General features: G+C 50.9%; 4 protein-coding genes across 5 annotated transcripts; 2 read left to right on the forward strand and 2 right to left on the reverse strand.

Moving 5' to 3' along the window:
- The first annotated feature begins 200 nt into the window (after positions 1 to 200).
- TSEN54 (tRNA splicing endonuclease subunit 54) lies at positions 201 to 22,768 on the forward strand. The gene is made up of 12 exons (XM_076052873.1): positions 201 to 525; positions 3,724 to 3,888; positions 6,337 to 6,400; positions 9,040 to 9,123; positions 11,309 to 11,407; positions 13,651 to 13,703; positions 14,153 to 14,239; positions 15,068 to 15,502; positions 17,259 to 17,461; positions 18,807 to 18,867; positions 20,223 to 20,366; positions 20,867 to 22,768. Exons 1-12 carry the CDS (start codon positions 482 to 484, stop codon positions 21,060 to 21,062), a joined length of 1,635 nt encoding a protein of 544 aa, XP_075908988.1. The 5' UTR covers positions 201 to 481; the 3' UTR covers positions 21,063 to 22,768.
- Positions 22,597 to 28,071, reverse strand: MRPL58 (mitochondrial ribosomal protein L58). 2 transcript variants are annotated; one of them, XM_032976132.2, is made up of 6 exons: positions 27,753 to 28,067; positions 26,597 to 26,642; positions 25,818 to 25,877; positions 25,606 to 25,688; positions 24,486 to 24,667; positions 22,597 to 23,778 (listed from the first exon to the last, which is right to left on the reverse strand). In XM_032976132.2, exons 1-6 carry the CDS (start codon positions 27,915 to 27,917, stop codon positions 23,691 to 23,693), a joined length of 624 nt encoding a protein of 207 aa, XP_032832023.1. In that variant the 5' UTR covers positions 27,918 to 28,067; the 3' UTR covers positions 22,597 to 23,690. The 2 variants fall into 2 exon arrangements, with proteins under 2 accessions (XP_032832023.1, XP_075908989.1); XM_076052874.1 differs by lacking the exon at positions 22,597 to 23,778 and adding an exon at positions 23,876 to 24,318 and having other exon boundaries at positions 27,753 to 28,071.
- Positions 28,072 to 35,503: 7,432 nt separating this feature from the next.
- On the reverse strand, positions 35,504 to 53,574 carry CDR2L (cerebellar degeneration related protein 2 like). The gene is made up of 5 exons (XM_032976071.2): positions 52,822 to 53,574; positions 46,714 to 46,826; positions 40,621 to 40,769; positions 39,409 to 39,570; positions 35,504 to 37,922 (listed from the first exon to the last, which is right to left on the reverse strand). The coding sequence occupies exons 1-5, from the start codon at positions 52,880 to 52,882 to the stop codon at positions 36,998 to 37,000; spliced, it is 1,410 nt and encodes a 469-aa protein (XP_032831962.1). The 5' UTR covers positions 52,883 to 53,574; the 3' UTR covers positions 35,504 to 36,997.
- A 5,929-nt stretch (positions 53,575 to 59,503) lies between these two features.
- Positions 59,504 to 70,072, forward strand: MIF4GD (MIF4G domain containing). Its single transcript, XM_032976127.2, has 5 exons — positions 59,504 to 60,356; positions 64,688 to 64,797; positions 66,519 to 66,674; positions 67,786 to 67,878; positions 68,508 to 70,072. The coding sequence occupies exons 1-5, from the start codon at positions 60,278 to 60,280 to the stop codon at positions 68,760 to 68,762; spliced, it is 693 nt and encodes a 230-aa protein (XP_032832018.1). The 5' UTR covers positions 59,504 to 60,277; the 3' UTR covers positions 68,763 to 70,072.
- Positions 70,073 to 70,196: the final 124 nt, after the last annotated feature.

A 70,196-nucleotide genomic window follows, 5' to 3' on the forward strand; every position in this document is an offset into this window, starting at 1 on the left:
TAGTTTAAAGCGATTTGAAGCATATTTTATATATTTTTTGGGGGGAGGGGGCAGAGCTTCGTGACGTCATATTTGGGGGGGGTCTGACTTTTTGTGACGCCGCGTGACGGGGGTGGGGGTCAAAAATCGTCCAAAATCGCGTGACGTCATTATTTACGGACGGCCGCTTATCGCGGCACTTGCCGCCGCGTGGTGACGTAGGCCGCCGCCGCCACGCGGTGACGTCACCCGACGTCGCGTGTAGACGTCTGCGCCGCCTCGTGGTGACGTCACCGCCGCCGCCGCGCGTTGACGTCACCGCGCCCGCGTTCCCCGCGCGGAAAGCGAGAGACACGGCCGGGCAACGTGAACTCGGCAGGCGAAGGCGGCGACATCGACAAGGACGTTGATTATTCCCCTTCAGACAAACAACAACGACCACAACAACAACGACGACGAACTTCGGATTCCGTAAAGTAATCAAGAAGCCTCCCAAGCAGCGATGGACGAAGCGGACGTCGCTGCGCGGACGAGCCACACATTGACGTGAGTGGTAGTGCAGGGAGAAAGGGCGCCCACAGATAGACACCGAGTGGTAGTGCAGGGAGAAAGGGCGCCTACAGATAGACACAGTGGTAGTGCAGGGAGAAAGGGCGCCCGCAGATAGACACTGAGTGGTAGTGCAGGGAGAAAGGGCGCCCGCAGATAGACGCTGAGTGGTAGTGCAGGGAGAAAGGGCGCCCACAGATAGACACCGAGTGGTAGTGCAGGGAGAAAGGGCGCCTACAGATAGACACAGTGGTAGTGCAGGGAGAAAGGGCGCCCGCAGATAGACACTGAGTGGTAGTGCAGGGAGAAAGGGCGCCCGCAGATAGACGCTGAGTGGTAGTGCAGGGAGAAAGGGCGCCTACCGATAGACACTGAGTGGTAGTGCAGGGAGAAAGGGCGCCCACAGATAGACGCTGAGTGGTAGTGCAGGGAGAAATGGCGCTCACAGATAGACACCGAGTGGTAGTGCAGGGAGAAAGGGCGCCCACAGATAGACACTGAGTGGTAGTGCAGGGAGAAAGGGCGCCCACAGATAGACGCTGAGTGGTAGTGCAGGGAGAAAGGGCGCTCACTGATAGACGATGAGTGGTAGTGCAGGGAGAAAGGGCGCCTACCGATAGACGCTGAGTGGTAGTGCAGGGAGAAAGGGCGCCCACACATTAACGTGAGTGATAGTGCTGGGAGAAAGGGCGCCCACAGATAGACACTGAGTGGTAGTGCAGGGAGAAAGGGCGCCCACAGATAGACACTGAGTGGTAGTGCAGGGAGAAAGGGCGCCCACAGATAGACGCTGAGTGGTAGTGCAGGGAGAAAGGGCGCCCACAGATAGACACTGAGTGGTAGTGCAGGGAGAAAGGGCGCTCACCGATAGACACAGTGGTAGTGCAGGGAGAAAGGGCGCCCACAGATAGACACAGTGGTAGTGCAGGGAGAAAGGGCGCCCACAGATAGACGCTTAGTGGTAGTGCAGGGAGAAAGGGCGCTCACAGATAGACGCTGAGTGGTAGTGCAGGGAGAAAGGGCGCCTACCGATAGATACTGAGTGGTAGTGCAGGGAGAAAGGGCGCCTACCGATAGACACTGAGTGGTAGTGCAGGGAGAAAGGGCGCCCGCCGATAGACGCTGACTGGTAGTGCAGGGAGAAAGGGCGCCCGCAGATAGACGCTGAGTGGTAGTGCAGGGAGAAAGGGCGCCTACCGATAGACACTGAGTGGTAGTGCAGGGAGAAAGGGCGCCCACACATTGATGTGAGTGGTAGTGCAGGGAGAAAGGGCGCCCACAGATAGACGCTGAGTGGTAGTGCAGGGAGAAAGGGCGCTCACCTGAAAAATAACCTCAGTGGGCTTTGCCTGGTAGGATAGGGATGTTTTAGTGTTGTGTTTATGTTTGGGTGATTTGTTTACCGCTTGTACTTTGCAACTGCCATAGTTGTGTTTTAAATTGTTCGTTGTAACGTTCTTACCCGCGAAAAAGAGGACTTTATAGCTCATCGGATTCATCCAGCACAGTATAAATAGAGATTCTGATGATTCTCTGATGTTTCTCTCATACCGTGTCGATCCATATGGTTTAGTCTGTATTCTTGTACAGGGAAGTTGAGTTTTCAGGTCCATACGGCATACAGCCGTTTCAATAGGGGCAAAAATATATTTTTGGTCTCTTTGTGTTTCTCCCTTGTGATGGGACTTTGTAGGATGAACGTCGAGATTTATAAGGGGCACGGGGGGTGACCAATAAGATCTGAGTTGGTCTGTAATAAGGTAGGGCACTGATAAGGGGTTGATAGGTATGTAGTGGTGAGTGTAGTAATGAGTGTACTAGTGGTGAGTGTACTAGTGGTTATTGTGTATTTGTTTGTGTTTGTCCCTTGCGATGGGACTTTGAAGGATGAACGTCGAGATTTATAAGGGGCACGGGGGGTGACCAATAAGATCTGAGTTGGTCTGTAATAAGGTAGGACACTGATAAGGGGTTGACAGGTTTGTAGTAATGAGTGTAGTAATGAGTGTACTAGTGGTGAGTGTACTACTGGTTATTGTGTATTTGTTTGTGTTTCTCCCTTGTGATGGGACTTTGTAGGATGAACGTCGAGATTTATAAGGGGCACGGGGGGGGTGACCAATAAGTTCTGAGTTGGTCTGTAATAAGGTAGGGCACTGATAAGGGGTTGACAGGTTTGTAGTGGTGAGTGTAGTAATGAGTGTACTAGTGGTGAGTGTACTAGTGGTTATTGTGTATTTGTTTGTGTTTGTCCCTTGCGATGGGACTTTGAAGGATGAACGTCGAGATTTATAAGGGGCACGGGGGGTGACCAATAAGATCTGAGTTGGTCTGTAATAAGGTAGGACACTGATAAGGGGTTGACAGGTTTGTAGTAATGAGTGTAGTAATGAGTGTACTAGTGGTGAGTGTACTACTGGTTATTGTGTATTTGTTTGTGTTTCTCCCTTGTGATGGGACTTTGTAGGATGAACGTCGAGATTTATAAGGGGCACGGGGGGTGACCAATAAGTTCTGAGTTGGTCTGTAATATGGTAGGGCACTGATAAGGGGTTGACAGGTTTGTAGTGGTGAGTGTAGTAATGAGTGTACTAGTGGTGAGTGTACTACTGGTTATTGTGTATTTTTTGTGTTTCTTCCTTGTGATGGGACTTTGTAGGATGAACGTCGAGATTTATAAGGGGCACGGGGGGGGGGGGTGACCAATAAGATCTGAGTTGGTCTGTAATAAGGTAGGGCACTGATAAGGGGTTGACAGGTATGTAGTGGTGAGTGTAGTAATGAGTGTACTAGTGGTGAGTGTACTAGTGGTTATTGTGTATTTGTTTGTGTTTCTCCCTTGCGATGGGACTTTGTAGGATGAACGTCGAGATTTATAAGGGGCACGGGGGGGGGGGTGACCAATAAGATCTGAGTTGGTCTGTAATAAGGTAGGGCACTGATAAGGGGTTGATAGGTATGTAGTGGTGAGTGTAGTAATGAGTGTACTAGTGGTGAGTGTACTACTGGTTATTGTGTATTTGTTTGTGTTTGTCCCTTGCGATGGGACTTTGTAGGATGAACGTCGAGATTTATAAGGGGCACGGGGGGGGGTGACCAATAAGATCTGAGTTGGTCTGTAATAAGGTAGGGGGGGGGGGCACTGACAAGGGGTTGACAGGCATCCTCTCTGGGCTCTGGATGTTTTGTCCGCAGCACGTGGGAGCTGGTGTCGGCCCGCTCCCGCTGCCACCGCCTGCCGCAGCGAGCCCACGGCCAGAAAGACTTCAGCCCAGACGGCTCGGCGGCTCAGAGGGATCGGCTGCAGCGCTGCATGGAGGAGCACTGGCAGCTGATGGGCGAGGAGCGCGTGGAGCGACTGTACGTCCCAGCCAGGGCCAATGCCGATAGCCGCCGTTCGCCACTAAGTGACGGCACCTGTGCCAGGAGCCAGGTGCTCGTTGGGGCCATCGCGTGAAGTTGTCGAGGGCTCGCTGACAGGAGGAGGTCGCGGGGACAGACCCAGCGGGGTGCCATGGGTTGGCCGACTGAGATGACCACTGGTAGATGCACCACCAGCTGTACCCCCCCCCTACTGTGCCAGGCTAGGTGCAGGAGGGGGTCTCGGGACAGACCCAGCAGGTGCCATGGGTTGGCTGACTGAGATGACCGCTGGTAGATGCACCATCAGCTGTACCCCCCCCCTACTGTGCCAGGCTAGGTGCAGGAGGGGGTCTCGGGACAGACCCAGCTGGTGCCATGGGTTGGCCGACTGAGATGACCACTGGTAGATGCACCACCAGCTGTACCCCCCCCCTACTGTGCCAGGCTAGGTGCAGGAGGAGGTCACGGGGACAGACCCAGCGGGTGCCATGGGTTGGCCGACTGAGATGACCACTGGTAGATGCACCACCAGCTGTACCCCCCCCCCCCCTACTGTGCCAGGCTAGGTGCAGGAGGGGGTCTCGGGACAGACCCAGCTGGTGCCATGGGTTGGCTGACTGAGATGACCACTGGTAGATGCACCACCAGCTGTACCCCCCCCCCCCCTACTGTGCCAGGCTAGGTGCAGGAGGGGGTCTCGGGACAGACCCAGCAGGTGCCATGGGTTGGCCGACTGAGATGACCACTGGTAGATGCACCACCAGCTGTACCCCCTACTGTGCCAGGCTAGGTGCAGGAGCTCACGGGTCAGACCCAGCGGGGTGCCATTGTTTGGCCGACTGAGATGACCACTGGTAGATGCACCACCAGCTGTACCCCCCTACTGTGCCAGGCTAGGTGCAGGAGGAGGTCACGGGGACAGACCCAGCAGGTGCCATGGGTTGGCTGACTGAGATGACCGCTTGTAGATGCACCACCAGCTGTACCCCCTACTGTGCCAGGCTAGGTGCAGGAGGTCACGGGACAGACCCAGCAGGTGCCATGGGTTGGCTGACTGAGATGACCACTGGTAGATGCACCACCAGCTGTACCCCCCTACTGTGCCAGGCTAGGTGCAGGAGGTCACGGGACAGACCCAGCAGGTGCCATGGGTTGGCTGACTGAGATGACCACTGGTAGATGCACCACCAGCTGTACCCCCCACTGTGCCAGACAAGGCTACCACAGTAGATTCCCACAGTGCCCACAGATTAACATTCCCATTGAGTAAATGTCACCAAATGAAGTAGAACCCCCCTCTTAACGACTGTTATTGACTGTTCCACGTAACCAGTCGTTAAGCGATCTGGTCTTCAAAGCAAGTATAGGAAACGCACGTTAAAGGCGTTCCGCTAGCATAGAAAGTCACCATTTTCACCCAAAAAACAATTACTTTAGAATTATTTAAACAATGGATGTGAATACACAAAGATGCTAACAACATGAAACACATACTATGAAAAGAAACATGGTTAATCAATGCATTCATTAATCATAATAAAGGTTTTTGGGTTAGATCAATATAAATGTGTCGTAACCCACCATCCAACACAGCCAGTAAGGGATTTACATCATGAGGCCTCCTTTGCCAGTAGCAAAATATAATAATAGGTTTTTGACCCTTTTTTCTGGCAACAAAACTGACACCTTTTTTCAAGGACTCACGTTCTGCATTAACCACATCGCTTGTGGTCAGAATGCAAACAAAAACACACACTCTGATAATGTATGTGGCATTGTCCTTGAAATTGATTGGTCCACACCAGAGACAGCTTTTTATTAAAGCCCAGTCTCACATGGTGTTGGACCAGATGACGCCAAAAGGCACACGATTAATGATCAATGCAAACATGATGCCTTGAAAAAAGGTGTCAGCTTTGTTGCCAGAAAATATGGTAAAAAAAACCTATTGTTATTGCAAGAGATTTGTCGTGTAAACAAAACGCGCCAATTAGTTACCACTTCAGCCCACCGGTGTGTTGGAGAGTAAATCCACAACAGTGTGCACAACAGTTTTCATATGGCATTTGGTCCTTTTATATAATGAATGTACGGCGTTACGGGATGCTATTAGCATGAATGACGCGATATAAAACGAGAGTTTATTATATTGGGCGGCAGGATGGGTGCGTTGGTAACTCTCGTGACTCACAGCAAGAGGGGTCCACATTCCCAGCCCGAGTGCCTTTGCGCGTGGAGTTTGTGTGTTCTGTTCCGCACGGAAATTCATCCTGCTTTCCTGTGTTGACGACGATGATAAGGATTGTTGCGATGATGATGATGATGATGGAGGAGGAGGTGGTGGTAATGAAGATTCTAATTACGGCGGCGATAATAATGATTCTGACGTTGGTGGCGACGACGATGACGACGTTGAGCTGCAAGCTGTATTGTGCTGTGCAACAGGGGGAATCTGGTGCAGACCGAATGGATTGCGGAAGAAGAGAAGGTGGAGTTGAAGTCTAAGCCCGTGAGTTGAGGCCCGTAGTGAGCGTTCATGAGCCTATCGCTTCGAACTTTCGCCCCGTGTACAGAGATCCACGCGAACAGCAGAAGCTCTCTCATCTGGCACTTCGCCCGTACGGGAATGCCCTCGTTCACCGGCATCTGGTCGTAGGCGGCGATGCAAATTTTCCTTTGCAAACGCGGACAAAGCTCCGGCAGCCATCCGGCGTCTTCTCGTGCCGTGCGTTGATCGTAGATCCGTCGTCGTTGCTGTTTGCGGGAGCCTCGGGGCGCTGATGCCGAGTGGTGGCGCTCGCGGGAGTCTGTGCGCAACAGCACTGTACTACTGTATACAGTACTGTACTACTGTACACTGTACAGCAGAACCCCTCTTAGCGACCACCCCTGTTAACGACGAATCGCTTACCGACGGGTCTCCATAGAGCCCAATGTGTAGTGTGTAGTGTATGGTAGTGTATAGTGTAGTGTATAGTAGCGTATGGTGTAGTATATAGTGTAGTGTATAGTAGTATAGTAGTGTCGTGTATGGTAGTGTATAGTGTAGTGAATGGTTATCGTATGGTGTAGTGTATAGTAGTATAGTAGTGTCGTGTATGGTAGTGTAGTGTATGGTAGTGTAGTGTATAGTAGTTTAGTGTATTGTAGTGTATAGTGTAGTGTATAGTCGTGTATGGTAGTGCAGTGTATCGTGTAGTGTATAGTAGTATAGTAGTGTATAGTAGTGTCGTGTATGGTAGTGTATAGTGTAGTGTATGGTAGTGTAGTGTATAGTAGTGTAGTGTATAGTCGTGTATGGTAGTGCAGTGTATAGTAGTGTAGTATATAGTAGTGTAGTGTATAGTGTATTGTAGTGTAGTGTATAGTAGTGTAGTGTAGTATATAGTGTAGTGTATAGTAGTGTAGTATATAGTAGTGTAGTGTAGTATATAGTGTAGTGTATAGTAGTGTATAGTGTAGTGTATAGTAGTGTAGTGTATAGTAGTGTATAGTAATGTATAGTAGTGTAGTGTATAGTGGAGTGTATAGTAGTGTATAGTAGTGTAGTGTATAGTAGTGTAGTGTATAGTCGTGTTTTAGTAGTGTAGTGTTATAGTAGTGTAGTGTATAGTAGTGTAGTGTATAGTGTAGTATATAGTGTAGTGTATAGTAGTGTATAGTAGTATAGTGTAGTGTATAGTAGTGTAGTGTATAGTAGTGTAAAGTGTAGTGTATAGTGTAGTGTATATCAGTGTAGTGTATAGTGTAGTGTATAGTAGTGTAGTGTATTTTAGTGTAGTGTGTAGTGTAGTAGTGTAGTGTAGTATATAGTGTAGTGTATAGTAGTGTAGTGTATAGTAGTGTAGTGTATAGTAGTGTAGTGTGTAGTGTAGTGTGTAGTGTATAGTAGTGTAGTGTATAGTGTAGTAGTGTAGTATATAGTGTATATATTGTAGTGCCTCCATAGAGCCCAATATGTTTGTTTACCGACCATTCCCCTGTTAACGACGGGCTGTTGAAAGTACAGTAAAAATGAATGCATTTATTAACCACGTTTCTTTTACTATTATGCGTTTATAATGTTGTTAGTATCTTTATGTATTTATATCCATTGTTTAAATATTATACAGTACGTTTTTGGGGTGAAAAAGGGGTAACTTTCGATGCTATCGGAACGAATTGAGCCTTTGACGTGTATTTCCCGTACTCGCTTTCCAACCATATCAATTAATCACCGGTTTGGTGGAACCAATTACCGCTTCTCTACAATCGACTTAGAGTGCTCTACAACTAAGTTTATTAATTCTCAGATCATAGTTAAAATGTAGGCTTTCGTTTCTCGAAAAGTATTTTAGATTCGGTGAACGATAATTATGACTCTCAGATAACCGGCATATTTGAACAGCCGGCACCATCCATTCCTCATGGATGTCGGATAACAGAGGTTGTGCTATAATTGTGTTTTATAAATTTGGTTAAATTAGCCTTCATATATTTGTTACAGAGAGCCCTGCCAGGTTTCCACCGTCGGGGGTGGGGGGGGGGGTGATGCTTACTTTGTAGATGCCAATTGAGTAATTTGCGGATATTTTTGGGGGGAATATTGGCAAACATTTGGAACCATTCACAATTATTTGTATAACAATCCATGGTGAAATACAGTCACATAGCAGTGTTTCGAATATCAAGTTGATTCTGTGTAACCAGATGGGAACTTAGGAGACCAGGATAGAGTCCAATTTGTGTGGTGGGTGGGTGGGTGGCTGATTGCTTCGATGTGTGAATGCGTGTGCGAGTAGATGTGTGGGTGGGTGGGTGAGTGGCTGAGTCAGTAGGTGAGTGGATTCGTGAGTGAGATGGTGAGAGAGATGACGAGCGAGCGAGCGAGTGAGTTTTTCAACAGCTCAAGAGACCAGGATAGAATCATTTGCAAGAGGGACCTGGGTGACCAAAATTGCAAATAAAAGAAAACAAAGAACACAGAAAATAAGTGAAGCAATCGTAGCAAAAACAAACAAAAAAAAACACTGTCACAACGAGGAATCCTAAAGCAAAATATTTACATTCCCTGCAGAGCAAGATCGGCTCCGGGGGAGGTGGACGGGAACTCAAGTTTGCATGAGTTTAACCCGAACGACTCCCTCCCTCCCCTCCCCTCCCGCGCAGGGCAAGTTCTGGCAGACGATGGGCCACATGGTGAACGGCAGGCAGCTGCTGTACCCAGAGGAGGCCCTCTACCTCCTAGAGTGTGTGAGTGAGCGGTCGCGGGTCCGCCGGATTGTAGCCGCGGCGTCTCGGAGCTTCGCGGTGTTCCACGGCCGTCGTGTTTCACGCTCCCACGGACGTCGTGTTTCACGCTCCCACGGCCGTCGTGTTTCACGCTCCCACGGACGTCGTGTTTCACGCTCCCACGGACGTCGTGTTTCACGCTCCCACCGGTGTTTCATCGCCTACCGTGCGGCCTGCCTCCGAAATGCGCCGCCGTTTTTTGTTTCGTTTGTGTGCGGGTTTCCTCCGGCTTCTCGTGACTCACCACTGCCATCACCACCACCACTACCATCACCACCACCACTACTACCACTACTACTACCACTACTACCACCACCACTACCACCACTACTACTACCACTACCACCACCACTACTACTACCACCACCACCACTACTACCACCACTACCACCACCACTACTACTACCACCACCACCACTACTACCACCACTACTACGACCACCACTACCACTACTACCACCACTACTACTACTACTACCACCACTACCACCACTACTACCACCACCACTACTACCACCACTACTACCACCACTACTACCACCACTACTACCACCACTACCACCACTACTACCACCACTACCACCACTACCACCACTACTACCACTACTACCACCACTACTACCACTACTACCACCACCACTACTACTACTACTACCACTACTACTACCACCACTACCACCACTACTACTACCACCACCACTACCACCACCACTACTACTACCACCACCACCACTACTACCACCACTACCACCACCACTACTACCACTACTACCACCACTACCACCACTACCACCACTACTACCACCACTACCACCACTACTACCACTACTACCACCACCACTACCACCACCACTACCACCACTACCACCACTACTACCACTACTACCACTACTACCATCACCACTACCACCACTACTACCACTACTACCACTACTATCACCACTACCACCACTACTACCACTACTATCACTACTACTACCACTACTACTACCACCACTACCACCACTCCTACTACCACCACTACTACCACCACCACTACTACCACCACCACTACCACCACTACTACTACTACCACCACTACTACCACCACCACTACTACTGCTACCACTACTACCACTACTACTATCACCACCACTACTACCACCACCACTACTACTACCACCACTACTACCACTACTACCACCACTACTACCTCCACTATCACTACTACCACTACCACCACTACCACCACCACCACTACTACCACCACTACTACCACTACTACCACCACTACCACCACTACTACCACCACTACCACCACTACTACCACCACTACCACCACTACTACCACCACTACTACCACCACTACCACCACCACTACCACCACTACTACCACTACTACCACCACTACTACTACTACCACCACTACTACCACTACTACCACTACCACCACTACTACCACCACTACCACCACCACTACCACCACCACTACCACCACCACTACCACCACTACTACTACTACCACCACTACTACCACTACTACTACTACCACCACCACTACCACCACTACTACCCTCACCACTACCACTACTACTACCACTACTACCACTACCATCACCACTACCATCACCACTACCATCACCACTACCACCACTACCATCACCACTACCACCACTACCACCACCACTACCATCACCACGCGCTGTTATTCCGCGTTTACCGATTTACTCTTTCCCAATCAAATAGAAATTAACTCGTTCCACCCTCCTCCTCTCTGACTTATTTAATTGCCCTAACCCTGGTTTCTCTCGCACTATAGTAAACATTTCCTTGCTGTGGAAGGAAATGTTTACTATATTGTCTTTGAGCTGTACGCCTTTTGGCGTCATCTGGTCGAGCACCAATTGGGTCGAGGCTCAAAAGAAAGCCGTCCCTTGGTGTGGACCAATCAGTTTCAAGGACAATGCCACATATATTATCATAGTATGTTTTTTGTTTGCATTTTGACTGCAGGCATTGTGGTTAATGCAGTAAACATGAATCCTTGTAAAAAAAAAAGGTTTCGTGTTTTGTTGCCAGAAAAAAAAGGGGAAAACCCCTATTCTTATTACATTTTGGTACTGGCAAAGGAGGCCTCATGATGACTTTCCATCTCGTTTGCGCGCAGGGCTCCATCGAGTTGAGGGTGCGAGGCCTTCCGCTGTCCATACAGGAGGGCCATGAGCTGGCCCTCGCTACCGAAGGCCTCTCGCTACACCAGTATCAGGTGCGTCACAAACCCCGGTGATCGTCGCTCGGCGCGCGTGTGGTTTAACCGAAGCCGCGTACTTTGAAATCACGGCCGATGTTACCATTCGCGGCCGAATATTTTTAAAAAAAAATTTTAAACCTAAAGCCGCGTTGTAGCGATCCGGCGTCAAATTACCACTTACAAAGTGGTACCTATTTTAACACACTCGGAGGGATGATGGGACCGAGTCAACCCCCAACGTGGATTTGAACCCGGCGAGCCCCCGATTGCGAGCCGCTCGCTCTTGCTGATAGGTAGCCACCTGGCCCGGATCTGTTGGAAAAGGATCCAGAGTGATTTGTACGTGTGTATGTATGTTGAACATTGCTTGGCACCCGTACGTAGCCAACCGCGGTAATCGGAGGTGCCGGGGGAAGTACAACAAACTAGATTTCAAAGTGTATTCCTCCCAGTGGCTTCCGAATATTAGCATGAAGAGCCTACTGGGCAATAAAGTAAAAGCTTGGATCGCGAGTAACTTGGTCTGCGAGCGTTTTGCAAGACGAGCAAACATTTTCTTGGTTCTGTCGCTAAAGTCACGTAGAATGGAAACAAAGTAATACAAATAAAACATAATAAAATAAAATTCTCACGACGTTTCGGCCACAACACAAGTAGCCTTCTTCAGGTGAAGGAACAGAACTGTCGGGACGACAGCGCTTCAATGAACGCCGCTAATATTCGTAGCGTATTTTAAGCTAGGTGAGAAAGGGGTTTACAAATCAAACAGGATAATTTAGCATTGAAATAGCTGAGTGATTAGCTTGTGACTGGTCACAGAAATAGCTATGTTAAAGTCAAAGTTTACATATCAACAGAGGCATTTAGTATATGGATGCTAAAAGGCTGCAACTACCCAACTATCATACGGTAAACCGATGTGAAAAAACTAAGTATAAATTACATCAATATAATAAATGTACTCAATATATTCTTCAATAAGCTGAGCTATTAACACAAATCAACTGGGTATACACTACACTATATAATGAATACCGTATAGTAAACCAATAAAAAACTAAAATATAAACTACCTCAATGTTATCAATAGACTCTGTCCAATCAGTTGAGGTAGTGTATAATTTGTTTCCATTCTACGTGGTGACTTTACCGAAAGAACCAACAAGATGAATCCCTGCAGTCACGAAAGCTTTAAATCGAGAGCTAACATTTGTAAGTAAATATTAATTTGATAAACGAGCGAGGGTCTTGCGATACGAGTAGTAGTACGTGTACACGCTTTGTACTGCCGAGCATCACGTGATCACAGCTGATGTACGAGTGCTTTGATATACGAGTGCTTTGGATTACAAACACGCTTCCGGAACGAATTATGCTCGCGATCCAAGGTGTTACTGTATAGCCTCTTTTTTCAGAAGCGAGCTGGCTATCACAAATGATAGCTCAACGAAGTGGCTTATCACCATGTGGAAATTTATAACGGTAGCCAAATAACTCTACATGTGGAGGGGAAATAAGGGGAAAAGTCCACGCGACCACGGAGAGAGAGACACGCAAACTCCAAATAGACAGCAGCAGGCGTCAGTGTCGGGATCGAACCCACGACCTCCTGTACACCAGGCGAGGTAGTTAACATCTCCTAGCCACCGTGATGATGATGAGAGAGAGAGAGACACGCAAACTCCAAATATACAGCAGGCGTCAGGGTCGGGATTCAACCCACAACCTCCTGTATACCGGGCGAGGTAGTTAACATCTCCTAGCCACCGTGATGATGATGAGAGAGAGAGAGACACGCAAACTCCAAATATACAGCAGGCGTCAGGGTCGGGATTCAACCCACAACCTCCTGTATACCGGGCGAGGTAGTTAACATCTCATAGCCACCGTGATGATGATGAGAGAGAGACACGCAAACTCCAAATATACAGCAGCAGGCATCAGGGTCGGGATTGAACCCACGACCTCCTGTACACCAGGCGAGGTAGTCAACATCTCCTAGCCACCGTGATGATGATGAGAGAGAGAGACACGCAAACTCCAAATATACAGCAGGAGGCGTCAGGATCGGGATTGAACCCACGACCTCCTGTACACCAGGCGAGGTAGTCGACATCTCCGAGCCACCGTGGCACCCCAATCATTAATTTTTAATATGAAGGTCACCGAGGTGGAGATTCTGCCTGCTAACTTGGCCGTGAGTGCTAACACCGGCTGCCCCCCTGTGTCTACCCCCCACCCACCAATCCCCCCTGCAGGTGTACGCCCATCTCAAGAGGCTGGGCTATGTGGTCACGCGCTTCAGACCCGAGTGAGTGAGCGTGCTATTACGAATGAGATGCACGTGTGTACGTTGAACTCATTTGGCACCGTACCTCTACCAACAGTGCAAATGCTGGTGTGTGTAGTACACGTCGTGTGTGTCCATGCGTGTGTGTGGTGGTGCCGGCGTGGGGAGTGCTTAGCGCTCTGCACTACAAACCCGGCGACCTGAGAGCTCGACGATTATCTGAACCGAACCTAGGTCTCCCCCAGGTCGACCCGGGCTCAAGTGAATATCTGGTGCTGCGTGTAAAAACATCACCACTGGGGAGACAAAGGCAGCCGGGCGTGGTGTTGACAACCCCCCCCTCCCCCCCCCGCCCACTTCGCGTCCCGTGCCGGCCTCCCTAAGTGCAGCTCGCTAACAGCCCTTGCCCTAACAGTCTATTCAAGGCTATGCGGGGGACCCATGTCTGGGCGGTGCTGGTGCTTGTGCAGGAACGTCGCAGCGAGGAATGAGCGGCAGCCGAGCGAGCCGGCCTCCCGGGGAGAGAAACGGCGCACGTGCGGCGGCGAACACGCAGGGTGAGTGGCGCGTACACGCTGGCGCGTACACGCTGGCGCGTACACGCTGGCGCGTACACGCTGGCGCGTACACGCTGGCGCGTACACGCTGGCGCGTACACGCTGGCGCGTACACGCTGGCGCGTACACGCTGGGGCGTACACGCTGGCGCGTACACGCTGGCGCGTACACGCTGGCGCGTACACGCTGGCGCGTACACGCTGGGGTGCTGCGTGTCGTCGTTTGACACGCGGGCCTCCGTTGTGTTTTTTTCCACCGCACACCGAAGCCGTGCCAAGCCGGCCCAGCTTCAAGGAGGAGCCCCCCGGGCTTCGGTTTTTTTTCCCCCCCACTGCAGAAGCCGATCCGTGCCGCTGTCGTCGCGACGCGGTGAACGAGCGTAGACGCGCGTGGCTGACGCGGCGATGCCGCGTACCGGCAGCGTGTACCGGCTGACGTCACGTGAGTGGCCACCGACGTCCTCGTCCGCCGCCGGGCCGACCTTAGTGGGCTCTCGTTAACAGCACTTGCCCCTGCAAGATGTTGACAGCAGCATAGTGTTTAAAAGTATTTAAAAAAAAAAAAACTATCTTTTACTTTTTTATTTCACCGGGCAAGGCCCCCACCGAGCTACGTGGCTCTTCTTCTGAAGCGGCCTGGCCATCGCAAATGATAGCTCAACGAAGCGGCTTGTTCATCGTCGTGTGCTAATTCACAGCAGCGGGCAAAAACTGTTTTTTTTTTTTAACACGTGACGTCGATTCTAAATGTGGAGGTCAAAAAACCGGAGGGACCCGGTAAACCTCGCGGCTCGTGGATCATTTGACCGAGTTCCCGTGGGCAACGCAGGGCGGACAGCAAGAGAGAGCGCCGCGACGCCGACGACGACGCCGACGCCGGCGCCGGCGCTCACCGGCACCCGCGCGCGGAGGAGCCCGCCGCCGGCTCTTCACCGGCGCCGGCAGAGGGGGAGCAACTGGCGGCACGCGCGGAGACGCCGACTCCCTGCCGGGGCTTCGGCTTCTCCCCGGCCTTGCCGCCGCCGCCGCCGGCGTCGTCGCCGCCGCCGCCGCGGTCGGGGTCGCGGGGCGCGGTGGACGGGGGCCACAGTCGCGGCCGCTACTGCCGCTGGGACTTCGGGCTCGCGCGGTTCCCGAACGTGGCTCGCGACGACTGCCGGACGAGCCTGCGGGAGCCGCCCGGCCACCTGCTGCCGCCGGGGACCGCCGGGCGCCGGGCCGACGAGGGCCGCTGGGCGGGACGGATCAATCTGCGCAGAGAGAGGTCGGCGGCGATGGCGGCGGCGTCGGCCGTGGCTGACGGCGGAGAGGATCTCGGCAGCGTCTGTAGCAGCGTAGGCAGTATCAGCGGCGGCAGCAGCAGCAGCAGCAGTTGCATCAGAAGTGGAAGCAGTTTTAGTGGCAGTGGGTTTAGTTTGTTGTCCTTCCCCCGCACCTCCGATCAGCACGGGTGGCTAAGTTACGGTGCGTTAAAAGAAGTTCGACGTACATAGGTACAGCCACAGCAGTAGTGACTAGGGTCGTAGCCGCAGCAGTAGTTGTAGCAGTCAAGCAACAGCGACGCCGGTTGCAGTAGCAAGCGGATGCTTTAGCAGTCGCGTCAGCAGGAGGAAGATGTCACGGTGAGGGTCAGAGGCGACCGACTTGTTCGGAGGGCAGAGCGCTGAACCCGGTACAGCGACCATTAGTAACGCCGGGTTCTCAAATCCAGTTTATGGTGTCGGCCCGGTCACCAGTGGCTCGCATGGAGATCCATAGACTTACGCAGAGACCCGTAGACTTAGATAGAGACCCGTAGATTTACATAGAGACCCGTAGACTTAGATAGAGACCCGTAGACTTACATAGAGACCCGTAGACTTACACAGAGACCCGTAGACTTAGATAGAGACCCGTAGATTTACATAGAGACCCGTAGACTTAGATAGAGACCCGTAGACTTACATAGAGACCCGTAGACTTACACAGAGACCCGTAGACTTAGATAGAGACCCGTAGATTTACATAGAGACCCGTAGACTTAGATAGAGACCCGTAGATTTACATAGAGACCCGTAGACTTAGAGACCCGTAGATTTACATAGAGACCCGTAGAATTACATAGAGACCCGTAGACTTAGATAAGAGACCCGTAGACTTACACAGAGACCCGTAGACTTAGATAGAGACCCGTAGACTTACACAGAAACCCGTAGACTTAGATAGAGACCCGTAGATTTACATAGAGACCCGTAGACTTACATAGAGACCCATGGCCTTGCATAGACTGAGTTGTGATTAAGCCGGGTTTCTCAAGTGTTGTGAATTGATGGTCACAAATGGATGTGCAAAACAAACCGATGACACGTTCTGCGCTTAGTTTGGCAAATCCCATGAGCGTTTTGACTGTGACGTGACGAGCGTTACTCTCTGTAGCAGAGTGGATGACAAACGGCTGCCCCCCCCCCCCCGACTCCCCCACCCATTCTCATGGGACCTCGGGAGCAGTTCTTTGATATCCGCTTCCACGGGCTATTCTCTTGACACAGAATTAAAAATAATCACAGCGTCATTGTGCGGAATGCAAATGACAGCGATGGCAGACGAAGTCGCCTTCACATATCTCTGTCTGATGCACTCGATGCTGCCGAAATTATTTTGAATAAAATAATTGAATAGAAAATATCTTCTTTGGTTCTTTCGGTAAAGTCACGTAGAATGAGAATAAAATAATAAATTGATAAAATAAAATAACACAATAATTTTATTTTATCAATTTATTATTTTATTCTCATTCTACATGACTTTACCGAAAGAACCAAAGAAGATGAATCATTGCAGTCACGAAAGCTTTAAATCGAAATTGAATAGAAAATAATTCGAATAGAATAATTTGCCGATGAAACGCCGAACCGCTCGCGCGTTCCAACGTTCAGCGGTGAACAGGGACTCCCCCCCCCTCCCCTCCCCCCCTCCCCTGCAACTCGCAGAACGTTTCGGAAATGTGGGAAAGAAGCAGCGGGTTAACGTCTCGCCACCAGGAATCACGGCTGGCACCACGAGGAGCACAACCCGCACCGCCGCTGGGACGTGGACCGCGACCCGGAGGCGCGCCACTGCCGAGACTGGGGCGACTTCAAGCGGCTGCTGCTGGCGCGACGGCACGGCCGGCGGGGGCCACCGCGCGGGGACCCCGTCGAGCCGCTGACCAATCCGGCGGCGGCGGCGGCGGCGCGCAGCACGGGTGAGGAGCACGTCGGCAGCGCGCTTTGGGCCCCGCCCGGGATGCGTGCGGTGGACCTCGGGCGAAACCCGAGGTCGACCGTCGCGTCCGCGCAGGGTCCACCCGTCGGCGCGACGGGGGCGATGCCCGCGGCCCTTTACCGAGCCCGTCCACGGAGCGCCGTTGCCGCGGTCACGCTGGCCACTGAGCGCGGAGGGAGGGCGGCCGCGGCCGGCGCGAAGCCTGTCGAGCAGGGCCCGTGACCCTTCACGACAAGAACGATGCAAATTTCAACTTGGAACGCGACGCACACGCGCAGTGTTCGCTCAAGTAGAGAGGGGAGAGAGAGAGAGAGAGGACGACTCGGAGGCGCCAGTAGGAGGAACCACAGACGGGGAAGTGGGGAGATCAGCAGCCACGCGGTGGTCATTCGGCGGCAGCGGTTACCTGAGCTCCGCGGTCCTCTATGTATCGAGGTTGTCATCGGCCGGTTAACGATGAGCGATTTACGTGCGGGTTGAAACTGGGGTGCCAGGAGAAAATCCGCGTGTGCGAGGGGGGAAACGGTCTATCCCGCACAGACAGGGACAGGTACTATGCTACCTCGACATACGTGGGGAAGGGAAGTTACACGGCATTTGTGCGATCCACCAACCCTTACGTCCTCCGTGACAGGCGTGCGCCCCCACCACCACCACCACCACCATCTCCACCACCCATCAACTTACACCCATTCACCACTACCACATCTACCATTACCACAACCAGCACTGCCATCTCCGCCACCACACAAAGGCAAAGATACCACCCTCCCCCCCCCCCCCCCCCCGCAATAGCCTTAATGTTAAACGCTCGCAATACAGGGCGCTTAAAAAAAAAGATGTTAACACTTCCGATAATTTGCACAAATGGCACGAGAAATGTTCCTCCAGGCATTGGTGTTGACGAAGATAGCGAACGAGTGGGATACTTGTTGACGTTTTAAAGCTATTAACATTACACTTGTCACCATGTTACAGTGTATCCTATCCGTTCTTTCACCATTAAAAAAACTATAGTCACATCTCGGTGTTAAAACTATTTTTGAAGCACCCATGTATAGGCGTGCGGCTACGTACATATACATATGTACTTTCGGGCAAGATTAGTAATGAACCCGCTCTGGGAGAAGCGTGCTTTTTTTTTTTTACACCTTTCGCAGTGCGTAGCGGCCACCTTGACAAAACGCGAGCGCATTTGAAATCCACATCGCGAAAGGGGAGGCTCGCTCAATCCACTGGCTTTGGCCGGCTTAGTCGTTTGCTGTTGTTATTGTTGTTCATTGTTACTGCCGTTGCCGCTGTTGTTGTTGTTGTTGTGTCGCCAGCCGAGTTGCTGCAGGAGATAAGTGTCGTGGCGCCCATGCACATACTGGAGGAGACGTCGCGGTGAGTGGAGATTTTGCCCGGATCTTTCTCGCGGCGCGCGGAGACTTCGCCGCGATGCGACGCGCTGTGACGCGCTGGGACGTGCTGTGACGCGCTGTGACGCGCTGTGACGCGCTGTGACGCGCTGTGACGCGCTGTGACGCGCTGTGACGCGCTGTGACGCGCTGGGACGCGCTGTGACGCGCTGTGACGCGCTGGGACGCGCTGTGACGTGCTGTGACGCGCTGTGACGCGCTGTGACGCGCTGTGACGCGCTGGGACGCGCTGCGACGCGTTCGCAGCTGCTCGCTGTCGGCACTTTGTACGTACGTGCGTTGAACTTCTTTCGCACCATGCCTGGCCAACTGCTAATCGGGGAAGTGCGGCGGGAAGGACGGGAAACTCGGCACGAAAGGCAGCTTGTGAGAAATGAGTTGTCAGATTAGATTTAAAATTGCGCAGCTGCCAGTGGCTTCCGAAACACCGGAAGGGAAGAAGCGCTCCAGACGGCCGCAGAAGCGAATCTGACCGTCTTTGTTCGATGGTTAGCCAGAAGCCTCTGCGAGGATTACCGGAGTTTGTGTGATGGTTCACGCTGCCTGACCAGATCAGCGTGGTATTGTGGTTCATTTGTAGAAGGCACCTTGTGTGGTGTAATGAGTGCAACCTGATCTCCATATATTTCCATATATATAAAAGGCAGAGTTGTGATTATGCGCGTCTATTCAAAATGTTTAGCGTACTTCACGACATGCAACAAACTTGACATTTGCCATGTGGGTACTTTCCAGACTGTACACCATGCAAAAATTATAAAAATACACTTTTGGGGGGGGGAGCTCAATAATGCATTTATTTTTGCACAGCAAGTGAGTTGTGACGTCATATCTGTCACGTGACCCGCGCACGTGGAAGCGTAACGCATTGTAGTGTAGCGGTTAGCGCGCTGTCTGTGTCTGTCTGTGTGTGTGTATGTGTGTGTCTGTGTGGAAGCGTAACGCATTGTAGTGTAGCGGTTAGCGCTACGCCGCGCTACGAACCCGGCTACGCGGGTTCAATTCCCGCTCACGGCCACCACCGGTGACGATTATTTGAACCGGTCCTGGGCCTCCCCTAGGTCGACTCAGCCTCAAACGGGTAACTGGTGTGTCGTGTGTGAACATCGCCACTGGGGAGACAAAGTCCCGGGCGAAGCCGGGTAGTAAAGCTAGCAATGTATAATTGTGCAGACCTCTGTGTGTGTCGGGCGTGGTGCAGACCGCATGTAGTGCCGGCCTTCGCTGCTGCTCGCTAACAGCACTTGCCCCATCATCGGTCTGCCAAAGGCTACACGGGGAACCTTTATCTCTGTCTCGCCGGCCTGTGCCACACTGTAGGCTGGAGGAGGAGGAGGAAGGGAGCGAGGTGAAGGATGGACGCGGCACGAGTTTCACCATCAGCTACGACGTCTTCTCGGCTGACAACACGGACTTCAAGAAGACGAGGCCGGGCGTCCCCCTCGCCCGCATCTGTGTCTGCGGGTCAGATGCTCGAGCGCAGCTGCTCCTCTGCACGGCACCGCAACACTTGAGGCCACCCAGGGCATCATGGGTACTCACGGCAACCCAGGGCACCCAGGGCACGGTGGGGACCCTGGGCACGGTGGGCATGGTGGCCACACAGGGCGTCCGGTTATTACCGTGGGTGGAACCGTCACAACGGCACGCTCCGTCTGCTTCGCTCACGGCGGAAGTTAAAGATCCCCATGGCGTCGTTCTCAAGGGGAGGCCACCGCGTGCCAGCGGCGTCTGGCTCCAAATTTTCCAAGTTAAAAAAAAACACCCTCAATTATCACTAAATCGGGGGACGATACATAGCAAAGCCTTGCCCTCCACCCTTGCAAATTAGACTTTTTTGGGCCTGGTCTCCAGAGTTCTCTCACCGGGCTAAAACAAAACTTGTCAAACTCGGCAGGGTGAAATATTGAAAAACGTCCGTTCCACCCCCCCCCCCACCAACTCTCCGTGTTAAATGCCGGCAGCTTTGAGGAACCGGTCCCCGATCTCCGGGCGCTGAAGCTGCTGGCGCGACACGGCGGCGGCACCGGCGGCACCGGCGGCGGCACCGGCGGCGGCGGCAGTGACGACACGGTGCTCGTCTTCGGCGTGGTGGATGCCGGGGACGTCTCCTTCTTCTCGTTCTACGACTTCAAGCTGCCCACCGACGTCCTCGGCTGACCACGGGCGTCGCAATGAAACGTGAAGGCCACGCAGTTTTTGTTGTGCCGAGGCAGCTGCCCCCGGGGCCGTTGGTAGCGTAGCGTTTTGGCGGGGGTTCCACTTTCTTGACGCGCACAATTAACGGTGAACTCGTGCGATGGCCGTTTGAAACGAGCGGTGTTATCAGGTAATTCGCCGTGTATGAATCGGCGCTCGCTAAAGATTTGACGACACCTCAGGTGGCACCGATTTCTGATCTGGCTCACGGGCTAATGGTATAAAAAAAAGGGTGCGTTAGCGGCCATCAGGATTAGTTATCCCATAATGCCTTGCATGTCACGTGACATCACGCTAATTTTACGGCTGTCGAGTCCGCTGTTGGAAGAAGTTCTGCACACCGTGCCAAGGTACCGGGGTTGCTTTAGCGCAGGGTTAGCGATTGCTTACGATCGCTCGCTATCGGCTCAGGTTTTGTTCACTACCGATGCTCACCGTAGCCGCGATACAAACCCAGGCCGGCAGGTTTCGTTGTGCGGTGCGCCCACCACTGCGCTGCCGCTCCCTTCGACTTCCCCCATACTACTGCGTGTGTAATGTTGTACAGCTTTAAGACCTCGCTTAGCGCTCAAGACGCGTTCCTGGAGAAGCGAGCGCTTATGGAATCGGCGCTAAAAGGGTCACTACCATTGTTACATATGGGGATGCGTTTCCCGACAGTGTTATTTCTGATCCATGAGCAATACAATATTGGCGGTGACCCCGTAAAACGCTAATGCGTTACGTCTCTCTGCGTTGCGGAGAAAAAACATTTTTGCTAAAAAAATTTTTTAAATCAAAACCTCTCTAAAGCAGTGGCCAGATCAACGTACCGCGCGCCCCTCAGTCAATGACAGCGACGTATGCCGAGCCAATCAGACGCCACCCCCCACCGTGTTGCTCAGCCAATGACAGCAATGTATGCCCCGAGCCAATCAAATCCCACCCCTTGCGTCGCTGAGCCAATGAGAACGCGCGCTGAGCAACTTGGACCCCACCCCCCGCGTCTCAGCCAATGACAGCGACATGCTCAGCCAATCGGCGCCCAACTCTCCCGTGATGCCATTACCACAATTTGTAGTAACAAATTTTACAAAAAATATATTTTTTAAATGGTGACCACTTAGCAAAGAATGAAATCACGGCACGCTTCGGTGTTGATTGGTACGCGTCCCCTCCCATTGGCCGAGCAGCTGTAAACCAAGTTGGTGGAAGGTGCGTTTCCTCCTCGCTCTAGCGCGTTCTCACGCTAAATGCTTCTCAGATTTTTGGATTTGCTTTTCTTTCTTAAAAAAAAATAATCTGCCACAGGGGCGAGATCTGCCTGTGCGTGGATTTGTTTTTTGGACGAGCGCCAAATAGTGAAAACGGTTCTTTAGAAGTGTAAGGTTTTACTTTGACCAACCAGGTGAGAAGAACTGTGGAGACCCATTGTAGCAGTTTGGTGGGAATTTTGCAAGGTGGTGCTCTTTCTTAAATCGACAAAACAACTAAAAACCACACTCGCACATTGAAGTAAACGAGACATTTTTTTTATGGCGACACTCCGGTTCACAAACGTACATGAACGCGGCATTCGCTCACCCACGGTTTTATATCCCCACCACCACCACCCCGCGGGGGTTGCGTTAAACTGCTGTCAGCTAACAGCCAATAAATACCGGGGTTTCTGCCCTTCAACTTTTCAAGCTGTCTGTTGCGTCTTTTCTCTCCGCGTGCCACACTTTTATCCTTTTGAAAAATCGTCGAAGCCTCCGACACCAGGTTTTCCGCAGCAGCCTCAAGGCCAGAGGTGGAGGGGAGGGGGGAGGGGGTGCTGTAGAATCTTGAGCACCTTTCACGGGGGGGGGGGGGAGGGGGCGGAATGGAACAGTTCCGATGGCCTTCTGCATGGTGACCGCAGCGGTGCAGCCCGACGGTTGCTTCCTCGCGCTGCTTGCCGGAGAGGCCTCGACCTGAAGGAGCCCATAGAGAGCCCAACCACCCCACCCCACCTCTAGTGCAGCGATTCTTCTTAAGCTGGGGTGCATCACGCACCACCCCCCCCCCCTGTGGATGCAAGATGACTTTTCTAGGTGTGCAAGATACGGCCAGATTTTTTAAGGTAAACTGAAACGCAGATTAAGCACGGGAACCTAAGGTACGACGGCTACTCCTGTTTCGTAAAACCTATGCATTAGCACTTAATTACGACTGCGAACAAAAGGCGGTGCGCAAGGGCTGCCGTAAAAAGGTTAAGAAGAATCCACTGCCTCCAGTGGCTGCTTGGGCTACTCCGCCATGTTGCAAATTTTAGAAGACGAAAAATAAATTGACAGCCGCGTTGAAAGAATTCCTCCGTCGGTTCACGATTAGCGCGGCTAGGACATTCGCAGCGATGGATGAACGTCTTCCGCGAGCCGACTTTGCCGAGTCGTCGGGGGGGGGAGGCCCCCCCCACGGTGTGGCGACCGCGGTGCCGGATGAAATTCAGTCGGTCTTAATCCGATCCGTGGGGCCCCCCACCACCACCACCACCGCCGCTCGACTCCAGGCGCATTTGTGGGAGAGCACGTGGGCAGGAGGGGGCATTGGCGAATGTGGCAGAGCGCCTCGATCCGCGCGGAAAGCTCAGTCGCCGTCGTGGACTCGCCGGTCGCTCTTGACGGACGAGTGGATCCTCTTTTGTCTCAGCCGCTCCCTGTTCATTGCTTCCACCCTGCGCGAGCACACGCGGGGGGACAGGTACCGGCGGTGGTGGAATATTTTTTACTTTGTTTCTGTGGCGCGCGCCTCTTGGCTCGCGCGAAACGTTTCCCCCCCCCCCCCCCCGCTTTTGCCCGTTCGTTATCCGCAAGACGCTACATTTGTACGCGTGCCAGAGTTGAACTTCATTGGCACCGTACGTAGCCAACCATGCTTAATCAGAGGTGCAGGGGAAGGACAGCAAACTAAACGCAAAAAGCAGTTTTAAAAAAACAAAAATGAGTGTCACTCTAGATTTTCAAGTACACTGAGCTCCCAGTGTGGCTTCACATGATCGGAAGAGCGTTCCAGACGGCCGCAGAAGCGCTTCTGAAAGCGCCACGCGGTGACGGTGTCTTTGTTCGACGGCCAGCCAAAAAGCTGCTGCTGCTGCAAGGATGACCGGACTTGACGTGATGATGGTTGTTTATGCTCTTTTGACGAGAACAGCCAAGGTATTGGTGGTTAATTTTTTTTCTTTTGCCAAGTGCTTCGTGCCCGTCATGAGTGCGACCTTACAAAGTACACAGAAACGTATTAGATAGATGGTCTTTGCTCCTCGACGACAAACCTGGCAGTACGTGAACATTTTGCTCGCGAAACTCGGCCCCGGCACGCGCGTCAAGCTCCCGCGATCACCCACCCCTTCCAAAACCACCGTCGCCCCAGCGCCATCATCACCTGCTGCGGCGGACGGCCGCTTCCTCGGGGCTGTCCTGCCGGCGCTCGTGCACCAGGGTGGTGACCGCGTCGCCGATGAGCTGCCGCAGCTTAAGCAGGCAGTCGGCCAGGTTGCGCATCTGGTAGCGGCTCACCTGCGACGTCACGATCAGCTCGCCCGAGCGCACGATGCGGTGCTTGTACTGAGCGGTGACAGTTTGGTAAAGGACAAAGGGATGAACGCAAAAAAACTAAACATCTACATCGTAGGGATTTTCCCCACTTTTTTTTCTGGCAACAAAACTGAAATCTTTTTTTTTTAACAAGGATTCATGTTTACTGCATTAAGCACAATAGCTGCAGTCAAAATGCAAACAAAAAAAACATACTATGATGATATACGTGGCATTGTCCTTGAAACTGATTGGTCCACACCAAGGGACGGCTCTCTTTTGAGCCAAAAGGCGTCATCTGGTCGAGCACCAATTGGGTCGAGGCTCCAAAGGAAAGCCGTCCCTTGGTGTGGACCAATCAGTTTCAAGGACAATGCATCATATTGTCATAGCGTGTTTTTTGATGCATTTTGACTGCAGGTATTGTGGTTAATGCAGTAAACATGAATCCTTGTGTAAAAAGGTTTTCAGTTTTGTTGCCAGAAAAAAAAAAGGGGAAAAACCCCTATTATTATTATTACATTGTGGTACTGGCAAAGGAGGTCTAATGTTGTAAAAAAAAATCTACATCTTGAGTGTGAACCGGACCGGCTGAGAACTTCCCACCGTGTTGCCCCTCTCCAATCGCCGAATTAAACTTTGTCTGTTGGTTTATTAAACCAAAAAACAGCAGCCGCAGCAGAGGGCACACGTAAGCACATCCAAGTGTCTGGCCAGGGTCTCCCATGGGATGTTCGCACCCGCTGGGGTAGGCCTGCACTACCTAACCACACCTCATGCTTATTTCGTTCAACCACGTGCGAGAGAACTCCATAAAGAGAGCCAGGATTGAGACTCGCTGCACGAACGGCGAGTGGCTCGCCGACACTTACACAAGGGCGTACATTCGGAATAGGTTTGCAGCGGGCGAATCCACAACCGGCAAATCGCGCGACAAAAACGCCGCCCCCCCCCCCACCCCCGGTCACCTTCTCTTGCAGCTTGTCTCGGATGTCCTGCGGCAGCCAGTCGGCGTTCGCCACGTGGAACCGAACCTCGGCTTTGGTGTTCACTGCGGCGACAGGCGGCGCGCACGCCATCCTCTTGAGAACATAGAATCGTTGCCGAAGAGCACGACCACAGCGGACACGAGCAGGGTCTCGGTCCAGCATTTTACCGTCGCAGGTGGTGCTTGTCTCACCTTTGTTCACGTTTTGTCCCCCGGGCCGGCTGCTCCGGTTGTAGGAAACTTTTAAACGATCTGAAATTAAATGGAAACGCGGCCCACACACGTGCTTCACCGGCGGCAAACTGAAACGATTAACCATTCGGATTGCTTTGCCGGGTGAGGCTCGAAAGAGTGTCCCGCGCGTGGCAATGCACAGCGGCCAAGTAACTCAAAACGCGTGACCGATTGTTAATGTGGAGGGTAAAAACCGGAGGAAAAAATCCACGCGACCACAGGGGAGAGAGAGAGATGCGCAATAATTTTATAATTTTTGCTAAACCCTGTTTGATTTAGTGTGCTCCTCCGACCTCTCTCTCTGTGTCCCCTGATGTGTCTGTGTCAATTCTGTACCTGATGATGATTGCTTGTGTTGCAATCGAAACGTCGTATGCTATTATATCATTTTATTTTTGTATTATTTCTACGTGACTTTACCGAAAAAAACAAAGAGTAACACCAGAGAGGTGTAGTGCTAACCACACCGATCTCGTGCTAACCACACCAATCTCGTGATACCCACCACAGCGGTGTAGTGCTAACCACACCGATCTCGTGATAACCACCACAGTGGTGTAGTGCTAACCACACCGATCTCGTGATAACCACCACAGCGGTGTAGTGCTAACCACTAAACCATTCTGGCAGTGAGCTTCCCCGAGTTGACTGCACAGTAATTGTATGATGACTACGACGATGATGCTGATTCCTGCCAATGGTGAAGAGCATTGGACTGGGGGAGAGGCGGAACTCACCGACTGGAATGTCTCCGGAGTATTCACGGCTCTCTCCGCTGCTCTCCTGCGTCGCACGACAACACCACACCACCCCGCAGCACACCACACAGCATCACACCACACAGCATCACACCACACAGCACCATACCACCACACAGCATCACACCACACAGCACCACACAGCACAGCATCACACCACACAGCATCACACCACACAGCATCACACCACACAGCACCACACCACACAGCACCACACAGCACAGCATCACACCACACAGCATCACACCACACAGCATCACACCACACAGAACCACACCGCACAGCATCACACCACACAGCATCACACCACACAGCATCACACCACACAGCACAGCCCCACACAGCATCACACCACACAGCACCACACCGCACAGCATCACACCACACAGCATCACACCACACAGCATCACACCACACAGCATCACACCACACAGCACCATACCACACAGCACCACACTTGGCCTCGGCCTCCTCCGTTCACAAGAAAGTTACCGACGAAATTCTGTCCCGCTTTAGAATGTTCACAGCGCGGCTTCTCTTGCAACGCAAAACGACCGGGGGGCAGGGTGGGATGGCTTGCCAGGTCATAGTAGTCTAGTGTTTAATGTAGTGTTTAGTAGTGTATAATGTAGTGTTTAGTGTAGTGTTTAGTAGTGTATAGTGTAGTGTATAGTAGTGTATAGTGTAGTGTTTAGTAGTGTAAAGTAGTGTAGTGTTTATTAGTGTATAGTGTAGTGTTTGGTAGTGTATAGTGTAGTGTATAGTAGTGTAGTGTATAGTGTAGTGTTTAGTAGTCTAGTGTATAGTGTAGTGTTTAGTAGTCTAGTGTATAGTGTAGTGTTAAGTAGTGTATAGTGTAGTGTATAGTAGTGTAGTGTATAGTGTAGTGTTTAGTAGTGTATAGTGTAGTGTTTAGTAGTGTATAGTGTAGTGTATAGTAGTGTAGTGTATAGTAGTGTAGTGTATACTAGTGTATACTAGAGTATAGTAGTTTAGTGTATACTAGTGTAGTGTATAATGTAGCGTACAAGAATACGGGCTAAACCCCGATGGGGTTGGCACGGCAATGCCTTCAGTCTCTCGAGCCCTCCACGCCACCTCAACAACGTGGAAGGGCTCCGTCCCGTGAGCCCACCTTGGTGCTGCTGAACGTCGCCCCAACGTCGCCCACGCCGGGCGGGTAGAGCTTGTCCAAGCTGTAGATGCTCTTGTAGGCACCGCAGTTGCGTAGCAGCAGCGGTGCCCTGGGGCACGGCGATAGGCGCAGAGCGAGCGAACGCGCCGTGAGGGCCCACGACATTGCGAGCCCCGAAATCTCCTTCCCTCCCTACCTACCTCCTCTTCTTCTTCCTACTCCCTCCTCCTCTTCAACTGCGCCCTTCCTCCACGTGCGCGCAAGCGAAGGTCGCGGCCGCCATCTTACGTGGGGGGGTGTGGTTGGAGGAGGGGGGGGGTAGGAACCCCGCACCATGGGTGTACACGGGCGGATATGACGTCAACCGGGGGGCGCTGGTGAAGGTCGCGGCCGCCATCTTACGTGGGGGGTGTGGTTGGAGGAGGGAGTGGGTGGGAACCCTGCACCAAGTTTGTCCACGGGCGGATATGACGTCAACCGGGGGTTGCTCGTGAAGGTCGCGGTCGCGATGTTATGTAGGGGAGGGGCAATCCCGTACCAAGATGTCACCGGGTGGCTATGACGTCATCAACGTGCGGGGACGGGGAGGCCGTCCCGGACACCACCCCTTATGTAAGATGGCGGGTTTTTTTAGTGTGCCGCGTTGTGATGACGTCCGGTGGGTGGGTGGGGAGGCGATGGAAGGTCGTGAGGATCGTTTTTTTATGCCATGCACGTAACGCGATTTGTAAGTGTACCAGCAGTAATAATAGTGGCGTAATCATCGTGCGGTAATAATAATAGTCTAGTAATAATACTCGTGTAGTAATAATACTAGTGTAGGCATAATAGTGTAATAATCGAGGGTGTTTCAAAAAGATGGACCCGATTTTAAATCGCTATATCTCTACAACCACGAACCGCCCATGAATGAAATGGATGTTCTGTTTGAGAGGAGACCTGATGGCTCATTGGGAAATCCACCCACACAGATTCCTACTTGAAACCTGATTCCCACCACCACCCGACGCAAAAGAATTCTCTCATCAAAACTTTATACCACAGGGCTCATTGCATTTCGGACCAACACCACCTGACCAGTGAATTAAAACATATACACCTGGCCCTCAAAAGGAATGGATACTCTGAGCGTACCATCCGCCAAGCTGTTTCTCCCTCCATACAGAAACAACCACTTGATACTCCCGATTAAAACCATCACACTACCATATATAGCAGGCGTCACTAAAAAGATCTCCAAAATTCTAAACAAACACAAGATCCAGGTCCGGTTCAATACAGTACACAAAATTCGTGATCTGATCGCATCCGTGAAGGATGTCATTCCTGACTTACAGTACCCCGGGGTTTACAGATTGAGTTGTACCTGCGGTGATTGCTATATCGGGGAGACAAAGCGACATGTCTCTGACCGAATTCACGAGCACAAATCAGATTTGAAACACGGCAGAACGAATTCTTCTGCCGTGGCTGATCACTGTTACAACGCTGTGGGTGATCACGATATCATTTTCTCCGATACCAAGGTTCTTTGCAAACCCACGGGTTTTTTTTTTATCAGAGATTTGTTCACGAGGCAATTCAGATCTACAAACACAGACACAATTTCAACCGAGAGGATGGTTTCAAATTAAGCAACCATTGGAAAGATGTTCTAAATCAAACCAAACATTAAACTAATTTTCAGTGGTACAGTATATTTTTTCAAGTAGTGGTATTCCAATCTTTCGCAGCTGCTTAAATTCCCTTTACACACCATCAATAGGTAAACTCTCCCTCGCCGGTCTGCACATGTTCACCCCCTCTACACCGTTCATCATGCTAAGTCCGCCAATTAAATGCTCATTTTTATGCTAATTCCTTTGTCAAGGCGCTCTGCTTCATCTCACACAGCTTAAAGGTCGCGGTCTGAGCTTGGCTGTGTTCACTCCAGCGCTGTCCTCTAGACAGTCTGGTCCCTTCACCTGATGAAGGCCACTTGTGTTGTGGCCGAAACGTCGTGAATTTTTTTACTTTTTGTTGTTTTTTACGTGACTTTACCGAATAGAACCAAAGAGTATGGATCCTTGCAGTCACGAAAGCTTTAAATCTAGAAATGAAACTCTTACCACTTGAGAGGGCGGGGCATAGAGAGAGGCGGGGCATAGAGAGGGTGGGGCATAGATAGGGCGGGGCATAGAGGAGAGGGCGGGGCATAGAGAGGGCGGGGCATAGAGTTTAAAATTATCACCACGAGATGCCTCTCCCAGCGCACAAACAGCCCCTAGCCTCAGTCATTCTCTAGATGGTGACCCCAGTGAACACAAACAGCCCCTAGCCTCAGTCATTCTCTAGATGATGACCCCAGCACACAAACAGCCCCTAGCCTCAGTCATTCTCTAGATGGTGACCCCAGTGCACAAACAGCCCCTAGCCTCAGTCACTCTCTAGATGGTGACCCCAGTGAACACAAACAGCCCCTAGCCTCAGTCATTCTCTAGATGGTGACCCCAGCACACACACAGCCCCTAGCCTCAGTCACTCTCTAGATGGTGACCCCAGCACACAAACAGCTCCTAGCCTCAGTCATTCTCTAGATGGTGACCCCAGCACACAAACAGCCCCTAGCCTCAGTCATTCTCTAGATGGTGACCCCAGTGAACACAAACAGCCCCTAGCCTCAGTCATTCTCTAGATGGTGACCCCAGTGAACAAACAGCCCCTAGCCTCAGTCACTCTCTAGATGGTGACCCCCAGCGAACACAAACAGCCCCTAGCCTCAGTCACTCTCTAGATGGTTACCCCAGTGAACAAACAGCCCCCTAGTCTCAGTCATTGTCTAGATGGTGACCCCAGCACACAAACAGCCCCTAGCCTCAGTCACTCTCTAGATGGTGACCCCAGTGAACACAAACAGCCCCTAGCCTCAGTCATTCTTTAGACGGTGACTCCGCAAAGCAAGGGGCGTTTTGCGTTCTGCAGTTCAGCAAGACTGAATCCATACTCTTCGGTTTCTTTCGGTAAAGTAACGCAGGTGAAAAATAAATAAAAGTTAAATTAAATCGCGACGTTTCGGATGCAACACAAAAGCGTCCGTCATCAGGCGGGAACAATCAGTGCAAAAAAGCAGTTTGCTGAAATAGGCAAAAGAGCTGCGATTACCAGGGGGGTTAAATAGGTGAGGGGGGGGGGGTGGAGCCAAGGATAGAGAAGGTGGAGGGGAAAGGAGGCAAATGAGACATTGAGGGTCAATAGCCTGAAGAGCAGGGGTGGTGGTACATGGGGCACGTAAGGCAAATTTCTAAATGATGGGACTGAGCAGGGCTGGTGATGCGGATATGAGAGCAAACAACGAAGCAGTTAAGTTAAAAAAAGAATTATTGCTGTGGTTTTCGCACCTGATGATGATTGCTGCTTGTGTTTGCAGTTTGAAACGTCGTGAGAATTGTATTGTTTTATATTTGTATTATTGTATTGTTTCCCTTCTACGTGGTGACTTTACCGAAAGAACCAAGAATATGAATCCCCTGCAGTCACGAAAGCTTTAAATCAAAATTGAAGCAGTTCAGGTTTTAACTGGTCGATAACATCCTTCCAATGATTGCTCAGTTTGTATCCATCTTCCCGGTTGAAGTTGTGTCTATGTTTATATATCTGGATGGCTTCATGAAAGAACCAAAGAGTATGGATCCTTGCAGTCACGAAAACTTCAAATCGAGAAAGGCTGAATCCGTCATTGAGGTGTAAGCGTGGCGTTTCGACGGCGTTTTGGCATTGATACGCCAATGTGAAAGGGGCCGTCCATAAATGACGTCACGCGATTTTGGACGATTTTTAACCCCCCCCCACCTCCTTCGTCACACGACGTCACAAAAAGTCAGACACCCCCCCTCTCAAATATGACGTCACAAAGCTCTGCCACCCCCGCCCCCCTTCCCAAAACCATATTTCCATTTTTAAAATGAAACATGCTTCAAATCGCTTTAAACTATTGTTGTCATTGTAGTGCGTGTTTAATGTGGCGCTGCACTCTGATGTCGTAGGAGAAAACATTTATTTAAACGTCTATTTAGTTAAGTAGAACGTGTTGTCTATATTTATTTAAAGTTGCGCATTTTGATGTGACGTCACATTTCTCAAACACCCCCCCCCCCCCGCCTCGTCACACATCGTCACAAATGTCTGACCCTTCCCCCTCCCCTAGATGCGTGACGTCATTTATGGACGACCCCTTAGCGACTAATCTGGATGACCTCAAAAACAGGATCACGGCAGCGGTGACTTCAGTGGAAGAGAATGAACTCTGAGAGGCGTTTGGGACGAATTAAACTCTCGTCTCGATGTTGTCCATATAGCAGGTGGAGGCACACAGAGCATTTATAAAATGGTTAGTAAAACTCGATAACCCATTAAGCCGTTTGTAACTTTTTGTGTAATTGTAACACGTTGCCTTCGTGAAATACACTGCTTTTGAAATTGGGTCCATCTTTTTGAAACACCCTGCAGTGTAGCGATACTAATGTAATAATAGTGTAGCAGTAGTAATAATAAGTGTAGCAGTAATACGTGTGTAGTATTAAGTGTAGTGATCGTAGTGTTGAAATAAGTGTAGTAATACTGTGTAGGAACCTCCTGGTTACTACACCACCAGCCCACAGGGGATTATTGTGTCCATCCGTCCGTCGTGCATCCAAAAATGGGAGGGGTGGGGCTGGGTGGGGAGGGGTTGGGTGGGGAGGGGAGGGTGGGGATGGGCTGGGTGGGGAGGGTGAAGAGGGGCCGGGTGGGGAGGGAGGGGCTGGGTGGGGTGGGGCTAGGTGGGCAGGGGCTGGTCACCCCGTGGTGCCCTTATAAAACTCAACGTTTAACCTACTCGCGCCGGCTTGTGCCTGCCCTCACAGTCTGGCATATTGTGCGGAATACACCACGTGGTGGTGCCGTTGACCCTGGCCATTGACCGAGCAACCCAACGTTCCTACTACCAGCTCCCTCTGCAGGAGAATGTGTTAATAACTTTTTAATTTTGTTATCGCGTCATTCACGCTAATAGCATCCCACGACGCTGTACATTAATTTGACATACAAGGACCAAATCCAACACAAGACAAAGGTCCCCCGTGTAGCCTTCACAGACTATTGGGGCAAGTGCTGCTAGCGAGTAGCACCAATGCAGGCTGGCACGGTGCACGTGGGGGTGGGTGGCCAGCACCACCACACCCGGCCGCCTTTGTCTCCCCACCCCCTAGTGGCGATGTTTACTACGCATCGCACCCGGTACTCATTTGAGGCTGAGTCGACCTAGGAGGTGGCCGAACACCGGTTCAGATCATCGTCACTGGTGCTGTTGGTGGCTCGTGAGCGGGAATTGAACTCAGGTCGCCGGCTTCATAGGTGCAGTGCGCTAACCGCTAACCCTACCGATAATCGCCCATTCGCCAAGTAGTGACGGTGATATCACCACGGCGCCTGTGCCAGGATAGGTGCACTTTGAGGCCACGCGAAGTTGTCGAAGGCTCGTTGACAGGAGGCGGTCACGGGACAGACCCAGCAGGTGCCATGGGTTGGCTGACTGAGATGACCACTGGTAGATGCACCACCAGCTGTACCCCCCCCCCCCCTACTGTGCCAGGCTAGGTGCAGGAGGTCTCGGGACAGACCCAGCAGGTGCCATGGGTTGGCTGACTGAGATGACCACTGGTAGATGCACCACCAGCTGTACCCCCCCCTACTGTGCCAGGCTAGGTGCAGGAGGTCACGGGACAGACCCAGCAGGTGCCATGGGTTGGCTGACTGAGATGACCACTGGTGGATGCACCACCAGCTGTACCCCCCTACTGTGCCAGGCTAGGTGCAGGAGGTCTCGGGACAGACCCAGCAGGTGCCATGGGAAACAAAAACAAATTCTATTATGGATCGCACTGGTCGCGAAATCCCTACAAGTCCGTGTTAAACCGACTGATCCATGTTTCACTTCACTCTGTTGCTCACAACGAAGCTCCCTCCGTAACCCTATAACACACCGTGTCAACCGATACGGTTTACCCGTATTCTTGTACAGGGAAATTGAGTAGAAACAAATCTAATTGTGTTTCTCCCTTGTGATGGGATTTTGTAGGATGAACGTTGAGATTTTTATGGGCACGGGGGGTGACCAATAAGATCTGAGTTGGTCTGTAATTAGGTAGGGCACTGATAAGGGGTTGACAGGTTTATAGTGGTGAGTGTAGTAATGAGTGTAGTAGTGGTGAGTGTACTAGTGGTGAGTGTACTACTGGTTATTGTGTATTTGTTTGTGTTTCTCCCTTGTGATGGTTCTTTGTAGGATTGACGTTGATATGTAAAAGGAGCACCGGGTGACCAATAAGTTCTGAATTGGACTGTAATAAGGGGTTGACAGGTGTGCTATAACACCTGTGCTGTGTGTGGTGGTGGCCCATCAACCCTGTGACGGTACTAGAACCCAGGACGTAACATCCCCTCCCTTGCTGAGCTTCGCGAATGTGGTGAAACCTGGCGGATTTAAGGGCTATTTGGTGGTGAGGACATAGCTTTGCAAAGTTGTAACCTTAAATGCTTGAAACAGGGCACAAGACCCTCCTCCTTTTTTATTTAAGCAGCTGACGTGCATACATCACATATGTTAATTCGTCTGTAAATATACCTGCCAAAATGTGCATGTGCATATAATATTGTAACATGATATATAATGTTATATAAATGCATAGGTTAACTGTTCGCATTCGCGTTCACCATGAGAACCCAAGCGCATCGTGGGTGGCTGAGTGACTTCGGCCTGGCCATCAGGGCCTCACGGAGCAAGCCGGCGGCTCTAAAAGTGACAACCACGCACGTCTTGGTAAGACCTCACTGCAACAGGCCCGACTCGGCGAGAGATATTGGAGGGTCCATCTCTAGCCTCCATTGACTGCCTCCCCCCCACTATCCACCACCCCGCCCCACCCCCCCCCCCCCAAATTGTATTTTTTTTTTAATAAAAAAATGTATTTCAGAAAAATGGTATTTCATTGATATTTGCTCCAGAGAAAATAAAATCTTGGAATGTTACGGGAGGGGAGCGCCTTCCACTAATGACTCCTTCCCCGGGATGTTTCTCGACCCCACCGACACAATCGGTTGAATTTCCCGGCGAAGCGTCACGGTGACTTGCTCTCGTTAAATGTTGTTGTGGGTTTTACTCTCCAACACACGGCCGGTTAGTGGCTGAACTCTGAAAAAAATAAGAATAGGTCCATAATAGGGGGTTTTGTGGGTTATATCGTGTAAATATATAAATGCCGTGTCGTTAAACCCGCTACCACCCGACACAGCCAATTAGTAGTAAGGTCTGTCACGTTAACAGAACGCGGCCAATTCGTTGCTAGTACAGCGCACCGGTTGTGTGTTGGAGTGTAAAGCCACAACATTGGATGAATGTTACAAAAAATATTAAAGTTGTGACTTTGCTCTCCAACACACCGGTGTGCTGTACTAGTAACGAATTGGCCACGTTCCGTTTACGTTACAACCCTTACTACTAAATTGGCTGTGTCTGGGTGGTGGCCGCCCTCATTTTGCTCTGGGCTCGTGTCCCGCATGTTTCATCGCTCACTCGGTTAGAGTGACTAGCGGCAACGCAACCGTGCGCTCAAAAGTTTCCGTTCGTGTTGGGTCGTCTTTGAGAGAGTTGTCGTGACCCCAAGTTACCGACGGACGGATGGACGGACAACGTGACGGACGGACGGACAAAGGTGCGCATTCAGCATTTTGCAACCTTAGTTGGAAAGGAGTTTTGATCCTCTTTGCGAGAGCAATTTGGTCGTCACGTTACAGAGAGACAGACGGGCAGACACGTAATGCGTGAACGCTTTCAACCTTTGGTTGGAAAACGTCGATGAAAACGGCGCACGTGAATTCCCTTCAACACGTAGGCTTTCGCGACCAATATCATCCGTGTTACAGGTTTGTTTGGGGTTAGAATCGCGTAAATATATAAATGTGTCGTGAAACCCGCCACCACCTGACACAGCCAATTAAGGTTTGTTCTCCAACGCACAACTGGTGTTGCTGTACTAGCAACGAATTGGCCACGTTCTTTTTAAGTGACAAACCTTACTAGTTGGCTGTGTCGGGTGGTGGTGGGCTTAACGACACATTTATATATTTACGCGATTCTAACCCAACAAAAACCGGCATTTTGGGAATTCCCTTCTCCGTGTCAGGGCTCCGTGTCGGGGCTCCGTGTCGGGGCTCCGTGTCAGGGCTCCGTGTCAGGGCTCCGTGTCAGAGCTCCGTGTCGGGACTCAGTGTCAGGGCTCCGTGTCAGGGCTCCGTGTCGGGGCTCCGTGTCGGGGCTTTGTGTCAGAGCTCCGTGTCGGGGCTCCGTGTCGGGGCTCCGTGTCGGGGCTCCGTGTCAGGGCTCCGTGTCAGGGCTCCGTGTCAGAGCTCCGTGTCGGGACTCAGTGTCAGGGCTCCGTGTCGGGGCTCCGTGTCGGGGCTCCGTGTCGGGGCTTTGTGTCAGAGCTCCGTGTCGGGGCCCGGGGCAGAGCTCCGTGTCGGAGCTCCGTGTTGGGGCTCCGTGTCGGGGCTCCGTGTCAGAGCTCCGTGTCGGGGCTCCGTGTCAGGGCTCTGTGTCAGGGCTCTGTGTCGGGGCTCCGTATCGGGGCTCCGTGTCAGAGCTCTGTGTCAGGGCTCCGTGTCAGAGCTCCGTGTCTGGGCTCCGTGTCGGGACTCAGTGTCAGGGCTCCGTGTCGGGGCTTTGTGTCAGAGCTCCGTGTCGGGGCTCCGTGTCAGAGCTCCGTGTCGGAGCTCCGTGTTGGGGCTCCGTGTCGGGGCTCCGTGTCAGGGCTCCGTGTCAGAGCTCCGTGTCGGGACTCAGTGTCAGGGCTCCGTGTCGGGGCTCCGTGTCGGGGCTCCGTGTCGGGGCTTTGTGTCAGAGCTCCGTGTCGGGGCCCGGGGCAGAGCTCCGTGTCGGAGCTCCGTGTCAGAGCTCCGTGTCGGGGCTCCGTGTCAGAGCTCCGTGTCGGGGCTCCGTGTCAGGACTCCGTGTCAGGGCTCCGTGTGGAGGCTCCGTATCAGAGCTCTGTGTCAGAGCTCCGTGTCGGGGCTCCGTGTCAGAGCTCCGTGTCGGGGCTCCGTGTCAGGACTCCGTGTCGGGGCTCCGTGTGGGGGCTCCGTGTGGGGGCTCCGTGTGGGGGCTCCGTGTCAGAGCTCCGTGTCGGCGCTCCGTATCAGAGCTCCGTGTCAGGGCTCCGTATGAGAGCTCCGTGTCAGGGCTCCGTGTCGTCCGCAGCTCGGCTCCTTTGAATGCGCAAGAAAATCTCTTCGAACAGCGCCTTGTACTCCGGCTGGTGCTGGCTCAGCCGGCGCTGGAGTTTGACGCCTCTGCCATCGCCGCCGTCTCCGCCGCCGCCGTCGCCGCCGCTGCCGCCGCCGCCGCCGTCGTCACCGCTGACCTCCGCCGCCGTCTGCACGGCCGCGTTGGCGCTGCGCCCCGCTCGGAGCGCGGCGCCCGCGGCGGCCGCGGCGACGAAGCTGGGGCGCCGCTGGCGCGCGAGAAGCTCGTCGTAGCGCTCCAGCAGCGCGTGGTAGCGCTCGTCCACCTCGCTCAGGATGCTCATGCCGCCCAAGCCGCCCAAGCCCCTCGCCGTGCGCCCGCCGTCCCCTCCGATGGCGTCCAGCGCCGTCTCGCTGCTGCTCTTCCGCACGCCGAGCCCCGGCGCTCCGTCCCCGCCGTCGCCGGTTCCGCCCGGCGTCGGCCCGGCGCCTCCGCCTCCGCCGCCTCCGCCGTCGTCGCTTTCGGGCACGTGCTTGGCGGCCGCGACGAAGAGGTCGACGTCGCGCGTCGGCGAGGGCCTCCTCCCGCTGGCGCCGGCGGCGGCGGCGGCGCCGTCGCGCCGGCGGCGGGCGGCGGCCCTCGCCCGCAGCTCCCGCAGCTCGGCCTCGAGCGCGGCGGCGCGGTCGCGGGCGGCCGGCAGCTCCTCCGCGAGCGCCGCGAGGGCCGCGCTGCGGTCGCGGTCGGCCGACTCGAGGGTCGCCTCGGCCGCGAGGCGCCGGCGGCGCTCGAGGGCCAGCTCGGAGGCCAAGTCGCGTGGCGGCGGCGGCGGCGGCGACGGCGGGAGGCGGCGACGCTCGTGGTGGCCGCGGTGCCCGGACGACACGGGGCGGTCCGGCAGCGCCCCGCACGACGCGCTCCTGCGGGCGAACGACGCCCGTCGGTTAAACCGGGAGCCGGTCGGCGATACGCAAGACGCATCGGGGGGGGGGGGAAGGATGACAAACCGAGACGCCAACAGCAGTTCTAAACCAAGGAGAACGTCAGCCTGGGAGTGAGCCGTTATCATGATTATGTAGTGGAGTAAAAGATACGCATAGGTAAATTGGCCACATACAGTACATACAGACATACAAGCAGAGTGGGTCACATAAGGTCGAGCAGGTGGTGGAGTTACGGGCGGCATAAACAAACCGAAGTAATTAAAGGAGTCATGGCACGAGGGCTGTGATTGGTCGAGAGGCTGTTAACGTTAAGTGGCGGCGTCGCGAAGTCTGGACCGTTGGACAGGTACGAGCTGGTGGGAAAATGCCAGCGAGCCACGTGGCAATTAATTAAGGCTGATTGGAAAGGGGATAAAACGCTAGGTGATTTGAACGGGGAGTTGAGTTGTTGTTGGGCAGTTGTAGGCAAGAGGTGGAGAGATGCGAAGATAGATGCAAATGATAGGGAAGAATAGATTGGTAAGCCGAACCCAAAGGACGGCAAATAGTGATAGGGAGAGTTAGCGTCAGCAGAGAGGTAGTTACGGGGGAGATAGGTACAGGGAGAGTTACAGATAGAGTCACTGTGTGTGCGGAGATAGCTAGAGTCACTGCGTGTGAATAGACAGGCAAGTCACTGTGTGTGCGGAGATAGAGGAAGTCACTGTGTGTGAATAGACAGGCAAGTCACTGTGTGTGCGGAGATAGAGGAAGTCACTGTGTGTGAATAAACAGACAAGTCACTGTGTGTGCGGAGATAGAGGAAGTCACTGCGTGTGAAGAGATAGAGGAGACACTGTGTGTGAAGAGATAGAGGAGACACTGTGTGTGAGGAGCTAGAGAGAGAACCACTGTGTGTGGAAGGAGCATGAGCGGACGGTGCCGAGGTGAATCGGAGTGTCCGAGTTGGCGGAGCGCGAAGAGGAGAAATTATACAGCGTGTGCGGAACGATGGAAATAAAAGTGACGGTGGATAGAAAGGCGGTTGTCGTCCGAGTAAATTCACGGCACTACAATTATATCACTCTTGTTCAGCCGGAAGAGCCTCGCCAAGCCCTCCGCGTCTCCGTTTGGCGACGCGCGGTGCACAGTGCGCCGTGCGAGTCTGCGTGCCGTCGCAGCGTAGCGCAGGGGCGCAGCTTCCGAGCGTGCAGGCGGTGCAACTGCGCCATAGGTGGAGGTGCGGGCGGAGGGGGAGGTGCGTTAAAAATTGGAGCCGCCCCCCCCCGCATCTTTCCTTACACCACGACCCCAGGCCAATCGCACGCTGCGCCACTCCCGCCGAGTCACGTGGCACGTCGCAAGCAGAGGCAGGTGGGAGGGGGGGGGGGCTCCCGTCGGTCCCGTCGGTCCCGTCGCTACCCCCCCCCCACAACCGCCCCATCCATCCACCGCCCCGCCCCCCAACAAGCACGCGGCTCACCTGCGCGGCACGGACGACCCCCTGGGGGTCTCCGTGAGGTCCCGCGCGTCGCGGGCGTGCGCCCTGCCCGGGTGCGACCCCCTTCCCCGCGCCGACAACTCCTCCAGCCGCAGCTGCAGCTCCTCCACCTGGTCCTGGAGGTCTTGCACGGTGACGGTGAGCCTGCCGGCACAGGGCAGAGACACGGCGTGGGAGCGTGGCGAGATGTTGCCCGCCCTCGGCGGGTGTACAGGAGGTCGTGTGCAACGATTTTAATTGTTTGTGCTTCGTCGTTCGTCTCTCTGTTGATTGGGATTCTTCAGGCTTGGCCACGATCGGGGTCGACGAACGAGTATGCAAAAATAAGAATAGGTGTGGACACTTTCTGGCATTGAAACAGGGGTTGCCTCTTGCGAGGAGTCAAGTTACTGCGTTAACCGCACACCCTCGTTACTTTGTGGCGAACATGCAAACACAAGCGCGCTCTGCTTAATCGACTTGCATCGTCTCTGACACTGCTTGGCCTACACCAAGAGACGGCAGACTTCTTCAAGGTCCAGTCTCACCACCGGCGGTGTCAGAGACAAGAGAGAGCAACGCGCCAAAACGGCGAACAGTGCCAGGACAATTCTAGATTTGAAGCTTTCGTGACTGCACAAATAACTCCACTCATTGGTTTCTTTTTTTCCGGTAAAGTCACGTGCGTGGGAATGAAATAAAAATAGAAATAAATAAAATTAGATTAAAACGAATCACGACGTTTCGAACGCAAGCGCTCATCATCGGGTGGAAACGGGGTGAAACACACAGCGAGGGAACACACAGAGGGACACCAACGCGCATAGCGCACAGAGAACGCCAAACTGCACGGAGGCAAATGCAGCAAGAAGATGGGAGACGTCGAACTCAACCAAACTACACACACAAAAAACACAATGCGAACAGGACAAGGGCAATGCCACACGTAGCAGAGCATTCATAGCTCGCGGTGAGCAGCTACAATCATGGCGATGGTGACGACGGATGATATCATGGGACCCTTTCTCACGCCAGTATCAAAGCAACGAAAAATAAAAAAAAACCTCTCACCCCCTTTCTGCGGAATCAAACCGGGAGTTTTTGCTCAGACGAATGAACGAATCAACGCAAGTTCAAACGAACGAGCGTTGTTAGCGAGCACCTATTAAGCACCCCCACCACCACCACCACCACCCCCACCCCCCACAGTAGCACCTCTCCACCCGGTGCTGGCCGGCCTTGTTCTCGAGCAGTAGCCGCTGGTTGGCCACCTCGAGGTCGCGCGAGGCGGCATCCAGCTGCTCGTACACGCGCGCGTGCTGCTCGTTCACCTGGCGGAGCAGCTCCGCCTGCCGGCTCTGGTACTGGGACGGGGGAGGGCGTATTGTGGGGGGGGGAGAGGGGGGAGGGGGGGACACACGGGCGAATGTGTTGTTGCGGTGTGTGAGTGCGTGTGCATTGACACGGGTGAACACGTGGGTGTGTGTGCAGTGACACGGGGAACACCTGGGTGTGTGCATTGACACGGGTGAACACGTGAGTGCGTGTGCAGTGACACGGGCGAACACGTGGCTGTGTGCATGGACACTGGCGAACACGTGGGTGCGTGCATTGACACGTGGGTATGTGCATGAACACGTGAGTGTGTGCAGAGACACGGGCGAACACGTGAGTGTGTGTGCAGAGATACGGGCGAACACGTGAGTGCGTGTGCGTCGACACTGGCGAACACGTGAGTGTGTGCATTGACACGTGGGTGTGTGCATGAACACGTGAGTGCGTGTGCATTGACACGGGCGAACACGTGAGTGTGTGTGCGTCGACACGGGCGAACACGTGAGCGTGTGTGCAGTGACACGGGCGAACACGTGGGTGTGTGCATGAACACGTGAGTGTGCGTGCGTCGACACGGGCGCGCGTGCATTTGACACGGGCGCGCGCGCGCGCGCGCGCGTCCGTTGCGGGAGTCCGCGCGTGTTTGTCGAGCACTTTGAAGGCGTCGAAGCGTCAGCTCTGGCCCTGTGCGCGTCAAGTCCGCGTTTGCCGTTCGCGAATCGGCCGACTGAGAAAGCGGCCGCATTGACCACGGGCGGTTGTCGCCCAGAACCTGCGGGCTAAAATAATAATGAGGATCAACGACGGAGGGAAACCAGTCGCACAAAAGTAAAAACCAAGGCGTCGGCTTCCCGCGCCGCTCGTTAAATGTTTCCCGACGACAGAATGCCGTCGGGAAGCGTTTGCGGAGTCCGTGCGTTTTGGGGCGCTTTGTCTTCCTTGTTTGACGTTTTGTTCGGTGACGTGGTCGGACTGCGTGCCTGTTCGGGAACTCTCGTCGCCGGAACAGCGACTTGCCCTCGCGAGAACCGGGCACATTGACAATGTTGCCGCACGTTGACCTTCTTTTCGCGCCGCGCGTAGCCAAGCGCGCTAATCGGAGGCGCGGGGGGATGGGGGGAGAAGGACAACGAATTAAACATGACAACGAACTAAGCAGTCCGTGAGAAATTCGCTTCAAATCCGGTTGATTTGAAAGTGGCTTCCTCAAATCGGAAGAGCGTTCCAGACGGCTGCAGAGAGCGCGCGGTTATGTTTTTGTTTGCGTTCAGTTTGTCGCCGTCACCCCGCGCACTCCGATTAACGCGGGTTTGGCTACGTGCGGTGTGAAAGAAGTTCAACAGTTGTTTTTTTTGTATTATTACAACAACAAAAAAACGATAGTACAATCGTGTTCGGCTAGAGGGTGCGGAGGGGGGGGGGCGAGTGGTGGGCGTGGTGAAGGACAACAAACTAAACACGTATTCTTAGTTCTTTCGGTAAAGTCACGTTGAAGGGAAACAATAAAATAATAAAATATATATAACAATAAAATAATAAAATATATATAAAACAATACAATTCTCACGACGTTTCTACTGTAACACAAACGGTCATCATCTAAACCAGGGGTGTCCAAACTTTTTTTTCCCGAGGGCCACATACAGAAAAATATACGAAGGACTGGGCTACTCACTAGACGTGAGGTATACTGCCTCACTTCTCATGCACTAATATTGGCAAAATCAATTAAATGCAGGTAAATTACGTTTGATAATTGGACATGTTTGAAGAAAAAAAGCCTCCATCATAGCTCTCCATAAGTAGATTTTCATTTTATTTTTATACAAAAAGGTTGCCAGGTCATTCTCTCAGTGACAGCCTCAGATTGGTTCTTAGGGTGCTCATCCCCCTTCATTGTCCTGCATGAAGGGAGAGACAAGAAGAGAAATAAGGGGTGTGGATATTTCAAGCTTATTACACAAATAAATTATTGGGCTTGTTAACACATCAACTAACGTTTGTTAAAAAATTGTCATCAACTTTAACTGACCGAATTTATTAAGTAATTGGGCTTATTAACAAATGAAAACTGCGTGTATATTTTTAACTCACCTGTAATGGGAAGAATGTTGCGCTCAGTGGGAGCAGTGATGCTGCGCTTTGGTCTGAAGGATAGCTGGCAGGTCAGGAGGAGTAAGTTTGGTGGTTGAGATGCGAAGGACGTCACGGAGATGGCTGTCGAACGTCCTGGTTCTCAGTCTGCTTTTGTTCAGCGTTAACAGAGAGAATGTCTGCTCACAGATGTATGTTGAGCCGAACAGACTCATCATTCGTTTTGCGTGGCGTCTCATCAGAGGCCTTTTCCAAGCTCCGGTAGAAGCCAGGTAGGGAGAGAAGCTGATGCTGATTCTTCAGAGAAGCATCACACTGAATTTCGATCAGTTCTAATTGCAGACTCTCCTCCACTTAAATTTTGATTTAAAGCTTTCGTGACTGCAGTAATTCATATTCTTAGTTTTTTCGGTAAAGTCACGTTGAAGAGAAACAACAAAATAACAAAATATATATAAAACAATAAAAAATTCTCACGACGTTTCGACCATAACTCAAACGGTCATCATCAGGTGTGTCGGTTTGCATAAATTTATTTTGAAAACGGCATATTTATTTATTTATATATATATAAAAATAACGTTTGCGTCACGCGCAACGATTGGCAGTTTGCCAGGACTAGTCCATCTATTTTTTGAAAAGAGGAGGGGGGAGACGAAATTTGTTTTTATGTATGCTGTCTGAAAGCCACTGTAAGCGTGAACAATCAATCAAGAACTGAAATGATTTATCAAATCTTTCCAATGATTGCTAAGATAGAATCCATCTTCTCGGTTGAAATTGTCTCTGTGTTTGTATATGTGGATAGCCTCATGAACGAATCTCTCATGGAAGCCAGATGGCTTACAAAGAACCTCCGTCTTGGAAAAGTCAATGGCATGTGAGCCTACTGAATTAGAACAATGATCTGCTACGGCCGAGGTGTTGGTCCTACCGTGTTTAATGCATCCATTGAAAACGGAGCCGCAAACGGTGTGATTTCCTTCTCAATGAAAGAAAAATCTTGGAAGCGCCGACTGAATTCTGTCATGAGAGATGTGATCACAGACACACATTCTCCCATTTTTGCAGAGAGCTTGGCATTTGGAAATGCGCATTTGATTTGGGTCAGCGTGGGGAAGTGCGCTACATTGAAGTTGCGCAGTTGTGACTCGAAGAGACGGAGCTTCGCACGGAATGCTTTTATGTGCGCATGCAGCTGTGGTACCAGCTGCTCTTTGCCTTGTAGTCTCTTGTTCGGGGTGTTGAGATGATCAGTGAGATCAACTAAAACAGCCAGGTCTGCCAACCATAAAGGGTCACTGATCTCATGGAGAGGTCTGCCCTTTTCTTTCAAAAACTTGTCGATATTTGATCTCAGGGAATGAAACCGCTGCAGCACGGAGCCGCGACTGAGCCAGCGCACTTCAGCATCGACATCAGAGAGGAACGCTTGAAATTCTCTGTGGTAAAGCCCTCGTGCCCGAATTTTTGTTGACAGTTTTCACAACTGTGTTCATCACATCGCCAAGCTGGATTATCTTGGCACAGAGGGCTTCTTGGTGGATGATACGGTCCATTTTGACAGCCTCACCTCCGCTCTCCCGCACCTTGGCACTCACCATAGCGGCCGTTCCTTTGCGCCCGCCTGTCATTGCTGGAGCCCCATCCGTTGTAATTCCACACAGCTTGTCCCATTTAAGTCCAGCCTGGTCAATTGCATCTGACACAGCTTCAAAACATGTCCTTCCCAGTTGTTGTTCCCTTTAGACTCCGAAGATCGAGCGGTTCCTCCGTAATGCAAAAATTATCATCAACTCCCCGCAAAAAAAATTACAGCTGTGCAGTGTCCGTGGCATCTGTGCTCTCATCACATGCAATCGAGTAAAAATCGAAAGCACAAGCTTTATCTGACACTTGCTGTTTTAAGTTCGCCGACAAGTCTTCAATTCGCCGCACAACCGTATTTCTGGACATACTAACATCGTTGAAATCCTGCATTTTCTCCGGGCACATTATTCCCACGACATTAGCGAGGCGTTGTTTGATGAAGGCACCACCTGAGAAAGGTTTCCCGTGTAGGGCAATGAGTTGAGCTACTTCATAACTGGCTATTGTTGTATTTTCTTGAGCTTTGTTAGCACGGAAAAAAAACCCCTGCTGCTGCGTTAGCAGGCTAGCTTGCCATTTGCTTTACCTTCTCTCTCCGCTCGGCGCCAGTGTAGGACGTGAAGGTCTGATGTTTCGTTTCATAATGCCGTCGTACATTCTACTCTTTCAGCACGGCAACACTCTCATTGCAAATCAAACAAACACACTTTCCCCCTTGGTTTCTATGAAAAAATATTGATTTTTCCACCGAGTCCGAAATTTTCTGCACTCGCTTGCAATCTTGCGTCTCTTCGGTTCCGGCATTTCTGGTGACCCTGAGCATTTTTTTTCTTCGATTGCTTGCTTTGTGGAGACGCTGCCTTGTTCAAGACAATAGCGCCACCTAGTTTTAAACTAAGAGGTGCAATACAGTGGGCCATAGTCCATTATATTTTTTAGACTTTGATACGGGCCAATTGAAAATGGATGGCGGGCCGCAGTTGGCCCGCGGGCCGTAGTTTGGACACCCCTGATCTAAACACAACAACAAAGCAATTCGTTTTCAATATCTATTTATTTTTAAGAATCTAAAAACCCTCTTGCAAACACAAAGCAAAGCAACACAAAAAGGGGAGGTGGGGGGTGGGGGGAACATTTTTTTTCGTCTCCCCAGCGGCGATGTTTACTACGCACCGCACCCAGGTACTCATTTGAGGCCGAGTCGACCTAGGCGAGGCCCAGGACCGGCCCAGATAATCGTCACCGGTGTTGGCCGTGAGCAGGGGTCGAACCCGGTTCACCAGGTTGGTAGCGCAGCGTAGCGCTACACCGCCGCTTCCCACTCAAAAAGACAAAGATCTCAAAGTCCGCTAGGAGCCGTGAGAGTCCCTGAGTCCACGAGGAGTCCCTGAGTCCACGTGGAGTCCCTGAGTCCACGTGGAGTCCCTGAGTCCACGAGGAGTCCACGAGGAGTCCCTGAGTCCGCTAGGAGTCTGAGAGTCCACGTGGCGTCTGAGAGTCCCTGAGTCCACGAGGAGTCTCTGAGTCCACGTGGAGTCCCTGAGTCCACGTGGAGTCCCTGAGTCCGTGAGAAGTCTTAGAGTCTGATAGTCCATGAGGAGTCTGTGAGTCCGTTAGTCCAAGAGGAGTCCCTAAGTCCACGAGGAGTCTGTGAGTCCGCTAGGAGTCTGTGAGTCCCTGAGTCCGCTAGGCGTCCCTGAGTCCACGAGGAGTCACTGAGTCCGCTAGGAGTCTGAGAGTCCACGAGGAGTCCCTGAGTCCCTGAGTCCACGTGGAGTCCCTGAGTCCATGAGGAGTCCCTGAGTCCGCTAGGAGTCTGAGAGTCCACGAGGAGTCCCTGAGTCCCTGAGTCCACGTGGAGTCCCTGAGTCCATGAGGAGTCCCTGAGTCCCTGAGTCCGCTAGGAGTCTGTGAGTCCACGTGGAGTCCCTGAGTCCACGAGGAGTCCCTGAGTCCACGAGGAGTCCCTGAGTCCCTGAGGAGTCCCTGAGTCCACGAAGAGTCCCCGAGTCCGCTAGGAGTCCCTGAGTCCACGAGGAGTCCCTGAGTCCACGTGGAGTCCCTGAGTCCGCTAGGAGTCTGAGAGTCCACGTGGAGTCTTAGAGTGCCTGAGTCCACGAGGAGTCCCTGAGTCCGTGAGGAGTCTTAGAGTCTGATAGTCCACGAGGAGTCTGTGAGTCCACGAAGAGTCCCTGAGTCCGTGAGGAGTCTGAGTCCGTGAGGAGTCTGTGAGTCTGTGAGTCCGCTAGGAGTCTGAGAGTCCGCTAGGAGTCCGTGCGTGTGCCCTACCTCGAGCTCCTGCGCCTGCTCCTGGTTGGCGGCGTACATCTGCTGCAGCGTCTCCTCCAGCTCCGTGTTGCGCTCCAACAGCGTCTTTCCCAGCTCGGCCGCCAGCTGGAGGTCTGCGTGGAGGGGCGGCGGTGGCGACGATTAGCGCGGTTGGCCGCTACGTACGGCGTGATAGAAGTTCAACACGTACGCACGCGCGGTCAGTCCGTACGCACGCTCTTTCGTTCTTTCGGTAAAGTCACGTCGGTAGGAAAATAATAGATCACGATGTTTCGATCGCAACACAAGCAATAAACCTGATGACGATTGCTGAGAGTTCGTGCAATAAACCTGATGACGATTGCTGAGAGTCCGTGCAATCACCTGATGACGATTGCTGAGAGTCCGTGCAATCACCTGATGACGATTGCTTGTGTTGCGATCGAAACGTCGCGATCTGTTGTTTTTTCCAACTACGCGACCTTGCCGAGAGAACCAGAGAGTGTGAGATTCCTGCAGTCACGAAAGCTTCGAATCGAGATCGGCTCGTACGCGGTCATCAATTTACCCCGTCGACGGCGGATTGCGATCGGAGTGAGGAGTTTGTTTGCCGAGCCAAGCCCATTGGGCCATGACGCCCGCTTCCAAGGGGTAACCCGGCCGGCCAGAATCACAGTCACAATCACTGGCGATTCGTCGCGCTTGTCAGCAGAGTGAACGGCAACATTTTGCACCGACGCGATCGAACACCAAATCAAGTCACCCCCCCCCCCCCCCCGAAAAGACAAACCTCCATCATTGTCACGGGCATCAGAGGCTCAGGGGGGTCCGAGCAATTTGCAACTATTGGGTCGGTGTCAAAGATGAAGGCCTACGAGAGGAAGACATCGCCCAGTGTTTACTTGTCGTCTTGTGAGCTCGGTTCGCCCGTTTAGCTCCTCTCTAATCACCGGATTATTGCCTGGCGCATTGGGTTATGACCTACGTGGGGCGGATTCCAGAGAGTTCAGACGCACCGTATCTGCACCCCCATCTCGCCCCATCTCGCCCCGTCTGTGTGGGAGGAAGGATATGATGACTTACATCTCGAGGAGGAGTGTGATAGTATCAGTGTGTGTGCAGCAGGGAGTGTGATGGTATCAGTGTGTGTACAGCAGGGAGTGTGATGGTATCAGTGTGTGTGCAGCAGGGAGTGTGTATCAGTGTTGATGCAGCATGGAGTGTGATAGTATCAGTGTGTGTGCAGCAGGGAATGTGTTTGTATCAGTGCGTGTACAACAGGGAGTGTGATAGTATCAGTGTGTGTGCAGCGGGGAGTCTGATAGTATCAGTATGTGTGCAGCAGGGAGTGTATATCAGTGTGTGTGCAGAAGGGAGTGTGATAGTATCAGTGTGTGTGCAGCAGGGAGTGTGATAGTATCAGTGTGTGTGCAGCAGGGAGTGTGATAGTATCAGTGTGTGCAGCAGGGAGTGTGTATCAGTGTTTGTGCAGCAGGGAGTGTGTTAGTATCAGTGTCGGTGGAGCAGGGAATGTGATAGTATCAGTGTGTGTGCAGCAGGGAGTGTGATAGTGTCAGTGTGTGTGCAGCAAGGAGTGTGATAGTATCAGTGTGTGCAGCAGGGGGTGTGATAGTATCAGTGTGTGTACAGCAGGGAGTGTGATAGTATCAGTGTGTGTGCAGCAGGGAGTGTATATCAGGGTGTGTGCAGAAGGGAGTTTGATAAATTCAGTGTGTGTGCAGCAGGGAGTGTGATAGTATCAGTGTGTGTGCAGCAGGGAGTGTGATAGTGTCAGTGTGTGTGCAGCAAGGAGTGTGATAGTATCAGTGTGTGCAGCAGGGGGTGTGATAGTATCAGTGTGTGTACAGCAGGGAGTGTGATAGTATCAGTGTGTGTGCAGCAGGGAGTGTGTATCAGTGTTGTGCAGCAGGGAGTGTGTTAGTATCAGTGTCGGTGGAGCAGGGAGTGTGATAGTGTCAGTGTGTGTGCAGCAGGGAGTGTGATAGTATCAGTGTGTGTGCAGCAGGGAATGTGATAGTATCAGTGTGTGTGCAGCAGGGAGTGTGATAGTATCAGTGTGTGTACAGCAGGGAGTGTGATAGAATCAGTGTGTGCAGCAGGGAATGTGTATCAGTGTTGATGCAGCAGGGAGTGTGATAGTATCAGTGTGTGCAGAAGGGAGTGTGATAGTATCAGTGTGTGTGCAGCAGGGAGTGTGATAGTATCATTTTGTGCAGCAGGGAGTGTGATAGTATCAGTGTGTGTGCAGCAGGGAGTGTGATAGTATCTGTGTGTGCAGGAGGGAGTGTGATGGTATCAGTATGTGTGCAGCAGGGAGTCTTATAGTATCAGTGTGTGTGCAGCAGGGAGTTTGATCGTATCAGTGTGTGTGCAGCAGGGAGTTTGATAGAATCAGTGTGTGTGCAGCAGGGAGTGTGATAGTATCAGAAGGGAGTGTGATAGTATCAGTGTGTTTACAGCAGGGAGTGTGATAGTATCAGTGTGTGTGCAGCATGGAGTGTGATAGTATCAGTGTGTGTGCAGCAGGGAGTGTGATAATATCAGTGTGTACAGCAGGGAGTGTGGTAGTATCAGTGTGGGTGCAGCAGGGAGTGTGATAGTATCAGTGTGTGTGCAGCAGGGAGTGTGATAGTATCAGTGTGCGTGCAGGAGGGAGTGTGATAGTATCAGTGTGTGTGCAGCAGGGAGTGTGATAGTATCAGTGTGTGTGCAGCAGGGAGTGTGATAGTATCAGTGTGTGCAGCAGGGAGTGTGTATCAGTGTTTGTGCAGCAGGGAGTGTGTTAGTATCAGTGTCGGTGGAGCAGGGAATGTGATAGTATCAGTGTGTGTGCAGCAGGGAGTGTGATAGTGTCAGTGTGTGTGCAGCAAGGAGTGTGATAGTATCAGTGTGTGCAGCAGGGGGTGTGATAGTATCAGTGTGTGTACAGCAGGGAGTGTGATAGTATCAGTGTGTGTGCAGCAGGGAGTGTATATCAGGGTGTGTGCAGAAGGGAGTTTGATAAATTCAGTGTGTGTGCAGCAGGGAGTGTGATAGTATCAGTGTGTGTGCAGCAGGGAGTGTGATAGTGTCAGTGTGTGTGCAGCAAGGAGTGTGATAGTATCAGTGTGTGCAGCAGGGGGTGTGATAGTATCAGTGTGTGTACAGCAGGGAGTGTGATAGTATCAGTGTGTGTGCAGCAGGGAGTGTGTATCAGTGTTGTGCAGCAGGGAGTGTGTTAGTATCAGTGTCGGTGGAGCAGGGAGTGTGATAGTGTCAGTGTGTGTGCAGCAGGGAGTGTGATAGTATCAGTGTGTGTGCAGCAGGGAATGTGATAGTATCAGTGTGTGTGCAGCAGGGAGTGTGATAGTATCAGTGTGCGTGCAGGAGGGAGTGTAATAGTATCAGTGTGTGCAGAAGGGAGTGTGATAGTATCAGTGTGTGTGCAGCAGGGAGTGTGATAGTATCATTTGGTGCAGCAGGGAGTGTGATAGTATCAGTGTGTGCAGCAGGGAGTGTGATAGTATCTGTGTGTGCAGGAGGGAGTGTGATGGTATCAGTATGTGTGCAGCAGGGAGTCTTATAGTATCAGTGTGTGTGCAGCAGGGAGTTTGATCGTATCAGTGTGTGTGCAGCAGGGAGTTTGATAGAATCAGTGTGTGTGCAGCAGGGAGTGTGATAGTATCAGAAGGGAGTGTGATAGTATCAGTGTGTTTACAGCAGGGAGTGTGATAGTATCAGTGTGTGTGCAGCATGGAGTGTGATAGTATCAGTGTGTGTGCAGTAGGGAGTGTGATAATATCAGTGTGTACAGCAGGGAGTGTGGTAGTATCAGTGTGGGTGCAGCAGGGAGTGTGATAGTATCAGTGTGTGTGCAGCAGGGAGTGTGATAGTATCAGTGTGCGTGCAGGAGGGAGTGTGATAGTATCAGTGTGTGTGCAGCAGGGAGTGTGATAGTATCAGTGTGTGTGCAGCAGGGAGTTTGATAGTATCAGTGTTAGTGCAGCAAGGAGTGTGATAGATTCAGTGATTGCAGCAGGGAGTGTGATAGTATCAGTGTGTGTGCAGCAGGGAGTTTGATCCTATCAGTGTGTGTGCAGCAGGGAGTGTGATAGTATCAGTGTGTGTGCAGCAGGGAGTGTGATAGTGTCAGTGTGTGCAGCAGGGAGTGTGATAGTATCAGTGTGTGTGCAGCAGGGAGTGTGATAGTATCAGTGTGTGTGCAGCAGGGAGTGTGATAGTATCAGTGTGTGTGCAGCAGGGAGTGTGATAGTATCAGTGTGTGCAGCAGGGAGTGTGTATCAGTGTTTGTGCAGCAGGGAGTGTGTTAGTATCAGTGTCGGTGGAGCAGGGAATGTGATAGTATCAGTGTGTGTGCAGCAGGGAGTGTGATAGTGTCAGTGTGTGTGCAGCAAGGAGTGTGATAGTATCAGTGTGTGTGCAGCAGGGAGTGTGATAGTATCAGTGTGTGCAGCAGGGAGTGTGATAATATCAGTGTCTGTGTAGCAGGGAGTGTGATAGTATCAGTGTGTGTGCAGCAGGGAGTGTGATAGTATCAGTGTGTGTGCAGCAGGGAGTGTGATAGTATCAGTGTGTGCAGCAGGGAGTGTGATAGTATCAGTGCGTGTGCAGCAGGGAGTGTGTATCAGTGTTGTGCAGCAGGGAGTGTGTTAGTATCAGTGTCGGTGGAGCAGGGAGTGTGATAGTGTCAGTGTGTGTGCAGCAGGGAATGTGATAGTATCAGTGTGTGTGCAGCAGGGAGTGTGATGGTATCAGTGTGTGTGCAGCAGGGAGTGTGATAGTATCAGTGTGTGCAGCAGCGACTGTGATAGTATCAGTGTGTGTACAGGAGGGAGTGTGATAGTATCAGTGTGTGTGCAGCAGGGAGTGTGATAGTATCAGTGTGTGCAGCAGGGAGTGTGATAGTATCATTGTGTGCAGCAGGGAGTGTGATAGTATCAGTGTGTGTGCAGCAGGGAGTGTGATAGTATCTGTGTGTGCAGGAGGGAGTGTGATGGTATCAGTATGTGTGCAGCAGGGAGTCTTATAGTATCAGTGTGTGTGCAGCAGGGAGTTTTATCGTATCAGTGTGTGTGCAGCAGGGAGTGTGATAGTATCAGAAGGGAGTGTGATAATATCAGTGTGTTTACAGCAGGGAGTGTGGTAGTATCAGTGTGGGTGCAGCAGGGAGTGTGATAGTATCAGTGTGTGTGCAGCAGGGAGTGTGATAGTATCAGTGTGCGTGCAGGAGGGAGTGTGATAGTATCAGTGTGTGTGCAGCAAGGAGTGTGATAGTATCAGTGTGTGTGCAGCAGGGAGTGTGTATCAGTTTCTGTGCAGCAGGGAGTGTGATAGTATCAGTGTGTGCAGCAGGGAGTGTGATAGTATCAGTGTGTGTGCAGCAGGGAGTTTGATAGTATCAGTGTTTGTGCAGCAGGGAGTGTGATAGATTCAGTGATTGCAGCAGGGAGTGTGATAGTATCAGTGTGTGTGCAGCAGGGAGTTTGATCGTATCAGTGTGCGTGCAGCAGGGAGTTTGATAGTATCAGTGTGTGTGCAGCAGGGAGTGTGATAGTATCAGTGTGTGTGCAGCAGGGAGTGTGATAGTATCAGTGTGTGTGCAGCAGGGAGTGTGATAGTATCAGTGTGTGTGTGCAGCAGGGAGTGTGATAGTATCAGTGTGTGTGCAGCAGGGAGTGTGATAGTATCAGTGTGTGCAGCAGGGAGTGTGATAGTATCAGTGTGTGTGCAGCAGGGAGTGTGATAGTGTCAGTGTGTGTGCAGCAAGGAGTGTGATAGTATCAGTGTGCGTGCAGGAGGGAGTGTGATAGTATCAGTGTGTGCAGCAGGGAGTGTGATAATATCAGTGTCTGTGTAGCAGGGAGTGTGATAGTATCAGTGTGTGTGCAGCAGGGAGTGTGATAGTATCAGTGTGTGCAGCAGGGAGTGTGATAGTATCAGTGTGTGTGCAGCAGGTAGTGTGATAGTATCAGTGTGTGTGTGCAGCAGGGAGTGTGATAGTATCAGTGTGTGTGTGCAGCAGGGAGTGTGATAGTATCAGTGTGTGCAGCAGAGTGCAGCAGGGTGCGGCAGGGTGCGGCAGTGTGCAGCAGGGTGCAGCAGGCTCACCCTGTTCCAGGTCGCGTTGATCGTACCAAGGCTCGTCTTCCACAATTTCATACTCGTCCATCTCGATCTGTCTCTCTGTGTCTCCGTGTCTGTCTCTCCGTGTCTGTCTCTTCGTATCTGTCTCTCCGTGTCTGTCTCTCCGTGTCTATGTCTCCGTGTCTGTCTCTCCGTGTCTGTCTCTCTGTGTCTGTCTCTCCGTGTCTATGTCTCCGTATCTGTGTCTCCGTATCTGTCTCTCCGTGTCTATGTCTCTGTATCTGTGTCTCCGTGTCTGTGTCTCCGTGTCTGTGTCTCCGTGTCTGTCTCTCCGTATCTGTCTCTCCGTGTCTGTCTCTCCGTGTCTATGTCTCTGTATCCGTCTCTCCGTGTCTGTGTCTCCGTGTCTGTGTCTCCGTATCTGTCTTCGTATCTGTCTCCGTATCTGTGTCTCCGTATCTGTCTCTCCGTGTCTATGTCTCTGTATCTGTCTCTCCGTGTCTGTCTCTCCGTGTCTATGTCTCTGTGTCTCCGTATCTGTCTCTCCGTGTCTATGTCTCTGTATCTGTCTCTCCGTGTCTGTCTCCGTGTCTGTCTCTCCGTATCTGTCTCTCCGTGTTTGTCTCTCCGTGTCTATGTCTCTGTATCTGTGTCTCTGTATCTGTGTCTCCGTATCTGTGTCTCCGTGTCTGTCTCTCCGTGTCTATGTCTCTGTATCTGTCTCTCCGTGTCTGTGTCTCCGTGTCTCCGACAGAGCGGCCCCTGCTGTCGGCAGATGGCGCGTGGCGACGTGGCCGAGTCTGAGAGACCCTCTGCGATTTCCCTCCCTGCCGCCCGATGGAGAAAGAGGTGGCGTGCGGGGGATGAAGAGGATGGAGGAGGATGATGGAGGGAGGGAGGAGAGAGGAACAGATTGGATTTGTGTCCATGGCCACACCTCCACAAGGGTGGGGGGGGGGTCCCCCCACTGCCCAGTGAACGATGATTGGGGCAGGTCTCGGCACCGTTATGATATCAGACAAAAGATCCCACCCGTGTAGCCTTAGCAGACAGCAGGGGCAAGTGCTGTTAGCGAGCAGCACCTATGAAGGCCGGAACGGCGCACGAGGAGGGTGGGTGGCCAGCACCACCACCACCACGCCCGACCGCCTTTGTCTCCCCGAGTGGCGATGATTTTTACACACAGCACCAGGGTACTCATTTGAGGCTGAGTCGAACTATGGGGAGGCCCGGGACCGGTTCGGATAATCGTCACCGGTGTTGGCCGGGAATCGAACCCGGGTCGCCGGGTTCATAGCGCAGCGTAGCGCTAACCGCTGCGCCACCGCTCCCCAGAGCCACCAACCACCACCCCCCCCTCCCACCCTTCTCACCCATTCTGCCCTTCGACAATCGTCAGACTGACTACTCTCCGTTCACCCCCCCCCGCCCCGAAGGAATCCGATGAGCTACAAAGCTCTTTCGCACGGACGTCCAGTAGAAACGTTCGCCGCTGTGCTCAAGGCCTGTGTTTGGGGAATCGCGCGGTTTGTTAAAAGCTCTCCCGGATGCGTTTTTACAGGCCGGTGTCCGACGTTTCGCTTCGGAGGCCCGATCGATAAGCTTTCACGAACAGGCTCCCCCAGCGCATGGCGTGCGGTGACTGCTACAGTGTCTCGCATCATCCACCAGGTGACACTACCATGTCGTGTCAACCACTATATACTACACTACTATACACTACACTATACACTACACTACTATACACTACACTACTATACACTACACTATACACTACACTACTATACACTACACTATACACTACACTACTATACACTACACTACTATACACTACACTATACACTACACTATACACTACACTATACACTACACTATACACTATACTATACACTACTATACACTACACTATACACTACACTACTATACTATACACTACACTACTATACACTACACTACTATACCATACCGTGTCAACCCGAACGGGCTTAGCCCGTATTCGTGTACACTACACTAAACAGTTCACTACTATACACTACACTATACACTACTATACACTACACTATTATACACTACACTATACACTATTATACACTACACTATACACTACACTATACTACTATACACTACACCACTTTACACTACACTACTATACACTACACTACTATACACTACACTATACACTACTATACACTACACTATACACTACACAAACTACACTGTACACTACACCTATACACTACACTACTATACACTACACTTTACACTACACTACTATACACTACACTACTATACACTACACTACTCTACACTACACACTACATTACACACTACACTACTATACACTACATTTTACACTACACTACTATACACTACACTACTATACACTACACTACTCTACACTACATTACACACTACACTACTATACCATACCGTGTCAACCCATACGGTTTACCCCGTATTCTTGTGCAGGTCCATACGGTGTTCAGACGTTTCAATGGGGGCAACAATTTAATAATTGTCTATTTGTTTGTGTTTCTCCCTTGTGATGGGACTTTGTAGGATGAACGTTGAGATTTATAAGGGACCACGGGGTGACCAATCAGGTCTGAATTGGTCTGTAATAAGGTAGGCACTGATAAGGGGTTGACACGTGTGCACGATGATACACTACACTATACACCAAGGCCGTAATTATAATAAATATTGGGGGTGGGGGGACACCCCCCCCACCCCCAATATTCAAATATGCTCAAAATGTGCCCCCCAAATTTTTGTCAAAAACATTTTTTTATGGTATGTAAATAAAAACAACAATTTGATAAACCTTGGCCACAATATCTGGACTTGTCTTCATATGAATCAATGCATAGATTTATGTTGATATGATTGTGGTTATTGTTGTACTTTATAAATCTCGCATCTCTGCCATTACATACAATGAAACAAGAAAAACTGAGCAATGCAATACAATACTGTACACCATTCTACATTATTGTAAAAAATCCATCCCATGTGTTCGTTAATTTTTAAAAAATATTTTAGGCAGGAAATGAGTTTTCTAATTTAGATTTTTTTTCTGGGTTGAGACCCCCAGAAACCCTGGAAGATTTGGTGGCTACGGCCTTGGTGTACACGACTATACATCGTACATTACACATTCTCCTGCGGAGGGAGCTGGTAGTAGGAACGTTGGGTTGCTCGGTCAATGGCCAGGGTCAACGGCGGCACCACCACGTGGTGTATTCCGCACAATATGCCCGACTGTGAGGGCGGGCACAAGCCGGGGTGAGTAGGTTAAACGTTGAGTTTTATAAGGGCACCACGGGGTGAGCAGCCCCTCCCCACCCAGCCCCACCCCTCCCACCCCCCACCCAGCCCCACCCCTCCCACCCAACCCCACCCTCCCCACCCAGCCCCTCCCCACCCTCCCCACCCAGCCCCTCCCCACCCAGCCCCTCCCCATCCTCCCCACCCAGCCCCTCCCAACCCACCCCGCCCAGCCCCACTCCTCCAACCCCCCACCCAGCCCCTCCCCACCTTCCCCCACCCTCCCCACCCGCCCCACCCACCCCACCCAGCCCCTCCCCACCCTCCCCTCTCCACCCAGCCCCACCCCTCCCATTTTTGGATGCACGACGGACGGACGGACACAACAATAATCCCCTGTGGGCTGGTGGTGTAGTAACCAGGAGGTTCCTACCAGTAAGAAAAAGCTACCAAGTTGCTCCAGGGTATCGAACTCATGTGCCGCATCCCCCCCCCCCCCCCCCCACGGCGTTTTCAGGCCAAAGTCGTGGGTGCGTCTTATAATCGTGTACGTGCATGTGTGCGGTGCCAAGACAAAGGTCCCCCGTGTAGCCTGTAACAGACTGTTGGGGGCAAGTGCTGTTGGCGAGCAGCACCTTGTGAAGGCCGGCACGGCACACGAAGGGGGTGGGTGGCCAACACCGCGCCAGGCCGCCTTTGTCTCCCTAGCGGCGATGTTCACGGAGGTCGTGAGCGGGAATCGAACTCAGGTCGGCAGGTTGGCAGCGCAGTGCGCTGACCACTACGCTTCCGCTCCCCGTACATTGTATTGGCACCTGCACACCAAGGCCGTAGCCATGCAGTCAACATTGGGGGGACCAAATCTTCCAGGGGGTCTGGGGTTCCCCCCCCCCCCCCCCATAAAAAATAATCTTAATTTGAAGACGAATTTCCTGCCCAAAATATTTTAAAAATTAACTAAACACATAGGATGGACTTTTTTTTTACAATAATGTCTAATAGTGTTATTGTATTACATTTCTCTGTTTCATTGTATGTAATGGCAGAGATTAGGTATTTATAAAGTACAACCATAACCACGATCATATAAACAGAAATCTATGCAATGATTTATATGAAGACAAGTCCAGATATTGTGGCCAAGGTTTAGTAAATTGTTGGTTTTATTTACATAGCATAGCATTTTTTGTAAAAAGTATTGTTTATAAAAAGTATTGTTTATAGCAATATTAGCATATTTTGAATATGGGGGGGGGGGGCACCCAATATATATTATAAATACGGCCTTGCCGCACACACGTTGACGATTATCTGAACCGGTCATGGGTCTCCCCTAGGTCGACTCAGCCTCAAATGAGAACCTGGTGCGGTGTGTAGTAAACATCGCCACTAGGGAGACAAAGGCGGTCGGGGCGTGGTGCTGACAACCCACCCCACGTGCACCCTTTCCGCCTTCATAGGTGCTCGCTAACAGCACTTGTCCCAACAGTTTGTTACAGGCTACATGGGGGATCTTTCTCTTTGTATTGGCATCGCACACACGTTTTGGTTGAATATTACTTTTCTGGAGCGTCTTACAATCTGGATAAATAGTATAATGTTGCAATACAAGATGATATACATCACAATGATCCAAACATTTAAAAAATATATAGTTTTGTCCCAAAGTCTCTGTCTGGCTGTTGTGTGTCATTGTTTGATACGTGGGTCGGTGTACTCTGCACTGACGCGACCAGAGAAACCCCGCGCTGTTTTCAGACAGATGCGCTTCTGTGGCCGTCTAGAAAGCCCTTCCTTCCGACATCAGAAAGCCACTGGGCGATAAGATGCACTCTTAAGCCTTTATTGAAAACTCCTTTCTTTAGAACCGCTTTTTTGTGTTTAATGTGGTGTCCTTTCCCCGCAACTCTGATTCATTACCACGGTTGGCTACGTACGGTGCGAAATGAGTTCAAATATATATTTTTTTATTATTATTGAAGATACTACTGGTTCGTCGTGTTCTGCAGATGAAGATGCCACTAGTTCTTCACGTTCTGCAGATGTAGATGCCACTGGTTCTTCGTGTTCTGCAGATGAAGATGCCACTGGTTCTTCACGCTCTGTAGATGTAGATGCCAGTGGTTCTTTACGCTCTGTAGATGTAGATGCCACTGGTTCTTCACGTTCTGCAGATATAGATGCCACTGGTTCTTCACGTTATACAGATGAGGATGCCACTGGTTCTTCACGTTCTGTAGATGCCACTGGTTTTCCACGTTGTACAGATGTAGATGCCACTGGTTCTTGACGTTCTGCAGATGTAGATGCCACTGGTTCTTCGCGTTCTACAGATATAGATGCCACTGGTTCTTCACGTTCTACAGATGTAGATGCCACTGGTTCTTCACGTTCTGTAGATGCCACTGGTTCTCCAAGTTCTACAGATGTAGATGCCACTGGTTCTTCACGTTCTACAGATGCCACTGGTTCTTCACGTTCTGTAGATGCCACTGGTTCTCCAAGTTCTACAGATGTAGATGCCACTGGTTCTTCACGTTCTGTAGATGCCACTGGTTCTTCGCGTTCTACCGATATAGATGCCACGGGTTTTTCACGTTGTGTAGATGCCACCACGCCATCTATTGCACGGCGGTTGAACTTACGACTCTCCGTCCGAACGGGGAACTGGAAGTACGGAAAGTTCGTAAGTAGTGGAGTCCATGTATAACGCCTGTCAACTCCTTATCAGTGCCCTACCTTATTACAGACCAATTCAGACCTTATTGGTCACCCCCGTGCCCCTTATAAATCTCAACGTTCATTCTAAAGTCCCATCACAAGGGAGAAACACAAACACATAGACAATTATTTTTTTTCGTGGCGATATTGAAACGTCTGTACGCCGTATGGACCTGAAAACTCAAAATTCCTGTAAAAGAATACGGGGTAAACCGTATGGGTTGACACAGGATGGTATAGTAGTGTAGCGTATAGTGTAGTATATAGTGTAGTGTATAGTAGCGCAGTGTGTAGTCGTGTAGTGTATAGTGTAGTATATACACGAATAGAACCAAAGAGTATGGATCCTTGCAGTCACGAAAGCTTCAAATCTAGAAGTGTAGTATATAGTAGTGTAGTGTTTAGTAGTGTAGTGTATAGTAGTGTAGTGTATAGTGTAGTGTATAGTAGTGTAGTGTATAGTAGTGTAGAGTATAGTTGTGTAGTGTATAGTAGTGTAGTGTATAGTAGTGTATAGTGTAGTGTATAGTAGTGTTTTAGTAGTGTAGTGTATAGTAGTGTAGTGTATAGTGTAGTGTATAGTAGTGTAGTGTATAGTAGTGTAGTGTATAGTAGTGTAGTGTATAGTAGTGTAGTGTATAGTAGTGTAGTGTATAGTGTAGTGTATAGTAGTGTATAGTTGTGTAGTGTATAGTAGTGTAGTGTATAGTGTAGTGTATAGTAGTGTAGTGTATAGTAGTGTAGTGTAAGTAGTGTAGTGTATAGTGTACAGCATACCTATCAACCCCTTATCGGCGCCTACCTTATCACAGACCAATTAAGACCTTATCGATCTGCTGTGTACAGACAGACAGAGTGAGTGTACTGGTACTGGTGGGGCGGACCCCGCACGGTCAAACAAACTTCTGTCAGCAAGTAGCCTCCACGTGTTCACTTCCACAATGACCGTGAAACCCAAGAATCTTAAGCACACCACGGGATTCTTGGGTTTCAATCGCGCGGCCTTCAACCACCACCACCACCACCGCGACCACAACCCGGGCCCCCTTCATCCCGAGCTGTTCCCCCTCTCACCCCGCCGCGGCTTCCCCTCGCTAAACCCCTCCAATGCCCACGCCGCATTCGCGCTGCCCGCTCGAGGTGTTAATCGCTCGCATTTGCATCCTCCCCACCACTCCCTCTCCACGACCGCCGCCACCGCCGTTTCCTAGCCGCGCGGCCGAGCCGGTGTACGAGGAGGGCGGCAGGAGGCGCTAGGCGAGACCGTGGTCGGCTCTCAGGCCTATAGCGTTGATTGGGTGGTGGCGGTTTTAACGACATAGCCTTGATCGTTTTGTTTAAAGAGTTGCGAGTTAACAAGATAAAATATTTTAAAAAACTCCCTTTGACAAGAGTAAAACTCTTAGCGAATGCAACGGCAGAGTCGGCGACTAACAATAATAATAACAACGAGAATAATAATAATATCAGGCTGTTGTCTAAACACGAAGCGATGGAAGGGGAATTGGCGAACGTTGACAAGATGCAGACGTGCGACGAGGATAAGCGGTTACTCAAGACGGCCTTGAAAGGTTTGGCATGATCACAATCAACACCATCATCACAATCATTATCATTACAAGCAACACCATCACAATCGACACCATCATCACAATCATCATCATTACAGGCAACACTATCATCACAATCATCATCATTACAAGCAACACCATCATTACAAGCAACACCATCATCACAATCATCATTACAAGCAACACTATCATCACAATCATCATCATTACAATCAACACCATCATCACAATCATCATTACAAGCAACACCATCATCACAAGCAAAACCATAATCACAATCATCATCATTACAAGCAACACCACAATCATCATCATTACAAGCCACACCATTATCACAATCAACACCATCATCACAATCAACACCATCATCACAATCATCATCATTACAGGCAACACTATCATCACAATCATCATCATTACAAGCAACACCATCATTACAAGCAACACCATCATCACAATCAACACCATCACAATCATCATTACAATCAACACCATCATCACAACCATCATCATTACAAGCAACACCATCATCACACGCAAAACCATCATCACAAGACCATCACAATAATTACAAGCAACACCACCATCACAAGCAACACCATCATCGCAAGCAACACCATCATCACAAGCAACACCATCATCATCACCGCTACAACGCTCACCGCTATAACGCGGTACACGCACCGCTATAACGTGGAACGCCCACCGCTACAACGCGGAACGCTCACCGCTACAACGCGGAACGCTCACCACTATAACGCTCACCACTATAACGCGGAACGCTCACCGCTATAACTCGGAACGCTCACCGCTATAACGCGGTTTCTGAGCGGTCGACAAACTACTCTGAGCTGCGCGGCTGAGCGGTACGATAGATATATATTCTTGGTTCTTTCGGTAAAGTCACCACGTAGAAGGGAAACAATAAAATAATAAAAATATAAAACAATTTCCCTTCTACGTGACTTTACACCACTGTTATATTCTTGGTTCTTTCGGTAAAGTCACCACGTAGAAGGGAAACAATAAAATAATAAAAATATAAAACAATTTCCCTTCTACGTGACTTTACACCACTGTTATATTATTGGTTCTTTCGGTAAAGTCACGTAGAAGGGAAACAATAAAGTAATAAAAATATAAACAATTTCCCTTCTACGTGACTTTACACCACTGTTATATTCTTGGTTCTTTCGGTAAAGTCACCACGTAGAAGGGAAACAATACAATAATAAAAATATAAAACAATTTCCCTTCTACGTAACTTTACACCACTGTTATATTCTTGGTTCTTCCGGTAAAGTCACCACGTAGAAGGGAAACAATAAAATAATAAAAATATAAAACAATTTCCCTTCTACGAGACTTAACACCACTGTTATATTCTTGGTTCTTTCGGTAAAGTCACCACGTAGAAGGGAAACAATAAAATAATAAAAATATAAAACAATTTCCCTTCTACGTGACTTTACACCACTGTTATATTATTGGTTCTTTCGGTAAAGTCACCACGTAGAAGGGAAACAATAAAATAATAAAAATATAAAACAATTTCCCTTCTACGTGACTTTACACCACTGTTATATTCTTGGTTTTTTCGGTAAAGTCACCACGTAGAAGGGAAACAATAAAGTAATAAAAATATAAAACAATTTCCCTTCTACGAGACTTAACACCACTGTTATATTCTTGGTTTTTTCGGTAAAGTCACCACGTAGAAGGGAAACAATAAAATAATAAAAATATAAAACAATTTCCCTTCTACATGACTTTACACCACTGTTATATTCTTGATTCTTTCGGTAAAGTCACGTAGAAGGGAAACAATAAAGTAATAAAAATATAAAACAATTTCCCTTCTACGAGACTTTACACCACTGTTATATTCTTGGTTCTTTCGGTAAAGTCACCACGTAGAAGGGAAACAAAGTAATAAAAATATAAAACAATTTCCCTTCTACGTGACTTTACACCACTGTTATATTCTTGGTTCTTTCGGTAAAGTCACCACGTAGAAGGGAAACAATAAAATAATAAAAATATGAAACAATTTCCCTTCTACGTGACTTTACACCACTGTTATATTCTTGGTGCTTTCGGTAAAGTCACGTAGAAGGGAAACAATAAAATAATAAAAATATAAAACAATTTCCCTTCTACGAGACTTTACACCACTGTTATATTCTTGGTTCTTTCGGTAAAGTCACCACGTAGAAGGGAAACAATAAAGTAATAAAAATATAAAACAATTTCCCTTCTACGTGACTTTACACCACTGTTATATTCGTGGTTCTTTCGGTAAAGTCACGTAGAAGGGAAACAATAAAATAATACAAATATAAAACTATTTCCCTTCTACGTGACTTTACACCACTGTTATATATTCTTGGTTCTTTCGGTAAAGTCACCACGTAGAAGGGAAACAATAATATAATAAAAATATAAAACAATTTCCCTTCTACGTGACTTTACACCACTGTTATATTCTTGGTTCTTTCGGTAAAGTCACCACGTAGAAGGGAAACAATAAAATAATAAAAATATGAAACAATTTCCCTTCTACGTGACTTTACACCACTGTTATATTCTTGGTGCTTTCGGTAAAGTCACGTAGAAGGGAAACAATAAAATAATAAAAATATAAAACAATTTCCCTTCTACGAGACTTTACACCACTGTTATATTCTTGGTTCTTTCGGTAAAGTCACCACGTAGAAGGGAAACAATAAAGTAATAAAAATATAAAACAATTTCCCTTCTACGTGACTTTACACCACTGTTATATTCGTGGTTCTTTCGGTAAAGTCACGTAGAAGGGAAACAATAAAATAATACAAATATAAAACAATTTCCCTTCTACGTGACTTTACACCACTGTTATATATTCTTGGTTCTTTCGGTAAAGTCACCACGTAGAAGGGAAACAATAAAATAATAAAAATATAAAACAATTACCCTTCTACGTGACTTTACACCACTGTTAAATTCTTGGTTCTTTCGGTAAAGTCACCACGTAGAAGGGAAACAATAAAGTAATACAAATATAAAACAATTTCCCTTCTACGTGACTTTACACCACTGTTAAATTCTTGGTTCTTTCCGTAAAGTCACCACGTAGAAGGGAAACAATAAAGTAATAAAAATATAAAACAATTTCCCTTCTACGTCACTTTACACCACTGTTATATTCTTGGTTCTTTCGGTAAAGTCACCACGTAGAAGGGAAACAATACAGTAATAAAAATATACAAAATTTCCCTTCTACGTGACTTTACACCACTGTTATATTCTTGGTTCTTTCCGTAAAGTCACCACGTAGAAGGGAAACAATAAAGTAATAAAAATATAAAACAATTTCCCTTCTACGTGACTTTACACCACTGTTATATTCTTGGTTCTTTCCGTAAAGTCACCACGTAGAAGGGAAACAATAAAGTAATAAAAATATAAAACAATTTCCCTTCTACGTCACTTTACACCACTGTTATATTCTTGGTTCTTTCCGTAAAGTCACCATGTAGAAGGGAAACAATAAAGTAATAAAAATATAAAACAATTTCCCTTCTACGTGACTTTACACCACTGTTATATTCTTGGTTCTTTCGGTAAAGTCACATAGAAGGGAAACAATAAAATAATAAAAATATGAAACAATTTCCCTTCTACGTGACTTTACACCACTGTTATATTCTTGGTTTTTTCGGTAAAGTCACCACGTAGAAGGGAAACAATAAAGTAATAAAAATATAAAACAATTTCCCTTCCACGTGACTTTACACCACTGTTATATTCTTGGTTCTTTCGGTAAAGTCACCACGTAGAAGGGAAACAATAAAATAATAAAAATATAAAACAATTTCCCTTCTACGTGACTTTACACCACTGTTATATTCTTGGTTCTTTCGGTAAAGTCACCACGTAGAAGGGAAACAATAAAATAATAAAAATATACAAAATTTCCCTTCTACGTGACTTTACACCACTGTTATATTCTTGGTTCTTTCGGTAAAGTCACCACGTAGAAGGGAAACAATAAAATAATAAAAATATAAAACAATTTCCCTTCTACGTGGTGACTTTACACCACTGTTATATTCTTGGTTCTTTCGGTAAAGTCACCACGTAGAAGGGAAACAATAAAATAATAAAAATATAAAACAATTTCCCTTCTACGTGACTTTACACCACTGTTATATTCTTGGTTTCTTTCGGTAAAGTCACCACGTAGAAGGGAAACAATAAAGTAATAAAAATATATTCGACACCCATTCGCGCTCGCCTGCGTGACCATCAACCCCCCCCCCCCCCTCCCCCCCGTGTGCGCGCTGCAGAACCAGAGGCGGTGGACCTGCAGCAAGCCGCCATGACAGTGGTGAACGTGGCAATGAAGGACCCGGCGTTTTGCAAGCATGCGGGCAAAATCTGCCACACCATTATGCAGGTGCCCCCAGACGGCCACCGCGGCCTCCCCCAGACACGCGCACGGGAGTCGCACTCCAGCACCGCGATGGACCGGATTAACTGTGACAATTGACACGTGTCCAGTGGCACGTTTCAGCCATAGATGCCTAGGGTCAGTAGTCAGAACTAGTTGGGGGCGGGGGATGGGGCAAAGGCCAGTTTAAGGAGAGGTGCGTTTGCAACACGGGACGTAAATATATCTCTCGCGACTCTCGGTTGTCTTATTAGCAGTGGCAAAGCGTTGTTCCAAGGTTGATTTGAAGCTTTCGCGACTGCAGGAGTCCACGCTCTGCAGTTCTTTCGGTAAAGTCATCACGTGGGTAGAAGAAGAGTAATAATAGGTCACGACGTTTCGATGGCAACGCAGGCGATCGTCATCAGGTGGGGACAACCACAGCAAGAAAAAAAAAAAAACTGCTGTCCCACCTGATTGACGATTGCTTGCGTTGCGATCGAAACGTCGTGACCTCATTATTTTTCTTCTACCCACGTGGTGACTTTACCGAAAGAACCACAGAGTATTGTTCCAAGGCTTGGGAGCTGCACTGGCAAAAAAGGCCGATCACCCCAGGAACACAGAGCCTTGATCTCCGAGTACTCCACAGCACTCCGAAGAAGGCAATCGGAAGATCGCAGGGACCTCAAAGTATAAAAAAATGGTTCGGGTTCCTGTCGATATGGCGAGGCTGTAACCCATTGAGTAATCTCAACAGCACTTTCATGGTTTCGACACCTTGGGAGACCATCGTACACGTGTGGAGTCCCCACTTTCACGCACTGGGGGGCCCAGTAGCTTTGCCAATGAGCACTGGTGACTACGCCGTCACTTCTTCTTTCGTACGGCTGCCGATGTCGATGCGGAGCAAGCAACTCACAATTTCGCGTTCAGGTCGTCAAGATCAGATAACCGCGTCAGGAGCAGCGGGGAGTGTCTGTCTCCGTGATGTCTCCTGCGTATTTGTGGGTCGGGCATTGGGTCGTTGTGCGGTGTCTGTTCTGGATGACCACAGTCGCACACTCCTGGGGAGTTTTTTTATTTTTTTAAATTTTCGATTTGTGCATCAGGTATCCTCATCTGCCATTTCCTGTTACTGATGAGTCCTAACGGGAACAAAACGAATCCACGTTCGTCTGTCGGCGGCATCACTGCTGTCGGTCGGTCACATTTGCCCCAAGTCATTTTTACGGTGACCTAAGAAAAGAGGACCACAATGCACCTGTTCAGGAAATGCTGGTGGTTTCTGCATATGAACAGAGGCTGTGTGATCTTTCACAATTGTGCGTGCCGTTTTGACAAGGCCACACGGGGTGTGACTTGTCTCTGTGTTGTTTTTGTTCCTGTGTGCGCGCCTTGGCCCCTGCTCGCGAAGATGAGTAGTGTCGTGGTCAGCGCGCTGCGCTACGAAGCCAGCGACCCAAGTTCGATTCCCACTCAAGGCCAACACCATTGAGGATTATCTGGAACCGATCCTGGGCCATCCCTCGGTCGACTCGGCCTCAAATGAGTACCTGGTGGTGTGTGCAAACATCGCCACCGGGGAGCCAAAGGGCAGTCGGGCGTGGGTGCTGCTGGCCACCAATCCCCTTCGCGTGCACGTGCCGGCCTTCATTGGCGCTACCCGCCGACAGCACTCGCCCCAGAAGGTCTGTGTTAAGGCTTTACGGGGGAGTGGGAATCTTCGTCTCTGTGCTTGCGTCCAGGCGGAGAGTAAGGCAGGAGGCTCGGCCTTGTTCAGACGCCACCTCCTCACGCAGCTGCAGACGGAGTTTGGGCGGCGCGAGGAGACGAGGAAGAACGACGTGCAGCGATGGGTGCTCTTCGTCACCCTCATGTGCAACCTCTTCGACCACGTCAAGGTGACGAGACTTGGGGCGACGTCTCGGAAGTTACCGGAGGGCCGCCGGGGCTCGCACGCGGCACGAGCAGCCGAACCGGCACGCAGGGCCGGTTCGGTGCGCCCGACGTGACGTGGCTGCGGACTGGCACGCCAACTCCGGTCAAACGCGCAGCGGCGGTTTTTGGGCTAAATCGGACAAGCATCAGAATCCGAATATTTATTGACACTGGAGGAATCCGACGAGCTTATAATAAAGCTCTTTTTCACGGACGTCCAGTAGCACAGAGCAAAGACGGTCACCGCGTCGCGCGCCCTTTCAGATGCACTTCTGCGGCCGTCTGGAACGCTCTTCCGATATTAGGAAGCCACTGCAGTTGACAAACTAATTTATTTTAGAACTGCCTCTTTTGTGTTTAGTTTGTTGTCCTTTCCCCCCCGCGCGGTTGGAACGTACGGTGCGAAAGAAGTTCAAATTACACGTGTACATAGTTTTTATTATTTAGCCCACCTGGTGCAGATAAAATGCAAAATTCACCCAGCCAGGGTCTGGCTAAACCGGCGTTCACCGTATAGCTTATTACCATTTTCTGCTCTCCCTAAGTACATGGCAGTCTTAACGATGCTACAAAATCATCTCGGTCTGCATTTCCATTCATACCGCGTTAATTTCATCTCGCCTTAGCCAAGCTTTGGGTTTGCGCTGAGTGGCCACGGTGGACGCTTTTCATCTCCATATATACAAGCTCCCACTCCGTCCTCACTTCGCCACGGCCAAGCGCCAAAAATTCCCACCCCCCCGCCCCCACCCACCCATGGTTCATCTGTCCCCTCTCTCGGAAAGCGTCGCCGCGTTTGAAACACGAGATAATGACAAAGAGATCCAGTTGACGACCTCGGCCCGGTCGCCAAAAAAACCGCGCGACAAAAATCCTTATCGCAGAGCCTCGCGCTGCCATCGCTGAGAACCCTGGGCTTGGTCGGAATCAAAAGTTTCGGGCCGCCCGCGATGAAAGAAACAAACAAAACAACCGTGACCCTCCCAGGCCTCGCTAGTTGACCGTTCCGGCCACCCCGATCGGAACAACGGATCGCACGACAAACGTTCAGCTCTCCGCGTTCCCCGTTTGCAGGTGAACGGCGCCCCCATGGTCGCGTTGGTGGGGCCCATCCACGACTGCCTCACTCGCCTCGCCCAGCCCGACGCGGTGTGCAATCCCCAAGAGGTATTTCCCCGAAGGCCCCCCCCACCCCCACCCCCCCCCCCGTTTACGAGTTTGTATGTTCTCTCTTGCTCTCTCTCCCTCTCTCTCGCGTCTCCCCACCCACACGTTCTGGGTTCTCCGGTTCCCACCGATAGCAATTAAAAATAAAAATCGGTAAGAAAAACCACGCATCGTCCTGCTGCTCTATTTAAGACAACGAAGCAGGCGGATTGCTTAACTATTCTGGCAAATCGCCCGATGAGATGACGCTGGATGCAGTTACCAGCGAAACGTCGTACTACTCATAACGTAAACGTTGTGGATTTACTCTCCCAACGCACCGGTGGGCTGAAGCGGTAACTAATTGGCGCGTTTTGTTTACGTTGACGAGCCTTACTGGCCGTGTCGGGCGGCGGAGGGTTACGACACCTTTACACTTAACGTGATCTGACCCAAAAACCTTTATCATGAATGGGAGAGAAGGATCGTCACCGACGTTGCCCGTCAGCGGGAATCGAACTCTGGTCGCCGGGTTTCGCAGCGCAGCGCAGCTAACCGCCCCGCGCACGCACACACGCACGGGCGTTGCCGCAAGCTTGGCATCCCTCCCCACCTCCACCCCCCCGTGAGCCTTGCCTCCGGCACGGCAGGTCGACTGCCTGGCTCGCGAGCTGCAGCGCATCGGCGAAGGCCTGGAGGAGGCGGCGGCGGCGGCGGCGGCCGGACCGGCGGGCGACTCTCGCATGGACGAGCTCTTCTGCGGCCTCCGCGACGCGTTCCTGCTGGGCCCCGATCTGCCGTCTCTGTCGCGCCTGCTGCTGCTGGAGCTCATCGAGGTGCGCGCCGGCGGCTGGGAGCTGACCGACTCGGCGACGCGCTACTACTACAGCGAGCTGCCCGAGTAGCCCGACGACGAGGAGGAGGGACGGACGGACGGACGGACGGACGGAGAAGAGGAGGAGGAGGAGGAAGGTGGAGGAGCAGGAGGAGACAGCTGTGACGGTGTTCTCCAGGGCCGGGATATCCGATTGTTTTGAGTGATCCGTTGAAGATGCCGTCTTGACCGCAGCCGTTTGACGCCGCCGCACTCCCGCTCCAACGCCTTCTTCCCCCTCCGCCAGGTCCCCTGCAGCCGCTGCTCAGGCGACGCGCGACGAACTCCCAAGATGCGAGCCCGCGATTGGCTACGTCAAGTTGCCAACCAAATCCGACTTGATGTGTTTCTGCGTGCGGTTTGTTGGTCCCTTGCGGCTGAAAACGGTCGACCCGCCAACCCCGAGAGGACCCGGGTGGTTTTTTTTCGTTTTTATCGTGGGCGGCCGAAACGTTTGATTCCCCACCAGCGCAGGGTTCTCTGTGATGAGGATTTTTATTGAGCGGTTGTTGGTGGCCGGGCTGAGACCATCAGCTCACTGCGTTTGAGAACCCTGTTTTAATCCCAGCTCGGTCTATGCAAGTCTGTGGGTCTCTGTCTTAAGTCTACACGTCTCTATACGAGTCTGTGGGTCTCTATGTGAATCTATGGGCTGATACCATCAACTCGCTGCGCCTGAGCACCCGTTGTAATAACAGCTACGTCGATGTACAATCTATAGGTCTGTTATCTAAGTCTGCAGAGGGTCTCTGCGAGTCTGTGGGACTCTTAAGTCTGTGCGAGTCATTGGTGGCCGGGCTGAGAGACCATCAGCTCAGTGCACTTGAGAATCAGGTTTAACCCCAGGCAGCTGGAACCTGGCTTCACATCGAGGGTCTCAGTGGTGCTGCCGATTGACTGTCTCCGACACGGCCGTGATGAATCCTCCAAAAGCAGGAAAAAAATAACTCGGACTCTAGGATTGAACCTGGAATGCAGGATCCTCAAGATGTAGTGACACGGCCATTGTGAAATCACTCGCCCGTATGTTGTCGACAGAGAGAAATCCGTTTTGATTACACGTGGCCTAAACCTGGATCGAACCCAGGTTCTCAGGAGTGCCAGCTTCGTCCACCCAGCCGCCTCTGAAATCACACTTCCCATCGGGGAGTACGAATTTTAACGGCATCGGCTTTCCGTGAATTTACAAATCGGCAAGTGTAGCCCTTGCCGAATTTTAAGATGCGGTGTTACAGTTAAGTTGCTTATAAATATATATTTTTTAAAATGTAGCGGCGGGTCGCGTCTTTTCACTTTCGTAGTCTGTTTTTAAATAAACGAGCGGGTTTCGTCTGAATCTTTCTTACTTGCCACCGGAAGTTCATTTCCATGGCTGCGTCTGGACCAAAAAAAAAAGAAATCATCAAGCATGACGATCACTCCGACTGCCAAACCAAGACCTTGTGACGACATTAATCCTTTCTGA

Source organism: Petromyzon marinus, chromosome 58 (genome assembly GCF_048934315.1).
Source record: "Petromyzon marinus isolate PM22_M1 ecotype Great Lakes invasive population chromosome 58, UKy_Petmar_22M1.pri1.0, whole genome shotgun sequence".
Lineage (NCBI taxonomy): Eukaryota > Metazoa > Chordata > Hyperoartia > Petromyzontiformes > Petromyzontidae > Petromyzon > Petromyzon marinus.

Excerpts from the sequence above, each read along its gene's own strand:
- TSEN54 (XM_076052873.1), top strand. The coding sequence starts at position 482 with ATGGACGAAGCGGACGTCGCTGCGCGGACGAGCCACACATTGAC. Across the intron at positions 9,124-11,308 it reads CCCTCTACCTCCTAGAGTGT|GGCTCCATCGAGTTGAGGGT; the intron begins GTGAGTGAGCGG and ends GTTTGCGCGCAG. Across the intron at positions 13,704-14,152 it reads GTCACGCGCTTCAGACCCGA|GAACGTCGCAGCGAGGAATG; the intron begins GTGAGTGAGCGT and ends GTGCTTGTGCAG.
- MRPL58 (XM_032976132.2), bottom strand. The coding sequence starts at position 27,917 with ATGTCGTGGGCCCTCACGGCGCGTTCGCTCGCTCTGCGCCTATCGCCG. Across the intron at positions 25,878-26,596 it reads CTCCGGAGACATTCCAGTCG|ATCGTTTAAAAGTTTCCTAC; the intron begins GTGAGTTCCGCC and ends ATTTAATTTCAG. Across the intron at positions 23,779-24,485 it reads GCGGCCGTCCGCCGCAGCAG|GGTGGAAGCAATGAACAGGG; the intron begins GTGATGATGGCG and ends GTGCTCGCGCAG.
- CDR2L (XM_032976071.2), bottom strand. The coding sequence starts at position 52,882 with ATGGACGAGTATGAAATTGTGGAAGACGAGCCTTGGTACGATCAACGC. Across the intron at positions 40,770-46,713 it reads AGCAGGCGCAGGAGCTCGAG|TACCAGAGCCGGCAGGCGGA; the intron begins GTAGGGCACACG and ends CCCCCGTCCCAG. Across the intron at positions 39,571-40,620 it reads GGCCAGCACCGGGTGGAGAG|GCTCACCGTCACCGTGCAAG; the intron begins GTGCTACTGTGG and ends CTGTGCCGGCAG.
- MIF4GD (XM_032976127.2), top strand. The coding sequence starts at position 60,278 with ATGGAAGGGGAATTGGCGAACGTTGACAAGATGCAGACGTGCGACGAG. Across the intron at positions 60,357-64,687 it reads ACTCAAGACGGCCTTGAAAG|AACCAGAGGCGGTGGACCTG; the intron begins GTTTGGCATGAT and ends TGCGCGCTGCAG. Across the intron at positions 64,798-66,518 it reads TCTGCCACACCATTATGCAG|GCGGAGAGTAAGGCAGGAGG; the intron begins GTGCCCCCAGAC and ends GCTTGCGTCCAG.